The 71,442-nt window shown below is 46.3% G+C and overlaps 4 protein-coding genes, 1 long non-coding RNA gene and 1 pseudogene across 10 annotated transcripts; 3 read left to right on the forward strand and 3 right to left on the reverse strand.

Annotated features, from left to right (window-relative positions):
• Positions 1-2,758: 2,758 nt before the first annotated feature.
• On the reverse strand, positions 2,759-8,818 carry LOC136485180 (ultraviolet-B receptor UVR8-like). 6 transcript variants are annotated; one of them, XM_066482113.1, is made up of 15 exons: positions 8,449-8,818; positions 8,033-8,109; positions 7,410-7,488; positions 6,575-6,631; positions 5,929-6,024; positions 5,746-5,839; positions 5,200-5,242; positions 5,053-5,098; positions 4,932-4,972; positions 4,727-4,829; positions 4,558-4,612; positions 4,380-4,446; positions 4,205-4,241; positions 3,331-3,410; positions 2,759-3,222 (listed from the first exon to the last, which is right to left on the reverse strand). In XM_066482113.1, exons 1-15 carry the CDS (start codon positions 8,690-8,692, stop codon positions 3,097-3,099), a joined length of 1,245 nt encoding a protein of 414 aa, XP_066338210.1. In that variant the 5' UTR covers positions 8,693-8,818; the 3' UTR covers positions 2,759-3,096. The 6 variants fall into 6 exon arrangements, with proteins under 6 accessions (XP_066338210.1, XP_066338208.1, XP_066338211.1 ...); XM_066482111.1 differs by having other exon boundaries at positions 5,929-6,030; XM_066482114.1 differs by having other exon boundaries at positions 5,929-5,949; positions 6,575-6,634.
• Positions 8,819-26,823: 18,005 nt separating this feature from the next.
• LOC136485182 (probable glycosyltransferase 6) lies at positions 26,824-28,404 on the forward strand. The gene has a single exon (XM_066482116.1). It carries the CDS (start codon positions 26,886-26,888, stop codon positions 28,215-28,217), a length of 1,332 nt encoding a protein of 443 aa, XP_066338213.1. The 5' UTR covers positions 26,824-26,885; the 3' UTR covers positions 28,218-28,404.
• A 3,846-nt stretch (positions 28,405-32,250) lies between these two features.
• Positions 32,251-33,597, reverse strand: LOC136489122 (probable glycosyltransferase 6). Its single transcript, XM_066485842.1, has one exon. It carries the CDS (start codon positions 33,595-33,597, stop codon positions 32,251-32,253), a length of 1,347 nt encoding a protein of 448 aa, XP_066341939.1.
• A 1,543-nt stretch (positions 33,598-35,140) lies between these two features.
• LOC136489123 (probable glycosyltransferase 6) lies at positions 35,141-36,464 on the forward strand. Its single transcript, XM_066485844.1, has 3 exons — positions 35,141-35,354; positions 35,504-35,559; positions 35,967-36,464. The coding sequence occupies exons 1-3, from the start codon at positions 35,141-35,143 to the stop codon at positions 36,462-36,464; spliced, it is 768 nt and encodes a 255-aa protein (XP_066341941.1).
• A 1,714-nt stretch (positions 36,465-38,178) lies between these two features.
• Positions 38,179-39,946, forward strand: LOC136485183 (uncharacterized). The gene is made up of 4 exons (XR_010766350.1): positions 38,179-38,258; positions 38,350-38,489; positions 39,355-39,643; positions 39,755-39,946. It is a non-coding gene; the product is annotated as an uncharacterized lncRNA (long non-coding RNA).
• A 4,919-nt stretch (positions 39,947-44,865) lies between these two features.
• LOC136489124 (uncharacterized) lies at positions 44,866-49,996 on the reverse strand (annotated as a pseudogene).
• Positions 49,997-71,442: the final 21,446 nt, after the last annotated feature.

Consider the following 71,442-nt stretch of genomic DNA (forward strand, 5'->3'; position numbering starts at 1 on the left):
TGGTTTTGTTTAGTTCTTGATTTCCTCGTGAAACAGACATCGTTTTACTGTAACTGTGCCACCAAGGCTGCTTGCTGTGAACTAGGGCCCCAGTTCTTGATCTTGTTCACCTGTGGCGATTAGTCCTTTTGAATAAAGACTTGAACTCCTTCTCGTTATCATAAGCCTCATATTTATTTGCAATTTCAGATTGCGTTCATCTCGTTCTTGCTTGTGTTCTCGATTCGCTTGCAGGAAAGCCTTCTCGGCGAGGTCAATCGTGTTCGCGTGGTTGATAACCAACGGAGCCGTGGTGTAACGGTTGCAGGGGTCCGAATCAGTCTTGGTTCGAAGCCTAGATCGTGAACGTCGAGTCTCCACCAATCGACGCTATCATACCTTTTGGAAGATCGGGCCTAGTCTACATCAGTGGCTCTTTAGTTAGCTTTTGAGAGTACACTAACTTAGTGTAGTGTCATAGCTATTGTGTGGATAGAAACTATATAAACTAGAATTATGGTAGGTGGCTTGCTTTTTAGTAGGCTAGCGCAACACCTGCTTCGCCTCATAATTGTCTAACCAGTTTGTTAAGTGTTGTTGTAGAAATATTTAATAGGCTATTCACCCCCCTCTAGCCATTAGGACCTTTCAGTTGTGGATGTTGAGAGCTTTGAGGTAGATAATGGTCGATTCATCCGATGTTGAGTTGGCTTTTCCATCGCTGCTAGGAGGGGTAGAGGTGTTGTACAAATCTCGGAGGTGGGAGTAAAGGCACCTGATAAGGCTGTTGCACAAAAATATGCTGTCCTAGCATGTGTAAATAAGCTTACGAATATTGGGTACACCCTGCCTACTTATTCCTCCGTGTCGATACAAGCTATGGATGTGGGCTCTTATCATGATGTTGCGGGCTTTTGTGTAAGGATGGCTAAAAAACCTGGAATGATATGGTAAGTCGAAGTCGAACTCATAGCTTGTATCCAGATTTGTTGTTATTAGAAAGCTTGGTTCTCATATCCATTTTTTCTGCCAACACTTAATTACAGGTTGAGGACTATGACTTAACCTGCACAGGTTGCAACTTGAAAGCCATTCTAAACCAAACAATGTATGCATTGGGTTATGATTAGAAATATACCGATGAATGGCCAACACGCACTACAGCAGGATTTCAGGAAAAGTTGCTTATGGCTAAGAGGGGATCATCTGACCCACCGACTTCTCAGCCACCACTAACCGTCGTTAGTAGACCCTATACTCGTACTTTTGAAGCAAGGGAGAGTGCACTATTTGATGCCATAAATTATGTCAATACCATTTGTGGATACCACATCGGCGATCTACATTTCGCCGAGTTGAGAATACGAGAAAGTCAAAGGCATTTCTAGCCGCTTATGTTTGCATGAACTTTGAGATGTACTTGGACATCTAGTATATAATATTTTAAGTTGGACATCTAGTTTGTAATGACTTGTTTTAAATTATTGTAATATATAAGCTCTTACATGGTTAGTTTCGTTCTTATTTATGGATGATGTACAATAGTATAGCATATAATACGTGTACGAAAACTATTTGAAATGAAAACAAATTGAACGGAAAGAAACTGCAAAAGAAAAAAAAGAAAAAGAAAACAAAAAGACTAATATTTAATCCCGGTTGGTTATACCAACCGGGATTGGAGGTGCCCACCCTCGGGCTCGGCCTGAAGACCCCTTCAGTCCCGGTTGGTATAACCAACCGGGACTAAATGGTCCCCATCAACCCCGGTTAGTAGACCCAGGACTAAAGGGCGGGCCTTTAGTCCTAGATTGGCAGTCCCGGTTGGGAAACCGGGACTAGAGGGGGTTTCCCAACCGGGACTGCTACCCAGTCCTGCACTAGTGTTAACAGCTATCATCAATGCATAAATTAGCAACTACTCCGTACTTACTTGTTCAAAAGCTCCGCCGACCCCGCCCAACCGCTGTCTCCCACTGTCCGACATGCGGCACCTCGCCGCTGTCTCGACCGCCACCACCGCTGTGTCATGGCCGCTGCCCCCTGTGCCCCTTTCCTTCTAAGCCCACCGGGATATATGAACCCTAACCTGTCGGAGATGGAGACGAGGGAGGGAGAGAAACCTATCGGAGATGAAGACGAGGGCTGCCGGAGATGGAGACGAGGGAGGGAGAGGAAGGCTGGTTGATGGGTTTACAGGCCCTGGGCCGTCTTACGCTTGGTCGCCAACGTGTGGGAATAGCTGCCGCGGGAATCGTCGGCGCGTGATTCCGGTCTGAGCGCTTGGACCAGAAGATTTCCACAAACTATGAGCACCAGATTGGTGGGCCTTGTTTCTTTGTAGCGCGTGGCATCATGGGTTTGTTCGTGTTCGCACAAACTATAAGCACCAGATGTTGTATTAGGAAGACTCGACACCAGTGGAGTGATACTAATGGTTCAAAGCTTCGTTAGACCATTACGGACCGAATCCCAACAACATTACCTTTAACATCCTTGCAAAACGAAGTCAAATGATGAAAGCTCTTCTAGTTTTTCAAATAAGAAAATTACCGTGCCACCACTGTCCACATGCTTCACTAAACTGGCAAACATAGGATATCAACAAAGAGGTCATAAATCTTCCAAAAAAAATAATGAACGATGCACTGATATATGTACATTTTTAATTGTACAAACAGGATTAATTTAATAATTGATTCATGTATTATTTACACAGAAACACAGCAAGCATAGACACCAAGCAGTCAAGTACTCATCATGTACACGAACAGCTTGCTGACACCTCGGGCAATGGATTTCTTATTAGCTGGCAAAATAATACATAACCACCCAATAAATGAAGGAAAGACTGGAACGCTATACACTGACCTGTAACTCTGATGCATCACAAAATGCATCCAGTTTATCTCTTATTCTGCTTGATTTACATGCCCCTCACTCGATCAGGGGTGGTAGTATCACTCTGTTCTATAGACTATATTTCTCTTCACATAGATGCAGGTCCAATATCTGAGCTTCTTTCTGCTGTTTATGTGCACTTCTACTGAGTATAATTTAATAATTAGTCCAAATCTCCAAGACATGCTTATCTGCTGTCTGCAGGTGGCATGTCAGTCAGCCCTTGGAGTACTCGTAAATTGCACCAGTATGATTGAAGCCGCATGATACATGGACTGCTCTTGCATTCTTGCCAAAGGGAACCATCATAGGTTCAAAATAGTCTACGTCGCTTCCATGTCCCTGCAAGTAGCAAGGCAGTTTGACCATATGACTGGCGTCCTGTGGGGATTATGCATGCTGCACATCATCGCCATCAAGTAGAAACGGTTGTGGCAGAAAGCAACTCACCAACTGTCCACCAGAAGAATGCCCCTCTTCAAAAAAAGTTCCATTGGCGCCTCCCCAACCCCATGTGTAAATGTCATCACCTGGATGTTTTGAGCTGCTCAGAGCACAAAGCGATAAAGTATAACTGAAAAAAAATCTATTGATAACTAAAACTACCAATACATAACACAGGCAATCTTGTCATCCATTCACCTTAAAAAGCTAGACCAAAAGAAAAAAAAATGAACTTCACTTAATACTCTGCCCCAAAAACCTTACATTATCCATATTGGCACAGTTTGGGCCACTACCCAGAACCCTGACAGAGCCTCCGATGTTTTTAATAAATTTACAGTCCTTTTCATACCTAGAACTATGAGTTCAGAAGATCCAATATCAATTTTTAAAGATACACAGTTAATCTGATTCAACCTGCAAATGACCTTTAGGACCTGTGGTGGTGGTGGTGGGGGGGGGGGGGGGGGGGGGGGGGGGGTTGGGATCCAAATCTTTGGGATACAGTTCAAATTTTGACCTAAATCCAAGAAATTCCTAGACCAGTTCCTTGCAGTATGTTTGTTAAAAGGTTAACACTCACCATAGTAGGCACATTGCTAATCTGACCCTCAGACAGACAAGTGTCAGATTATAGTGAACACAAAAGAATTCAACTCAAAAGTGTCACATCAAAGTATAGTCTAGTCTACTGTTCTATATTATTCTTGCTAGAACTTTTAAAACAACCTTTTTGACCTACAAGATACTATCAAAACAAACCATGTATGGAGCCCTTGATTGAGACAGCTGTTGTCAAGACTAAAAAAGGAGTTTCTGTTAGCATTTGCTACTAATTAGAACCAACATACTAGAGAAAAAGAAGCATAAATTATAATACCTGAAATTACAGCTGTGTGCTTCCAACCACAAGATACCTACAGAGGGCAAATGGTCAAGGACTCTCATGTCCAGCATACATTTTAGAGCTTAAATGTCCAACATACATCAAACAAGAACTGTCTTTAAGTGGTGCAATATATAAAAAAATGAGATAGGTGCCCAGAAGCACAAACCTTAGATACAGGAAGTTTAAATAGCGAGCTTTTCAAAATTTCTGGAGAGCGAACCATATCCGTACCTCTGGTTAGAGATAATCATGTAAGAATACAACTTCGGCATTGGATGCACACTGATATATGTAGGATACAAGATGATGTATGAAAGTTCTTGAAAAAGTCATAGATGAAATACCCCAGACCAAGGCAGCCATTTTCATTTGAACCCCAAGAATACAGATCACCGTTATCTGTAAATGTATCAGCGTATATGTTTCAAAATTGTATGACAAGTTAACAGCTGAAAATTTTGATAATTCCACATTAACAAAATACAAAACAAAGACTGCATCAAACACCAATACCTGTTACAACACAAGTATGGTAACCTCCACAAGCAACTTCTTCTGAAAATGGTATCTCTTCAACAATATTTGGTCTGAATGCTTCGTTTGATCTTCCAAATCCCTAAAATGTTTTGTTAAATCCAAGGAAATGAAGGGAGATAAAAAAGTATTTTAGTAAGGGAAGGGAAAAAACAAATGCCAAGGTGGCCTGATTGGATACCACCTTCTCAGTCTTCTCCCCAAATATGAACAAAGTACCTTTTTCTGCAATTTTGACAGGGGGAAATCATAAGATGGGTAATTGTGATTTGTACAATTTGAATATTGCTTTTCTGTATGCTTACCATCAATGCAAGCTGAGTGCAACATTCCTGCAGCTATCTTTTTAATCTAGCCAATGCATAAACAAATAGAAATAGAAGACAATCACTACATGACAATAAGAGAACCTTTTCTGATTAATAGGCATGTTCAGTTTCAAGTCAAAATACCTTGATACCATCAAAGTTTTTTATCAATCTTGGAGTATATTCACTGCACAAGTGAAGATATAGTTATCAATCTATTATCTTTCAAACAATTTAAAACCACATAGTACAAACATATCCAGAATCATCAGACCTATTTTACCCTAAGATATCCGACAGAAGCCTTCCAAGTTTCAAACTTCTATATCTATATGTCATCAGTCATTTTACTCAAAACTCACACTACAATACTACATAATCTAACAACCTTGTTCAGTTTAAGGAGCACAAACAATACCCATATATGCCACACCAATTCATTCGTCACAAGCTTTAACTGCTTAAGATATTTAGAAGGCCCATTCCCTCTTAAAATCATGCACATAGCTCTCTTGTGTACTTAGGCACGCCAGCTTGTAGTAGAAAATTTTCCATCTCTTATGGTTATGGATTTTCTTATCTTCTTAATAGATGACAATGAATTATTCCATGACATAGAGTACACACACAATTAAGGTCCAGCACAAATTTTTTACAGAGTAAGTTTTTACGAAATATATATTAACATACCTTGAGGTCAGAGAAAATCCCAGGATGATAGATTGACGGCCATGTCCGAGCCTACCAGAACCAGCAGCTCCCCAACTCAAGACTTCACCTTCCTCTTGAGAAGTAAATGATAGCAGAGATTCAGACTCTCGAAGGTAGAAATATTCAAATACAACTGGTATAAAGCACCAATTTCTTAGTCACCTGTAACAGCAATTGAATGCTCTGATCCCAGAGCAACCATTTTTACCCTGAAGTCAGTCAAACAATCAACCTTTGTTGGGGTAGAAACTACTTTACCTGCCCCTAAAGAAAGAAAAACTCCATCTCAGAAATAAAACTGCCAAAAGGATAATTGATGGAAAATTTTCCTTAGCACGATCTACCATAGTCCCTAGCAAAATCTTAATAGAAACATGATTATGCTGCGTGAAAAATAATATAAAGACATGTATAGTGAGTTGAAACAGTGGTCAAGTAATACCAAAGAGCTATGAAGCTATCTATTAGGATTTCCTAAACTAAAAAAGGCAGACCCAGTGCCGGAGGCTCCCACATGAGTGGGGTCTGGGGAAGGGATAAACCGAGATAAGCCTTTCCCCCGCAAAATATGCGGAGAGGCTGCTTCGAACCCACGACCTGGTGACTCAGTGAGACAGCTCTCACCACTGCACCAGGCCTGCCCTTCTCATACAGAAATTTTATTATGTTTTGTGGGATCAAGCACTCATCAATGTCAGTAAGTTGCTGTTGATAGTGTCAGAGTATAAGAGATACCAGAACAATTCAATTATGATATCACATTAATAGGTGGCATTAAGGAAATAAAGACCGGGCATGACACTATTACCTTTACCAAGGCCAAGCTGGCCACCTGAGTTTCTGCCCCAAACAAAGAGCTTACCATCTGCTGTTCAAGAAAGTCAAAACACAAAATTTTAGTGGAGATTGGTAATACAATTATTACAATGCAAATATGTGCAGCACAAATAAATTTGGGAAAGAAATAGAAGAGATGGTAATCACACTTCTTTTCTGTTATACTTATCCAGATATCAGTAAAACATTATTATGGTGTAATGCGTTGTATGCTGCAGTGCAGCATTCAGTGACAATAACCTTAAAAAAATAAATACATTTTACAGAGCATATCACAGCTCAATTAGCAAATTAGCAATAACATATTTCAATTAAGGTGCGATCGCACTTAGGTCTAGGGAGAGTGTACAAATCCATATGGCCCTTTTTGCTTGAAAGTGCAACCTACCCAATATGTATTTTGGTTTATCAAATCCGTTGTCAATATCTAGTAGAGTAACTGGGGCCATAATAAATATTATAATGAACTTATTACAGCACCATACCCACATGTAGCTTCCACGCGATAAATGGCAATATTCCTGAATCATGAAGACTCAGCACTAGATCAATATTCAAACAACTAGAAAGGCCAAAAAAGTTTATTTCCTCATCCCGTACTTGTGTGTTTAGGCCCACACAAACAAGAAGCAAGGAAGCACAAACTTCTACACCCGAGAAGCTTGAACTATCTGCTGCTCCATTAAAAATCTATAGTAACATAGAAGATGGCTCCCTCCATTCCGTCTGCTATCATCAGTTAATAAATTCACCTTATTATGGTGAATAAAATCAGGCACCTAGAGAATCTAATTATTTTCTATTACCGGTAACTGCACAAGAATGATGGTTGCCAGCTGAAACTTCTACAACTCTCTCGTGAAATCCAGAAACTTCAACAGGCCCCTACATGAAAAGGAAAAAAATAAATTATATACTGTAGACAAAGGAAGGACACAGTATGTGGAATAATCAGATTCATATGGTTCGTAGCTTATAGAAAAAAGCATCAAATTCATTCAAAGCACAGATAGGAAAACCAAAGCTAATTGAAGTTATACAGAAATAGAGTGTTAATAAATGTTGTGAATGACCAGTAATACCTGCTTTGCTTCTTAAGTCTGATGTATCTACCAACTGATGTAAATGACTAAACTTGACTCTGAAAAGTGCCAGTAAAATAATATTGTCTACTTCGAAGGGTATCCAAGCCCTCGCGGTAATACCAAATGTACTTTTTTACTGAAATGCACGATAAGTCCTAAGTAAATTGGTTAGCGTTGTATGAAATAGGAGACACGATTGTTCCCCCCAGTTAAATGTTAATGCATGCAGCTTTCAATTACTTAGCCAAGGTTTTTTCTTCCCTCAGCTAGGATCCATGCCAAAGCTCTGTGCTAATAGACAATGTGGAAGCAAACATCTGAAATACGATGGGCAAGAACGGTACCAGCGTATGTGTAACAGAGGATCCTATCCCGAGCTGCCCAAAGTCGTTCAGCCCTGTAGCAAACACTCGCCCACTTTCTGCATAAAAACAGAAGGGAGGGCCTCTGCCGCATTACGACACCACAATTCAAACAGAAATAAAGAAATGCTGATTGTTCACTTGCTTATGCTAATTTAGGCCGGAAGAGCAGGGTACAACTTTTATCACTCCGACTCAGAGCATATGGTCAAAATCAGCTCATTACATATCTAGCAATGTTATTATGGTAGGTAAACAAAATCATTTAACTGCGTGAACCAAGACAACGAATTAGCTCTACGACTCTAGCATGATCTCCGCTCTCGTAGTACTAGACGGGCAGATGGTGATATTAAGTGAATGAAGATGAAAAGGTGGGGAAGGAAAGCGGGGCATACGGGTTAGAAAGAGGGTGTGCGCGCCGCCGCAGGCGAGGGAGGCGGGCGGGTCGGCGGCGCGGGCGAGGAAGAAGGGGCAGACCGTGGGGCTCCACCGCGACTCCAGCGCGCCCAGCCCCAGCCGCCCGTAGTCCCCGTTCCCCCACAGCGCCACCACCCGCTGCCGCCGCGGCGCCTTGGAGGCGGCTGCGTCCGACGAGAGCCACCGCAGCAGCGGCGGACACCGCCTCGTCGCTCGCCACATCGCGCTCGGGCCGGAGCGGAGAGAGGAAGGTGGAGCTCGCGGCGACGGCGAGCCCACGTCGGCGACACAGGACCCAAGACAGCGTTCTCTGGAAAAGACAGAGAGGCGGAGCGCAAACGGAGCGAGCCCAAGGTGTGATGGCCTGATGGGCTACAGTGGGCCGTAAGCGTTAGGATGATGCAAAGATCCCTGCGGTTTGGTGAATATTGGGCTTACAATGGTTTTTTTTTTTTGTTTGGCCTTGCCCATGTATGGATGAGGTTTCGCTCAGAAAAAAAATGTATGGAGGAGGTTGAGGTGGCAGCTGTAGATTTATGTATTTGATGCTCCATTAGGCATGTCTCAATGGTCATTTCACGAGGTTTTATGCATATTAAATAGGGTGTAGTAAGGCCATGTTTGGTTTCCATAAGTCAGGTGACTTATTAAGTCAGGTGACTGAAAACCAGTGACTTATAAGTCATGCCTGTTTGGTTGTAGATGACTTATAAGCTCACTAAAGGTGTGGGCTCCACGCGAAAAAGGGTGACTTATAAGTTTTAAGCAGGGGTGAACCAACTTAAAACTTATAAGCAGGGGTGACTTATAAGTTGGTGATGTTTGGCAAAATAAGTCACTTTTTTCACTTTTTAACTTATAAGTAGATGACTTATTTAGAACCAAACAGGGCTTAAAAATGAAATCTTTGTATGTTTTTTTAAGGTGGAGAGTGAGGGGAAACGTTTCATCCCCACGAAAACGAGCGTGCACCATTTCCAACTCCTTGGAAACCGTATGAAAGCAGCGTTGAGGGAGAAAGTTTCATCGTCGTCAATCCCGTGCGCGCGCCTGGCCATCCTTCCCGCACCCCGCCCCAATCCATCCTTGCGCCCCGCCCCATCCTTCCTGCTCCTGCCATTCTTCTTCCCCAATCCTTCCCGCGCCTCCGCCTGTGCTCGTTCCCTCCCGTGCAGAGTCGAGCCGAGCAGCTGGGGCGGAGATCCAGCGCCCATGGATCTAGCACCGGTTGAGAGCTCCGGGCGGCGCGCATCCCCTCGCCGGCTCCAGCCGGCTGGCCATCGCTCCCGTCGACCCCACTATGGCCGCCTCTCCCATCGTGGCCGCCGCTGGTCCAGATGCAAGCACGGCGCGGCGCATCTCCGGGGGAGGAAGCAAGGTGCGTGGCCATGGAGGCTCAACCCGATAGTCTTCATCCAGTGGGGATCCTCATCGGCGCAGGTATCACAGGTTATTCCGCCGCCACCACCACAATCTGCTCTGCCATCGGCACAAGAAAGCACCAGATTTTGGCCCAGGTTTAGATGCTGAGTAGCGTGTGAGGACCCTCCGTACTAGCTTTCTCCATACTTTGATAACGTGTCCGTGCGTTGCTACGGGACAACTAAATCTTTTGTAATAAAAACACACGGATCGTATAATAAGATAACAGTACTGTTAAATTAAATACCGACGTTAAAGTGACATTTAATTCAAAAAGCAAAGCTCGTGAAATTAACACAGTCATGGAGAGCGCGACGTCGTAGACTCACAAACTCTACTATATAGACATTTTCCTAATATAGCTAAGATAATATTTTATATCGGCAAAAAGAATTCTCTGATATCTATTTCTTTCATGTGCCAATAAATCCATAAATAAGTTTCGCTGTATCTCCATATAATCCTGTACACACAGGTTCGAGTATATATGTAAATATTAGTGCCTGTCACATGGATAATACTACGTATCTTAAAAATCTCTCATAAAATTTTAAAACAAAGTATGTTATACTCACTGTATAAATATGTGTGGCTTTAGAACTATTCCACACATACATATATTGTAGAATAAGGTATCCACTTGAGTGTCTATTCCAATATGTTGAATTAGGTGTTGTAATTTTTAATTTCGACACATTTTTTAGGTCAAAGCAACCAATGGTGACATTTTTCTTAGTGGTGCATAATTTTATGGTGCACCTCTTGACTATCTGAATAAGGACAAGTTAGCACTGCAAAGGCTCAGAAAAGCTGCTAAGAAGGCTAAGGTTGAGTTTTCCTCTACTATGCATACTAAAACCTATGTCCCCATTTATCATTGCCGATGTTTTTTATGCAAAGCAATTCAACATTATCATGATCAGATATAAGTTTGAATCTCTTGTGAGCAATCTCATAGAGGGACTCTTATCCTTTATGTGATCTGCCTCAAGGATATTGGCAGGACGATGGACCCATGTTGGAATATCGCACCAAAAAATATCCACATTTTGTCCACAATTTATTTCTCATAAATACATGCGGGTACTATGATAACACTAACTACACCAAATGAAAGATTAGAGAAAATGTGTATTGCCTCCAGAAGAATTTATTTATTAAGTTCTTTGAACTCTATAGGTAGTTTTGAAATATCAGTTTGCATGTCTTACCTTGTATCCTAATTCATAATTTTGTAGTTTAATTAGAATATTTAGGTGATGGTATATATATAATATTCAATACAAGAATAATCTATGCATGATCTTCTTGAAAGATTTTTGTAGTATAAAGACATCTTCGTTTTCATGCATGCCCGTGCTAACACTATGGTAAAAATAAAAGAACAATATATCAATTAAAAAATAAAAACAAAACTCATGCTCAAAGTCAAAGAGATAAATTATGGATGCTTGAATTTTGTCATCCATTATCTACCGGCGTACCTATAAAATAGACTGAATAAACAATTAAACATAGATAGAAAACTAAATTAATGAAAGGATCATTGCAAGACATCAATTGTCTCATAGCTTCGGACAATATCATAAAGCTACTAAAAACTTTAACCTTGCCCTAACCTCAAACATTGTCTAGATAAATGGATTACAATGAAAGAAATGGATATCGGAGATTTCTTCCTGCCAATATAAAGCATTATCTTAGCCGCATCACGGAAAGATCTATAAAGTAGAGTTTGTGAGCCTGCGACGCTGCGCACTCCGTGACTGTGTTAAATTCATAAACTTTGCTTTTTGGATTAAATGTCACTTTAACGTTGGTATTTAATTTTTACAGTATTGTTATCTTATCATGCGATCTGTGTGTTTTTAGTATAAATTGTTAGTTATCCCGTAGCAACACACAAACACGCTACCTAGTTTAATCCAAAAAGAAATGGTGTCTGGTATCTACTGTCGTGATGGACCATGGATTGGGGAACGGGGATATGGGGAAAGGATTCAAAATGAACAGACCCAAGGGCAATTTCAGCAAGAAACAGCAATCGAGGGCGATGGAATACGTGAGCGTGAAACCAAATGAAAGGAAAAAAAGCTGTCCCTTTTGCAAATGCAAAGAGGGAAAGTAATTAAATATAGACAGATTTGGCAAGGTTCTCAGAAATGCAAAGATGTTTCTTTTGTCTTAATTCTCTTTCCTTCTGTGTTAATTCTCTTTCCTTTTGCTCGTTGCCATGTATGCTGGTGCATGCAAACATGCAATGTGTATATGGATAACACAATAATTTTCTACTTCCTATTTTGCCGTGATTCCTCTATCACGTGACATGCAATATTCAATCAAGGAGAATGACACGATCAAACAGTAATTAAGATTAACCTGTAATCAATGTGCATGCGGGAGATGTCGTGGGATCGTGGGCATGGGCAGACAGACGAACCAAAATAAATGTCGCACCAAAAAATATCCACACTTTGTTCATTTTAGTCGTAGGAGATTAGTTTGTCCATACTGATTAGTTCTTCTTCTTCATACCCCCTTATTATCATAATTATTTCATACGTTTATGGATTGGGATAATGAGAGCTTAATCCAGTGCCTACTGCAGATTGTACCTTTAGTTCAATATTTGGGACAATGGGACTTAATCCAACGCTTACTCCGGATTGTATCTTTAATGATTTACAAATTTCGGTGTAAAAGAATTTGTAGATCGAAGTGTGAAATGAAATTTTAGCGTGAAAGCTACTGTGATAGCTATTGTTAGAAGTGAAAGTGGCAACATATTTGTATGGCACATTTGATCACCATACCATGCAACAATTTAGTATTGTGGCTAGTCTATGAAACTGTGAGATGAAACCATGCAACGAGAGAGGGGGTTTCGTTCCGCAAACACTGGTAGAGAACCGAGCTTTACTCCCGGTGGGGAACCCCCTCTAGTCCCGGTTCCCCACCCGGGAGCAAGCATCCGGGACTAAAGGGGGGGTCCTTTAGTCCCGGGTCAGGAACCGGGACTAAAGGAGGACCTTTAGTCCCGGTGGGTAACACCAACCGGGACTAAAGGTGCCTCCTGACATGCCACGATGGCCGGCACCTTTAGTCCCGGTTGGTAATACGAACCGGGACTAAAGGTTTTTTTCTTTTTTTCTTTTCTTTTCATTTTTTTGTTTTCTTTTCAAAATAGGTTTTCGAAGTCGTATTGTACGCTGCTAATTATACATTTATATGCGCATATAGTATGTTTCGGTTCAAGCACAATGAACGTATTAAATCACACAATTCAAGCATAGAAATATATATATATATATATATATATATATATATATATATATATATATATATATATATATATATATATATGCATGCATCATATATATATTTACATGCATGCATGCATATGTGTATTTTACATTATATTATTTCATGTGCATATATTACAAAAGATTGCATTATAGTTGTTGTGACATAACAAGTTTCTTCTCATCCTCTAGCTTGGCTTCAATGGCAGTGTTGGGTCGAAGTAGAACTCGCCCTTGGAATCGATGACCTGCTCATTAAAAAATCCGGCTATAGACTCTTGAATTGCTTTGATTTGGTCTTGCCGTATGACATTTTCCTCCAACCATCGAGTCTACAGGTTTGAATTAAAGGAAAATAAATTAATATATGTACATATATATATAAAGACATAGTAACACAATCAATAATAATAATTAAATGAATATATAGTGTATTTTTAACGTACTTTGAGTCTCTCTGTAGGAGTTCTTTGGGAGAGCACCTTGATAAACTTGTAAACATAGTAACCACAGTAGTTGTTCCCCTGTTCCTGCCTCAGACACCACTTTACGAGAAAAAGATTTGTCATCCAATCTGGTGATCCGGTGAAAGCTATATGTTTAATTAATAAAGATGATGCGATTCAGGGGACTTACTTTCAATGGGATTACATTCAGTGGCGCTTTGCATTTTTCCATGTGTTGCTTCTCAATAAAGGTTTTCCAAACACTGCCCAATAAAAAATTTGCCACGTCATCAGATATAGTTAATCATCATGTTTGTGTGTATATATAGTTGCTAGAGATCCCGAAATTACCTCTGGATAATATCTATCATATCTTAGTAGTCTTGTTGTGGTTTTCTCATCGAGTCATAGATTATCAAGTGACTTTTCACCAGATCGATGTCCATCAATATCCAGTGATTGCTGCATGTGTTTATAGGATATAACGCATAACACTCATTAATTAACTAGAATCAACATATGAGCCATTAAGGCTATGATCGACATGATTAACACTCACTTGAAGTTATAGGGAAAGAGTATATCCTTCTTGTGGCGTTGGTTCACTAAGAAGTTCATGAGGTTACTCTCTGACTCAGACTTCCAATTAGTCATTGGAGTAATTGGGTCTTTGAATACTATATGGGGATCAACAAAACCAATTTCATTGCAGCCTTCCTTTCTGAGCTCTGTCATTGTAAATCTGCATATATATAGTACTTGTTAGGATAATTTATATGCATATACACACATATGATGAGTTTAATAATAGATCGAAAGAATTATTACTTATAGGCAATAGCAGCTAATGATAACTTTGTCTAGAGAGGTCAGGTGGCATAGTTGATGAAATTCTGCAAAGTCAACATACATAACATCATCGCCACGGAACCAATGTTCGTCTCTAATTCTGACACCAACGCAGAAGTCTCCACTGGTAGACGCCTGCATGTACCACTTGTTTAGCAGGTACATTTGCGTCCCCAGATCAGATAAGGCTTGAGGGTTGTATAGACTCTGGCCTAGTACAAATTTTTTCTTCCAAATATCAACCTCCGCCGCACTCTCAATGTTTCCATCATCAAACATCTGGTAAAGGTCGAGACCAGTCTCATCAAGAAATTCACCAAGGTGATCCAAATCGACATCCGGAGGTATGTTTGCCTGATGCATTAATCCTAAATTCGAACCATATTCATTACCAACAACTAGCGGGGGGATTGATTGGTGCGCTTGTTGTCCGAGTTGGGCAACTCCTTTCCCTGCCCGCTTCTTTTTCTGTGCCGCCTCAATTGACTTGGTGAGAGTGCGGTCATAGTCTGATAACGTTGATTTGGACGGCTTACGAGATTCCCGCTGTTGTTGCTGGTAAGAAGTCACCTTTTTTCTTAAAATATCCGGAGCTACGAAGAAGTACGTTTTCTCTGGGTTTCTCCTTGCTTCTTGATTCATTTTAAGTTTGTCATAGAATCTAGACATGTCTTTTTTATATGCATCAGTTCCTTCTTCCTTCTCTTCAGATATTATTTTGGGAATAGCCCTTGGTTTCACGGTGGCTTTCTTTGCAGGCGGGGACTGGTTCTTCGTTTGAGGGGCTGGCCTCTTGCTAGGCTTCTTGGTAGGCGGGGGCGGGGGAGGCGTTGGAGACCTCCTTGGAGGTGTTGGCAGCGACATTGGAGACCTCCTTGGAGGTGGCGGCTGCGGCGTTGGAGACCTCCTTGGAGAGGGTGTGGATGCAGCCTCGTCTTCCAACACAATGTCATCGTATAGAGCACTATGATGATCTGGCGATTGAACAATTGGATTTAGGTTGGGGGAGGATCTGCTACAAAAAAAGGAATGACATATTATTATGAGCAGATTGTTAATTATTTAAGCCAATACAAATTAATGATGTAGTGTTTTCATCTGCACGTACCTATGGTGAGGTAGTTCAGGAGGAGGTGGAGCCGACATCCCTGGAATGATGATGTAGCGCTTGCGCCATAGAATGAATGTCTTCTCCGCTTCTCCTAGAGTCTTCTCGCCATCACCTCCAGGAATGTCAAGAGGCAAATCACTAAAACCTTTTTCAGCTTTATCTACCGAGATGGTAGCATATCCTTCTTGGATTATATTCCCATGAATCCTTGGTGTCTTGGTTCGGTCGATAGGATTAACAAGACCGATAGCCACCTTGATTGTGGAATTCTCCTTTGGAATGTGTAGCTCACACGTTGTACAAGGTTCAGTGACGTCATCCACAGGGAAGCGCAGTCCTGTGTCCCCTTGATTTGGTATCTCCGTGGAAGCGCAGCTGCTTTTCAACTGAACAGATTGGCTAATGTTGATTCCTGGCTCTGATGCCTGCTTGCTTGCACTCACTGCTATTTGCACTTGCCTTTTGATTTCCTCCTGCATTCTCGCTTCAAGGTTTTTTCCCGCTCCTGTGCTTCACGCACCGCTTCCTCCAACCTCTGGAGCCGTTGTGCCTCTTCTTCCTTCTTTCTCTGGCGACTTCTGTAGGAAGGTCTGTCCTGAGGGAATCCATGCTCCCACGAGACACTTCCTTTGCCTCTAGTTCGGCCACCATGTTCAATAGTCCCGATGGCGTATGTCAGCTCATCCTTCTCTCTGTTGGGCCTGAACGCACCACTAGCAGTAGCTCTCTGAGCATAAAACAATCTTTCTGCTGCTTCTTGCAGTCTTGCACCATAAACGCACTTCCCTGTCTCCTGGTCTAGTGTTCCCCCATGAGCGAAAAACCAATTCTTTGCACGTTCTCCCCACTCGAGTGATTCTGGTCTGATACCCTTGGCAAGAAGGTCTGCTTCCATTTTGTTCCACTTCTTAATGGCAGTCGGGTAGCCACCTGATCCCAAGGTATGGTGGTATGTCTTCTGTTGGGCATTACGTTGGTTCTTTATCACCCGACTCACACCCTCTTCCGAAGTCTTGTACTGTACAAACTCATCCCAATAGGGCCTCTGCTTTGAGATCGGGCCTGGGACAGTAAAATCTGGTGCTATGTTCTTCTTGACATACGTCGTGTATAGGTGTTTCTTCCAAGTCTGAAACTGGGTGGCCATCTTCTTCATTGCCCAATCCCTAACTCGCTCCTTCAATTCATCACCATCTATTATATCATCATAATCATCTGTTTGGAGCGTGAAATGTACCAAGACATCATTCCAAATTAACGCCTTGTCACGATCGGAGACAAAACTGATATGAGGAGCATTGGTCTTCTTCTTCCATTCACGGGTACTAATCGGGAGCCGGTCCCGTACAAGGTAACCACAGTGGTGCACAAATTTCATTTTATTCGGCCCCCCTGGTTCTCCTGTATCCACATTGAACTCCGAGATGATGAAGCGACCCTCCAATGGCTTTTTGGGACCTCGAACATTTTTACTCTTCGTTGTAGTTGTTGATGTCGATCCAGAGGGCTACAAAACATAAACATTATTTTTAATGTCATGAGCACACATAAGACATATGATAATATATATATATATAGCTAATAATAAAAAATATATATTTGGCCAATATGTTGTTGCTCATTTTGTTCAAGAGCTAAGTACTGACTCCCGTCATCTACATCCTCTTGCACGTTATTTTTAGCACCATCATCGCCGGCAACTTGAGTGCCAGTGTTGATCAAATTCATCATCAACTCCTCCTCATCCATATTTCTCGGGTCGGCCATCTAGCTTCAAAAAACAAAACCAATATATAGTACGTCAAATCTTTGCTTATTACATGTGTAAAATCTACAAACAATATGCATTATTAAATCTTGCCCCTCTATCACGGACGCAATTCGCCACACTAGGACGAACTATGTCGGTACTAGGGCGAATTAGGGCACGAGAAAGGGCGGTGTGACAAGAGTGGCGGTGCTCCACTCCGCCGTATATATGTCTGTACACATGGGTGAACGAGGGCGGCGGTGCTCCGCCGTATACATAGAAACGCATGGACGAAATGCATATGAATACAAATGACGTATATATACGTGTCGGCGCGGTGGCCGGTGTGCTGACGACGATGACGTGAGGCGGGCCGGTGTGCTGACGACGACGACGACGTGAGGCGGGCCGGGGCGGTGTCGGTGCGTGATGTTGTGATCCTATGTACCATGTGAACCATGTAGTCATTCATCATATGAGAAAATTCTATGTTAATAATGTAAGTATAAGTCATTATGAAATGTAAGTATATGTGTCTTATTGCTCATATAACCATTACTATTTCCAAAATGATAAGAATTTATTTTCTTCTTCTACAGGTGATCTCTGATGCTATGATATAAAGTTTGAAGATAGTCTTCCCGGAAAAAAATATGTAATGCTCATATTACTTTAGCAACATTAATATATTATATCTGTATATTCAAAGTTCACAAATGAAGAAACATTGAAGTTTTCCTTCATTTGTCTATAGCCATGCATGCAAGTCCAACAAAAACTGCTAACATCATCACATGTGATATTTTTGATAAACTAAAAAACGCTTAGTTTACAAACTGGGTATCAAAATTGAGTTCCTATTTGACCATTATATATCCTACAACAAATCCTTCAAAAAAAAAGACCCTATATGAATATATTTGGATAAAATTTCGTTAACAAACATTGATCTATGAAGATAGAAAAAATTCTTCTATTGAAACTGCATCTTGAAATAATGGCATATCATATAGTGATGAATATATGGCGGTTGATGGGCTGGATCATTAGCGGATGGTTCGTAGCGTTGTTTCCAAATAATATATAGCGTGTTTATTATATAAGCCATGGATTTACATCGATCTAATTAATTTCTAAAGTAATTTCATTGGTGATCCTTAATTATACTTGTCATGAGTTCAGGTCCCAATGATCTTAAAATGTATTTTTGTACCATAAAATGCAGTTTTTGACACTGTAATTAAACTTGCTAATTTATCCATATAATATCCAAATATTCAAAACTTGCCTTAAGATATGTTTTTATTTAAAATCATTTAGAGTTCCAAATATTCATTTTTAGTTTCTAGATTTTGTGATTCAAAATTTGGAATTTTCAATCGACCTCGACCGTTGACATGGCTTACACCAAAGTTGTAGTTTTCGACGTGATCTATAACTCGGCAGTGGAGGGCTCGGATGAATGTACAAAGAGATCAACGAATATATCACCTCGATCAAGCTCGGCAGTGTACTGGAGGGCCTCGGGCCGGCGCGGTGGGGCAACGCGCGGTGGAGGGCCTCGGGCGCGGAGGAGGGCGCGGTGGAGGGCCACGGGCAAGCGCGGAGGGGCACGGGCGCGCGCGGTGGAGGCCGCACGAGGAAGAAGACGGCGGTGCCGGTGTCACGGAAGGCGAACGGACGCGGCGCGAGGAAGAAGAGGGCGGCGGTGTTCGACGAGGAAGAAGACGAGCGGATCGATCTGCCAGGCGCTGGAGGTTATATAGCAGAGAGAATTACTCCCGGTGCCAGCCACCAACCGGGAGTAAAAACCCTTTACTCCCGGTGCGTATTACCAACCGGGAGTAAAGGTGCCTTTACTCCCGGTGCGTGTTACCAACCGGGAGTAAAGGTATACCTTTACTCCCGGTTGGTAACACGCACCGGGAGTAAAGGCTTTTTTTTGGCGGGCCACGAAACTGCAGCCCACCTTTACTCCCGGGTGGGCTTCCCACCCGGGAGTAAAGGTGGCCTGCAGTTTCGTTTCCCGCCTGTTTTAAGCAATAGTCTTGTTAAATACAATAGAAATGCAATAGTTTTTATTAAATACATAGTAAATTAAATAAAAGGCATAAAATTATTTTGTTAAAAATATGAATTTTATTTTTGTTTATTGCACATAGGAAAAATCGATAACCTAACTTTTTTTATTTTTTGTTAGAATTATAAAACATAATGTAACTAATATTTATTATTTCGTTAATGCAAAAATGTAGTGTTTAATTAAAATTATTAAAATTATTGGTTTTGGACAGGAAATTTGTTTTCACATCATTTTAACGTTAATATTTTAATTTTTCATCACTCAGTATCCTAATTTACCTTTTCGAGAGAGAAATCCCACCAAATCAAACATTGATTTAATTTGAAACATGACATAATAAACATCTGAATTCACAATTATTACATAATATCTCAAACACACACTATATTAAATCACTATATCATCAAGTGGGCACAGCAGTGAACTTCTTATTTACGTATGTCCCTTGGTTATGATCGCTTCGTAACCATGGAGTGTCCTCATCATTTACCAAGATGCTAGGGTCTTTGTTCACTTTGAAGGGCGGAATTCGGTCATCCTTTTCATATTCTTCTGACATGTCCGACTTGTCCTCAATTCCCATGATGACTCTTTTCTCTGAAAGAACTATGTGGCGCTTTGGCTCTTTGGTTGAGTCATTATCGTTTTTCCCTCTTTTTGGTTTGGTAGACATATCATTGACATAGAACACCTGATTCACATCCTTGGCAAGGACGAATGGTTCGTCTTTGTACCCAATATTACTAAGGTCTACTGTTGTCATTCCATACTCGTTGTCTACTGTTACCCCGCCTCCGGTCACCTTGACCCATTGGCACTTGAACAATGGGATCTTCAAAGTAGGTGCATATTCTAGTTCCCATATTTCATCTATGCGTCCATAATATGTCTGCTTATTCCCATTCGGGTCTGTGGCATCTATGCGGACACCACTGTTTTGGTTGGTACTCCTTTTATCTTGGGCTACTGTGTAGAATATGTTCCCATTTATCTCGTACCCTTTGTATGTGACGATATGCCATGATGGTTGCATAGCCAATAAATACAGTTGCTCATGGATGCTCTCATCACCTTGACATTTTTTTCGCAACCAACCGCCGAAAGTTTCCATGTGCTTATGCGTAATCCAAGCTTCAGTCTTCCCTGGAAACTCGGATCGTAAGAGATCCTTGTGTGTCTCAATATACGGATCTACCAAAGAGGAGTTCTATAGAACTGTGTAGTGCGCTTTATTGAAATAATCATCATCCGTACCAATATATGTTTTCCTCCCTAGTGTCCCCTTTTCGCTTAGTCTCCCCTCATGTCTCGATTCAGGAACACCAATCGAGTCAAGGTCGGGAATAAAGTCAACACAGAACTCAATGACCTCTTCTGTTCCATAGCCCTTGGCGATGCTTCCTTCTGGGCGAGCATGGTTGTGAACATATTTCTTCAGGACTCCCATGAATCTCTCTAAGGGGAACATGTTGTGTAGGAACATAGGACCGAGAGTGAAAATCTCCTTGACTACATGAACTAGGAGGTGTGTCATAATATCAAAGAAGGAAGGAGGGAACACTAACTCAAAGCTGACGAGACATTGAACCACATCATTCTGTAGTTTAGCTAGATCAGTTGGATCAATTGCCTTCTGAGAAATTGCATTGAGGAATGCACATAGCTTTACGGTGGCTAGACGTACATTTGGAGGTAGAATTCCTCTTAATGCAACTGGAAGTAATTGCGTCATGAGAACATGACAGTCATGGGACTTTAAGTTACAGAATTTCTTCTCTGGCACATTTATAATACCCTTTATATTCGAGGAGAATCCAGATGGTACCTTGATGTTGTTTAAGCATTCAAACATGATTTCCTTCTCCTCTTTGCTTAGAGTGTAGCTAGCAGGATGTAAGTAATGGCGTCCATCATCTGTCTTCTCTGGATGCAAGTTGTCTCTTTCTCTCAAACAACGCAGGTCCTGTCGTGCTTCAAATGTGTCCTTAGGCTTTCCATACACACCCATAAAGCCTAGCAGGTTCACACAAAGATTCTTCGTCAGGTGCATCACGTCGATCGAGCTACGGACCTCCAGGACTTGCCAATAGGGTAGGTCCCAAAATATGGACTTTTTCTTCCACATGGGTGCATGACCGTTAGCGTCTTTCGGAATAGGTTGGCTTCCATGTCCTTTTCCAAAGACGACTTTCACATCATTGACCATATCGAGTACATCCTCACCGATTCGGTTGCGAGGCTTGGTCAGGTGGTCTGTCTTCCCTTTAAAATGCTTACCTTTATTTCTTACGGGGTGATTTGCAGGAAGAAATCGACGATGGCCAAGGTACACGACCTTTCGACATTTTTTCAAGAATACACCTCTAATATCACCGAAGCAGTGTGTGCATGCATTATATCCCTTGTTTGACTATCCTGAAAGATTACTTAGAGCAGGCCAATCATTGATTGTTACGAACAACAATGCTCGCAGATCAAAGTGTTCCTGTTTGTACTCATCCCACACACGTACACCTTCTTTATTCCACAAAATGAGAAGTTCGTCAATAAGTGGTCTCAGGTACACATCGATGTCATTGCCAGGTTGCTTCGGGCCTTGGATGAGCACAGTTATCATAATGAACTTCCGCTTCATGCATAACCAAGGAGGAATGTTGTAGATACTTAGAGTAACAGGCCAAGTGCTATGACTACTGTTCTGCTCTCCAAAAGGATTGATACCATCTGTACTTAAAGCAAACCTTAAGTTTCTTGCGTCATTTGCAAACTCCGGGAATTCTCTGTCAATTGCTCTCCACTGGGACCCATCAGCAGGGTGTCTCAACATATTGTCTACCTTACGGTCTTCTTTGTGCCATCGTAACAATTTTGCATGTTCTTTGTTTCTGAACAGACGTTTCAAGCGTGGTATTATAGAAGCATACCACATAACCTTGGCAGAGATTTTCTTACGCGGACGTTCGCCCTCAACATCACCAGGGTCATCTCGCCTGATCTTATACCGCGACGCATGGCATACCGGGCATGCATCCAATTTCTCGTACTCTTTGCCACGGTATAGGATGCAGTCATTAGGACATGCATGTATCTTCTCTATTTCTAGCCCCATAGGACAGACAACTTGTTTTGCTTCGTAGGTAGTGGCGGGCAATTCATTGTACTTCGGAAGCATCTTCTTTTGGATTTTTAGTAACTCTCCAAATCCCTTGTCAGATACACTATTCTTTGCCTTCCATTGCAGCAATTCTAGTGTGGTTCCCAATTTTTTCTGCCCTGCATCACAAGTTGGGTACAACAATTTCTTGTGATCTTCTAGCATCCGCTCTAACTTGATCTTCTCCTTTTCACTTTCACATTCTCTTTGTGCATCACGAATGACCTGACAAAGATCATCAGCCGGCTCATCTTCTGCGGCTACCTCTTCTTCAGCTTCTCCCATTGTAGTATCATTGAAGCACGCACCATCAGGAATAATATCATTGTCGTCCCATTGTTCTTCTTCACCTTCTTCCATTACAACACCGGTTTCTCCGTGCTTTGCCCAACAAATATAGTTTGGCATGAAACCCGACTTGAACAAGTGTGAATGAAGAGTCCTTGAGCAAGGATATTCCACCGTATTCTTACATATGGCACATGGGCAGCACATGAAACCGTCGCGTTTGTTTGCCTCGGCCGCACGTAACAAAGAATGCACGCCGTCAATGAACTCTTGGGAGCGGCGATCAGCATTATACATCCAATAACGGCTCATCTGCATTACATGACATAAATATCATATTAAAACCTAGATCATAATTAATTATTTATACAACATGCGTGCCACCACAAAAGATACAAATTTATGAAAGCATCGCTACAATGTAGACAATCCCAACTACCACTAAAAGAACTAAAGCTAAAATACATTTCAGGAGCACAAGGATTTTGCGACCAATCTCAACTAAAACAGACAGATCCCCCGATTGTGCAACATCTTTGGGCTTCTTCGGCTGGATCACTGCCTCATTAGCCGCCGTATCTGCCTGTTGTGCAAGATATTTTTGCACGAGTTCAACATACTCTTCCTCCCAGTAGAAGCCTGAACATCGTCCACTGCCATCCCACTAAAATTAAAACAAAAAATTAGAACTTTAATCACAACCATCATGAAAATAGGTATAAACTAACCATAATCATTAAATACGATAAAATAACTCACATTGCGATCCGGACACTTGTAGAAGATACGATCCTTGTTGGGACCCTCCTTCTTCACTCGGTACTCCATCACAATCTTCGTCTCATCACGACACTTGCCGCATGGAATGAGAGGAAGGCCCGGCCTAAGTCGCTTTGGAAACCCATGAGAGGCCGAGGACCCGGAAGCAGTTGCCATCTACTCTCTATACTCATTTTTTAATACACTATAAATTTCTCCTTTTATAAACAAATAAAATTAACAAACTATAAAATTATCTAGATCTCTAAACAATGATATTTTTAATGGTCATTGTGTTCTCGTCTTTTACTGCGGCAGGTAAGTAATTCATATGATATTTCCGCAAATTAACAAAAGAATGGGAATGTACACACATAACAGACTACTACGTTTAGGTACGGTGATTGACAGACTACTGCGACGATATCGGGACATGTGAATAAATAACCATCCGTACTAGTTGACCTTGCTTACGTGATCAGCTCGATGAGCATGTCTCCACCGGACGGCACCGTACTTGGTCAAGGAAGAGCTCTGATTCTACGAGGAAGGGAACACGGTCTTCCACGACCGTTGTCGCTCTCCCTCGTAGAATCAAAGCTCCTCCTTGACGTCCGTTACCGCTCGGCAGAGAACATCCTCACCGACCTGAACACGGTCCGCAAGTTCAACTAGTAAGGATTTGCTATAATTTTCTAACTATTTTCTAACTTTATATTTATATATACTACGTTTAGGTACGGTGATTGACAGACTACTGTGACGATATCGGGATATGTGAATAAATAACCATCCGTACTAGTTGACCTTGCTTACATGATCAGCTCGGCGAGCATTTCTCCACCGAACGACACCGTACTTGGTCAAGGAAGAGCTCCGATTCTACGAGGAAGGGAACACGGTCTTCCACGACCGTTGTCGCTCTCCCTCGTAGAATCAAAGCTCCTCCTTGGCGTCCGTTACCGCTCGGTAGAGAACATCCTCGCCGACCTGAACACGGTCCGCAAGTTCAACTAGTAAGGATTTGCTATAATTTTCTAACTATTTTCTAACTTTATATTTATATATACTTTAACCTTCTTTCATGTAAATATACAAGCTTGAAGTGATTTTGAGCTCAAATTGCTTACAAATGAAAAAAACCACAATAAAGAACCATAAATATATATAGTGAACAAAACGGCATAAGATAATGGTAAAAAATGAGAGTATGAGATTGGTAACCTTTACAACTGAAGAATCGACGGAGGAATCGAAGAAATCGACGGAGGAATCGAAGAATGGATGGAGGAACAATGGAGGGAGGGAGGAAGCAAGAACACTACTGCAGTGAGCTTCAAAATGTGCTGAGCTCGGGCTCGGGGCCGGGAGGAAGGAGGAGACGGCCGATTTATAAAGGGAGAATATTTAGTCCCGGTTGATGGATCCAACCGGGACTAAAGGTAACTTTCCAACCCCGGGCGCAGCCACGGCCCGGGAGTAGACCTTTACTCCCGGTTGGAGCCACCAACCGGGAGTAAAAGTATACCTTTAGTCCCGGTTGGTGGCTCCAACCGGGACTAAAGGTCCCTGCCACCTCTGTCTGGCGCAGTAGCCGTTGGGCAGGGACCTTTAGTCCCGGTTGGAGCCTCCAACCGGGACTAAAGGTATTTCTAGTCCCAGGGGCAAAAAATTCCGGGACTAGAGCCCATTTTGGTCGAGGATCAAAGGTCTGTTCTCTACTAGTGAAACCAAGTCTACAAAACTGAGGTGGCACCTTTGGAAACCATGAGATGAAACTCCCCATTGAGATTGGCCTTATGTGGTACACCTTATTCAAATTGCTTATATCCTATATCTTGATTCCTAATGCGTTTGGACCATTTTATTCCTTGTAATTAAATCTATGATTTAATACCCGTGTTTTGATGATTCTATATATGTGAGATCCACCTGTGTAATGGTAGTAATCCAGGCACTTCAATTTTACTACTACACCCTCCATTCCAAAGTTTTGGCTTTTCTAGATATTTTTTTACTATGTATATAGATATATGCTATGTTTAAATATATATTCCAAACAATGTAAGCCAAAACAACTTATAATTTAGAATGGAGGGGCGTATTTTTTAAGTCTTGATCATGACTGACTTTAGCATTGGCTAAATTTCAGTTTAGCTTAGTGGATGTTAAAACTAAACATACCATGTTTCCTTAAGGGTCAATTACCATAAAGGCGCATCGTGATACTTCTAAGATATACTAAACCAAGGGCATATTTAGATCACCTATGAATAGTGAATGATATTATTACAATCGAGAGTTCGGATAGTAACAATGTAGTCTATTTTGATCCTTAGATTATATATTGTTGTTGAGTCGCTAAACACCAATAATCTCCTATTAGACAGGCGCTCGTAGGTTACGCCCGTCATAACGGATAGACTTATCATTGGTGTCTCGTGGTTACCACACGTGTTGGCTAGAAATAGCCACGGTTGCGAGATATATGAGATGTTTTTTTAGAAAAGGAAATATATTAATATCCCAACCTCTGCATCGACCAATGCATATAGCTGTAAGATACATGAGATGTTAAACCTAGAGTTTGATCCCGATATGTAGGACTTATGAGTACAACCATTGCTGCTATGTTTTGCTTGGTTCTCAACCTAGGGAGACATTTGGAATTTCAAATTTTGATTTCTTAAACTATACAACTAAATATCAATTAGAATTGATTTCACATGATTTGTATTTTACCAATTTATTTGATAATCAAACAACATAGTCGAATTAGAATCATTTCCATTTCGTTATGTATTTTTTTCATTGGAACCCAGTTCAATTCATGCAATCCAAATCCGAAAACCAAATGGAGCCTATAGTGAGGTTATATGAAGTAGAATGTGGTCTATTTTAATTTTGGGTACTAGTAGTTTTATCTCTATGGTAAGTCAAAATTGTGTACTAGCAGCTCCGGTCAAGCAAACAGGATATGCGTTCTCAAAATTTTTAAACTGCACTCTAAACGCCGCCGACACTGCCATCCGGCCTTCCTAGGAATAAAAGAATGTGGCAAAACCAACAGTTTCTCCGATCCCTAGCCGCGTCGCGCGCCGAGACCGACGGCAACGCCGAGCACCTCACGTGACTTGATCACCGCCCGCCCACCGGGGTTGCATGCATCGCAGTCAGCCCCCGCGCGCACTCCTCGATCTCCTCACTCGTGAATCCCGGTCCACACTCACACGCCACACTCCTCTAGTCCCATGGCCGCGCCGGACGCCGCCGCTTCGGCGGTGAGCAAGAAGGGCGTGGCGCCACCGAGGCCAAGCAGCCGCGCGCGCGACGCGGTCGTGTTCGCGACCGGCGTGGCAGCGGCCGTGCTGGTGTTCCTGGGGCCGGCGTCGATCCTCGTGCCCGAGCGCACCGGCCTCGTCGCCTTCCCCGTCCCAGGCCCCGCGGACGGCCCGCGCACGTTCTACGACGACCCGGATCTCTCGTACGCGCTCGGCCGGCGCGTCACCGAATGGGACGCGAAGCGCGCGCAGTGGCTGCGGTCGCGCGGGCTCGGCGGCCGGAACGGCGGCGGCCCGGAGCGCGTGGTGATGGTGACCGGGTCGCAGCCGGAGCCGTGCAAGGGCGCCGGCGGCGACCACCTGCTGCTGCGGTTCCTCAAGAACAAGGTGGACTACTGCCGGCTCCACGGGATCGAGCTGCTGTACAACAACGCGCTGCTGGAGCCGTCCATGGTGGCGTTCTGGGCCAAGATCCCCATCGTGCGCGCCGCCATGCTGGCGCACCCGGAGGCGGAGTGGGTGTGGTGGGTGGACGCCGACGCCGTGCTCACCGACATGGACTTCTCGCTCCCGCTCGCCAGGTACCGCCCCTACAACCTGGTTCTGTACGGCTGGCCCGAGGAGGTGTACGAGAAGCGGTCGTGGGTGGGGCTCAACGCCGGCGTGTTCCTCATCCGCAACTGCCAGTGGTCGCTCGACTTCATGGACGAGTGGGCTAGCATGGGCCCGGCCTCGCCGGAGTACGCCCGGTGGGGGAAGACGCTCAGGGACACGCTCAGCAAGAAGTCCGACGACCAGTCCGACGACCAGTCGGCGCTCGCGTACCTCCTCCTCACGAACCGGGAGCGATGGGGCGACAAGACCTACCTCGGCATCGACTACTACTTCCAGGGCTACTTCGCGGAGATCGTCGGCAAACTCGACGCCATCGCGGCGCGGTACGTGGCGGCGGAGCGGAAGGGTGGCCCGGCCCTCCGGCGGAGGCACGCGGAGTGGGAGCACCTGCGGTACGCGGCGGCGCGGAACGCCGCCGTCAGGGCCGTCGTCCCGGGCCCCGACGGCGGCGGGCAGTCCGGGTGGCGCCGCCCGTTCGTCACGCACTTCACCGGGTGCAACCCTTGCGGCGGCAAGCGGAACAAGATCTACACCAGGGAGATCTGCGAGGACGGGATGCGCCGCGCGCTCGGGTTCGCCGACGACCAGGTGCTCCGCGCGTACGGCTTCCGACACGCCGCACCGCTCAACGACAGCGTGCGCCCGCTGCCGTTCGACTACCCCGCCGCGCGCGCCCGCAACCATTGACGGCGACCGCGGCGAGGTGCATGGCGGAGCGCTGCGGATTTCTACGCGAAAGTATAAAGGAATTGGGCCTTAGTTGTATCACGTTTTCTCCCTCTTTGGATCGTTGATAATTGATACTTAAAAAACCTTTTTAGTTTGATCGACGAAAGCTAAACAACGACACTACAATAGAGTGTGTGTTTATCAACCTCGCTCCAGCACCCGTTTTCCTGTTTGTTCCATTGGCACTTGATTTGAGCTCTCTTCGTTTTTCTCAGCATTGGAGTGACGAGCTGCCATGGGCCGTGTACTTCTATTGGGCCGTGGTCGGTCCCGTGCGTGAGTGTGTCGGCGCCTGGGGGCAGTGGCAGGACGCTCCTCTATAAACGGCAACGAAGAACAGAACCCTGATTTCCCCCGTCTAATGAACTCTTCCCCTCAGGACTCAGCCGAGTTCCTTCTCTGTTCTTCCTAGATTCTTGCTACGTTTCCCTCTCAAACTCCATTTAGTTATCCAAGTTCGTTACTTTAGAGAAAAGCCACGGTAGTAAGACCTTCCACAGCGCACGCATGCAGCGGTGCTTCAACTGGACAGAAGTTTTGGCGCTCTTCTCTTTCCACACGTGCTGCAGCGAAGCTAATGGTGCCGGCCTGTGCTAGGAAATTTAGGAGCAGCGAGCACAAACAAATACGTAATGCCCACTCTAATTTAGGACTCACTCCTCGATATTTTTTTCTAGAAAAATGTGCAATGTAAAAAAATCCTCAGAAAAACATACATAGTAGTTGTTTAAAAAAAAAAACAATGCACATCTATATAGTACATCTATAGATTACATTGCCAAAAAAAAAGATTCAAGCTTATTACTTTCTACTGTTCATGGGTTCACTGAAATTAAAACGAGTAAAATTACAAGCTAGCTGTAGGTAAGAATGAAACAAAACATCACAGTCATGTGGCGAACACAAATAGTATGACATCACTCATGCTGTGGACAGCCTAATAAGAGTGCAAATAGCCGAAGAAGACCCAACCATTTCCTGTGCAGCAGCTAAGGATGGCAACGGGTCGGGTTCGGATCGGGTGGAGTCTCCGTGCACCCAAAACCGAAACCCAAAATCAAAACTCGAACCCGCCCCGAAAACCGATTCGGGTGAAAATCCATCACCAAAACCAAACCCGCGGATACCCGAAACCCAAACGGATACCCGAAACCCGAATGGATACCCGAAACCCGCGGATATATATACACATATTCACATGTATAAACAAGAGGCAACAAATAATAAATATTTTCATGAGTCAACTTTAAATAAATTTAATAATCTAAGTAAACAAATTATTATTAGTATATTATAAAACATGAGTTTTAATTCCAAATGATTTATTTCGGATATCCATTGGATATCCACGGGTGGAAAACCAAACCCGAAACCGAACCCGATTGGTTTCGGGGCCCCGAACCCGAAAACCGTGGGTGAAAAACCATCCCCAAACCTGAACCCGCAGAACCCGAAACCCACGGATATCCGCACCAAACCCGATGCGTTGCCATCCTTAGCAGCAGCCCACCTCGGATCGGCCGTCGGCGACACGTGCTCCCTATTCGACGTCTGAGAGTGAGTCTTCCTCTTCAGCTCTTCCGAGACCATCGATAACCAGCCACGCTTCTCCCATGAGATGCCACGAAACCCTTCTGAAACCTGCGTGCTCAGTCTCGCGTCTTGTCTAATCCACCGGCTAGTGCAATCTCAGGGTATTAATCAAGTTATCACTGCAATCAAAGAATAATAATAAGCAATTAATACTTACAGGCGCAAAACCTGCAATACGTACTTGTTTATATCTATGGCCAAGTCAGGAAAAAAAAAACATTTCGGACTTCGGAGTCAAGGGGGCAAAGGAGGTGCTCTTGGTAATAATTAACCTAGCTACACCCTGCAAGTCTGCAACAAAAACGAAACGTGTGGTGGCCTTGCGCATTTTGCGTGCACCGACGTGTGCAGGCAGACATAGAGTAAACTGTACACTGGCCTCGGCGGGCGTGGATCTTCGAGCTACTAGCTAGTATGGATTACCCTTCTGTCTTCGAAAAAATATTAATTTTTAGAGCTTGTGTAGGCCTGCTTGGCTTCACTCTTTTAGCTGTATTTTCAACTTTGCTAGTCAAATAGACACAACTCTACAAAATCTGCTCCAAAAAAGATAGAGTTGAGGACCAACTATAGATGTTTTGTGAATAACCTAAAGTTGTATTGTAGAAACTCCATCTTTTTTATAGAGCTACTCCATATTAGAGTTGGTGGAGCAGTGCTAAACAAGCTCTTAAAGATGTCATATGGTTCCAATGATATAAATAGTAATTGGTAAAGCAAATTAGACCACATCATAGTACAAATAGTTTAAGCGAACAGAAAGCGCTGGTTGCTTGTTTGATTGTGGCAATGGTTTCGCTTCCTATCCCTATGAGAAGAAAATGATGAACTAGAAACCCTAGTGGAAGAAGGGAGTGATGAAAAATAAGTAGACGAGGGGGGGGGGGGGGGGGGGGGCGAAGAGGAAGAGGTTCAACGAAAACTATGGATTCAAGAGCTATGGCATCGTGAGAGAGGCGCGAGGCGTCCGCAGCGCGCACTAGAGAGCAGGGCATGTGTCTAGTGATGGTTGATTTTTCTCACAATTAGCAAGAGAACGGCCAACGAGATCGAATAGCGTTGAGAGGGGAACGTTATGCATGTTCCATAGGCTCATAACAATTTCACATCATGATCCATTACAAATAGGCCTAACCAAACGGTAAACAGTGGAATTAGATCACACCATTAACTGATAAGGTCCAAAAAGCCTCAACCAAACAACACCTTAGGGCCTGTTTGGATCACATCATGATCATAAATCAATTTTTTGTTAAGACGATACTATATAAAAGAATATACTAGCATCTATATTTTAATGTTATATCTGACTATACTAATTTTGTATCATAAATATTTATCATTTTATAATAGACTTTAGTTAAACCTAAAAAATTGACCTAGGATAACTCCATAAGTTGATTTATTCAGAGACAATGGAATAGCTTGATAGAACTTGTAGAGTGAACGACTCATGTATACATGGGCTTACGGCTTACCTACAGGCTAGAGCTTAGCAAGACAATTTAATTGTTGAGACATATGGTTTGTTTGGCAGCATGAATTGATTCTAATTCTAGCAAAAATAGCTATAATCACTGTCAAACAGGTCAGAAGAGAAATATTTCTCTTGAGAATCATTAGAATCATTTATCATTTTTATGCCTACCAGGGAGAAACGACCGCTAGCTAATTTCGCATGCTGTTTCTTGCCGGCCTCAACCGTATTTTTTAATTAATTCTTTTTAAGTGCAACAAGTTAAAATGAGTTGTATTTAGGTTGTTCTTAGCCAATAAAAACTTCTGAACTATTTTGAAGATTTTTTCATTTATACTTTTATGAAAATATACTTTTTGCGAATAATATTCTAGTATATTTTAACGAAACTAAAATATATAAATGGACATAGCTGAGGCCCACATGATTGCCTATAGTTACTGGTAAGGTAAAGATAGAGCAAAGTAGAGGGGAGTACTTGCCTTATGGTCGCATAAATCTATGTACTGTACAGTGGAATTTCAACGGAACTAATAATTTCTGCATTTTTTTAGAGGTGCATTTGCAAGCTCTAAATAGAAAGTACGTTGGCCCCTGCCTGGAAGGAGGGAGTACTGGCTTGATTTTTTTGTACTGTCTTAAAAATAAAAAGGATACTTCCAAGCATTTTGTCGGCAGAGATGAGAGATCTCGACTCTCGAGTGCCATATGATACACAGTACTGTACGAGGCTACGAGCCTCAACGGCTCTGTGGATAATTATTAGAATTAAATTAAAAAAACAGGCGCCAGCTAAAATAGCAGTCCCCTTATTCAAATCTATAAACACGATACAGTCGAGGCCCAAATAGGCCCAGTTCCTTTACCTCTCATCTCGCCGCTTGTGAATTGTGATCAATCGTTGCGCGCGTGCGCAGCAGGCTAGTCGAACGGCAGCACTCGCACGCTGTCGTTGAGCGGGGCGGCGTGGCGGAACCCGTACGCGCGGAGCACCTGGTCGTCCGCGAACGCCAGCGCGTGGCGCATCCCGTCGTCGCAGCTCTCCCTGGAGTACATCGGGTTCCGACCGCCGCTGCAGGGCTGGCAGCCCACGAAGTGCGTGATGAGCGGCCGCCGCCACCCCTTCTCCCCGCCACCGGCGGGCCCCGGGACGACGCCACTCACGGCCGCGTTCCGGGCCGCCGCGTACCGCAGGTGCTCCCGCTCCGCGTGCCGCCGCCGGAGCCCCGGCGTGGGCGTGCGCCGCTCGACGGCCTCGTACCGCGCAGCGACGCCGTCGAGTCGGTCCACGACCTCCTTCCAGTAGCCCTGGAAGAAGTACTCCGTCTCGATGAAGGTCTTCTTCCCCAGCCTCGCCCAGCCGTTGAGGAGCAGGTAGACGAGCGCGGACTGGTCGCACGCCACGTCGGAGTCCTTGTCGCTTAGCGTGTCCCTGAACACCTTCCCCCACCGGGCGTGCTCTTCCGGGTAGGCGGGGCCCATGCGCGCCCACTCGTCCATGAAGTCGAGCGACCACTGGCAGTTGCGGATGAGGAACACGCCGGCGTTGAGCCCCAGCCACGACTTCCTCACGAAGAACTTGTTGGGCCAGCCGTACACGACGAAGTTGCGGCCGGCGTACTTGGCGAGCGGGAGGGAGAAGTCCATGTCGGTGAAGACGGCGTCGGAGTCCACCCACCAGACCCACTCCGCCTCCGGGTGGGCGAGCATGGCGGCGCGCACGATGGGGATCTTGGCCCAGTAGCCCCGCATGGCAGGGTGCAGGAACTCCCTGTTGTACAGCAGCTCGATCCCGTGGAGGCGGCAGTAGTCGAGCTTGTTCTTGAGGAACCGCAGCATGAGGTGGTCGCCCGCGTCGCCGGGGCACGGCTCCGGCTGCGAGCCCGACACCATCACCACGCGCTCCGGCGCGTTCCGGCGGCCGAGTCCGCGCGAGCGCAGCCACTCCGCGCGCTTGGCGTCCCACCCGGTGAGGCGCCGCCCCGACGCCACGGCGTACGACACCTCCGGATCGTCGTAGAACGTGCGCGGCCCGTCCTCCGGGCCGGGCATAGGGACGGGCAGGGTGACCAGGCCTCCGCGCCCGCCGGGGTCGAGGAACAACGCCGTACCAACGAGCGCGAGCAGGGCCGCCGCGATGCCGGCCGCGAACACGAGCACGTCGCGCGCGCGGCCCGCCGTTAGCCCCTGCGGCGTCGCGGTGCCGTGGTGCTTGCTCCGCGCCGAAGCGGAGACGCGGAAAGAAGCGGCCTCCGACGCGCCGGCCATTCGGTGTTACCTACCGTTCGGCGTTCGCGCGGCGTGCGGCTAGCTCGCTTCGGTCGGCTCGTCGCCGATTGTGCGCTTGGGGTGCCGACTGCGGACGTGTTTGTAGCCCCGCCTGTGCCCTTAGATTAGGGAGTTGGAGCGATCACGTGGTGAGGCCGAGAAGGGAGGGGTCAAGGAATCCGCGAAACAGGCTGGGGTCATATTATTTTCCTTTTATTCAGAGGCTCGTAGCTTCGTAGAACTGTGTATAATATATGGCACTTGAGAGTCGAGATCTCTCATCTCTGCCGACAAAATGCTTGGAAGCACACCCTTTATATTTAACACAAAGTCCAAACGGTAAATTCTCAAGATTGGTCAAATCAAGCCAGAAGCCAGTAATACAGTTTGGATGTATTTAGAGCTTGCAAATGCACCTCTAAAAAATGCAGAAATTATTAGTTTGGTTAAAATTTCACTGTATATAGATTTATACAACCACAAGTCATGTACAACGCTCTAGTTTGCTCTATCTTTACTGTACCAATAACTATAAGCAATATTGTAGGCCTCAGCTATGTACTTTCTAGCTAACCCGTAAAGAAAAGACGCCATTAAACAATAACTTTTATAGCGGTATTTGGTTATTTGCAAATAGTATTGGTATCTCCCCAATGGAATTACTCTTTTAGGACAGTCTCAATGAGGCATTTATAGTAGTTTCTATTTATCTTAATTATCTTAACAACTCAGTAATTTGTTGATGTGACAGTAGATTTATTATGGAGATAGAAGAAAAAACTGAGAAACGGTTTCTTCCAAACGAAAGGGAGTCGACTCTCGTACCGATGCGCTAAGAAACGATGGAATCAGCGATGGGGAGACTCGACTCGTTTCTTCCTCCTCTCACCCGGATCCCTTGTGCGCCGCCGCCAATTTCCCTAGCGCGCTCTTGTTTCCTCTCCGTTCTCTCGTGCGCCCCTGGTTCGCTCTGGCGGACGCGGAGAGCCCCGCGGTGCCGGACGCAGAGAGCCCTGCAGTGGCGGATGCTCGGGGCGGGCGCGGCGAGCCTCGAGCGCGGCGGCGGACACAGAGAGCCGCGCGGTGGCGGATGCTCGCGGTGGTGGATGCGGGGAGCATCGCGGCGGCGGGCGCGGAGGGCCTCACGCCGGGAAACGCTTGGCGGGGTCGACCTCGTGCGGGAGCGCGCCACGGATGGTGAGATCGAGCATCAGCATGTTGTGTCGTCCTCGTCGGCCGCACTGCTTCTCGGCGGACTCCGCGGCGGATGCTCGGTCCGGCGGCTGCTCCGCAAGCCTCTCCAGGAAGCAGCAGCGTCACGGCGTCGCTGGCAAGCTCGTCCCGGTCGACGGACACGTACGATGACCACGCTGCCGGCCTCGAAGAGCGCCGCGCCGGCTCCACGGGTGGTTCGTCAAGTTGAGGGACGTCACCCGCACTGTCCATGGACGCGTCCGTCGAGGGCAGGAGGCACAGCAGCCACGGCACGGGCGTTGGCCTCCATGAGGCCTTCCTGCAGTGCACTCCGTCGTCGAACCCATGCATGTTGGCATTTGTTGGCCTGTTATGTTGGCAGGAGGCACAGCAGTCACTGCACGACGTCGGCAACGTCTCTGTTCTGAGCCATGCCACCGCGTCCGCCCGGTGTCTCCGCCCACCGAGCTCGCGCATGGCCGTCTGGCGCCGCCGCCTGCGGAGCTTGCGGCCGCGTCGCCTGTACCCGGACCGCAGCTTGGCCGCGCTGTGCAACATAGATGGTGCCGTGCAACCTGATGATGCCACCTTATTATGAACTTTAGTTATTTTGTTGCTTGCGCAACCTGATGATGAAACCTGATGTCGCAACCTATTTTCTTTTATTTTTTTGGGTATGATTCATATATGATTCTGCAAACTATATGTGCAGTCCAAGCAGTGTACTATATGTTTGATCTGATCGGTACAAAGCAATCAGGCTATATGGTTGCTTGCCACGGTTGATCTATTGCATTTTTGTGTTGCATTTGCATTTAAGTTATCTCTTGCATAAAAATTATTGTAGAAACCATGTATTGGAAAAGGATAGTTTCTACAGCACATTAATTTCTCTATTTCTATCTTGAAAACTGCCAGAAGAAACTATCCACTGGCACTGCCCTTTAGCCTATTCACTTGCTCGTATCTGGCTTATAAGCCATGGCTTATCAGTCAACGAATAATATTTTTCTCTCACACCAAACCAGCCAACAGTACTTTGGTTTATAAGTTAAACCAGCCCAAACGAACAGGGCGCTTATATAGTGGGACAGAAAGAGTAGTTCGAAGCAGTAGATATAAAGTGAAAACAGGGAAACACAGGCTAATTATGGTGCATATGTCTCATTAGCTAGCGTGCCTCGCTCCTCACAAACCAGGACCGCTGGGGCGACAAGACCTACCTCGGGATCGACTACTACTTCCAGGGCTACTTCACGGAGATCGTCGGCAAGCTCGACGCCGTCGCGGCGCGGTACGAGGCCGCGGAGCGGAAGGGGGAGCCGGCCCTTCGGCGCTGGCACGCGGCGACGCGGAACACCACCGTGAGGGCCGTCGTCCGCGCTCCCGACGGCGACGGGCAGTCCGGGTGGCGCCCCCCTTTCGTCACGCACTTCACCGGGTGCAACCCTTGCGGCGGCAAGCGGAACGCGATCTACACCAGGGAGATCTGCGACGACAGGATGCGCCGCGTGCTCGGGTTCGCCGACGACCAGGTGCTCCGCGCGTACGGGTTCCGCCACGCCGCACCGCTCAACGAGTACGCGATCTACACCAGGGAGATCAGCGACGTCTGGGTGCACCGCGTCCTGGCGTCTGTAGGGGCATGGTGGATACGTGGCTTTTTTACATAGTGACAGCGTGCGCCCGCTGCCGTTCGACTACCCCACCACGTGCGCGCACAGCCATTGACGGCGAGATGCATGGAGCTGTGGATTTCTACACGAAGTATAAAAGAATTGGGCCTTTTGTATCACGTTTTCTGCCTCTTTGCATCGTTGATAAATGATACTTTATAAAACCCTTTTAGTTCGATCGACGAAAACTAAACAACAATACTAGTCTCTATCTCTACCCCTATAATACACAACTTTAAATTATTCTACAGTTACCAAACAAATCCTACCTCTACAGTCATAATCTAAACTACGTTCACCCCACAAAATATACATAGAAAAAAATGACATTAAAAACGTGCACACCAAATTTACTCTCACATATTCTCTCTTTACTCAACCACTTTTGACGGCCCATATTGTTTGATCTCCCACCTCCACCCCCGCCCTCCCGCGATCTCCCACGCCCATACGGTTGCAGGTCTCCCACCTCCACCCCCGCCCTCCCGCGATCTCCCACGCCCATACGGTTGCAGGTCAGCCTCGCGTTGATTTCGGTTGCCCGACGCCTTCTCCTCTCCCACACGCACGACTCACGGGCGTCGGCGATCCTCTCCCCAAGGGGCCACCAGGGCGACGGCCACCAGGGCAAGCCGGCCGCCGGAAGCAGCTGTGTCGCCCCTTCCGCGCCCCGCCGACACCGCCTCCGTCGAGGGGCTCGAGGCCACGGCCACATCACGCGACCCCAGGGACGCGCGGGCCGCCGCCCTCGCCGGACAAGGCCGCGCGGGGTCGCCAACGAGCGAGACGAGACCGCGGCGGGGCGAGCCGCCTCTGGGCTAGGCGAGGCCACGGCGGGGCGCGCGGTGGGCGGGGTTCCGATCTGGCCCTCGCCTCGCCGGAGGAGCTAAACGGCGCCGGGGGCAGCCACCACCAGCACCAGCGGGCGAGAGTGAAGGACGGTGTGCGGCGTGCGGCGCGCCGGCGCGGGGCTGCTGGCGAGGGCGAAGACCGACGTGCGGCTGCGGGCGACGCGCCTCGCGCTCGATTCAGTTCACCTCTTCAATCGCGGCGACGCTGGTCGAGCAATGCAGCCCTTCGCTACGTCTTCATTTGGCCCTTCGCCGGCGAGAACTCGCACCAGGTATTCTGGCCCCGTCTCTTCCCTTCATGCTATGCGAAACCGTGCACCCAAACTCCAATAGAAACTATCTGTGTCCGGATATGACCCAATTATGTCATAAATGTATTATGCCTGCTAACTTACTTCGCTTTTTTTGTTTCAAATTATCGGTGTGCATGTGTACGCCCCTCCCCTATACTGGAACCACTGCTTGCCCATCCGCATCACCAGGCATTTCAGAAGGAAGGCTGTATGCAGGCTTGTAACTTTCGGTTAAGCTCATCAAGGCTTCCTTGGTTAGAGCCATAGCTGCTTCCTGCTGGATCCCCGGACGCCATGGATAGTAGCTACTTTTTGGGTGAGCTGGATGCGCTCTGGTTTTTTAGATGTTTTTTTGTTCTGTTGATCCTATGGTGATGGATATTATCCATGCCTTGCAGAAGTAGAGCGGCTGATTCAGGCTAAATGTTTACTTGGAGGGAGCGAGCAGCTAACGCAGCGGAATGAAACCTGAACGTTGAAGACGGTAACTCAGGTAAGTGATTTCAGTTCAGTTAGGGCCTAGCGTCCTGCAGTTGCAGTCTGTTTGATCTGATTACTTCAATTTGTAGGTAATTTGTTCTAATTTTTTTGATTCATCAAGCCACATATGGACAAGAACCGAGAGGCCTGTAGGCCGTAGGTTGCAGGTAATTTGTTCTAAAATTAGTCATTCCAGATTACCGTGATAGGGTTCTAATTTTCTAAATTTCTAATTCAATATTTTTTTGAACATATTAGATGTTGCATAAGAAACAGTTATCTGGTGCTCAGAATAGGAAAAAAAAATTGATCTCGATACTATTCTTGAAGATTTTGTATCAAGAAATGCCCGAAGGCTGTTTTTTACAAAGCACTGAAGCGCTATAGTTTTATTTGAGGTAATAATCATAATAGTTATTTTACTGTTCTTTTAGCTTCTTCGATGTACTGTCGTTTTTTTTCATGAACTAAATATATGTTGCAAGTTAACTTTTATTAATAAGTTAACTCTTATTAAACGCACGTGCACTGTTTTGCCTAATGTTTTACTAGAAATAACTGTTTCCTAGGAAGTTCTCTGATCTTTTCATGTTTAAATGGTGGAATTTTCATTCCTTTTTTCTTTGAGAAGGGATATTTTTGTTCCTAAAGATGCACATAGGCCTGCTACTGTGCTTCAAAGTGCAGAATGCAGATCAGCCCCCACTCTAGAGTCCTAGACATGGCCCTGCCATTGACTGCAATTTCTTAAAACATAGAGCTGGCCTGCTTATTTTGGCCTCTATTATCTAGGTAGAGAAGAAGAATGCCAGAAAGTGTGCTATCTCTTGATGTCAACTTTCATAGATCAAGACATTTAGTTACGATGATTAATTTGTGTTGTAACTTGGAAAACTTACTCTTTAAACTTTGATTGGTACAATAATAACTTTATTGTGTCATGAACAGTCTTTTCTCTCTTTACAATGCTTGGTCAAGAAATGTCGATGAATTGCTCAATTGTGGTTCCAGCTCTTTGACTGTGTTGTGTGAACAATCAATTCAACTTTGTATCATTTTTTAATTGCTTGATTTCTACCACCAAATATCACTGTAGCGTTAGCACGAGCTCCCGCTACGTACGTTGAATTGCTTGATTTGTATCAATTCAACTTTGATTGGTACGTACGTTGCGCCGGCTGCCACTCCTCGCCCGCGGACGGGAAGGTTAATTTTTTTTCCTCATTTCTCTGATCGCGTTTGTCTCTGTTCCTTCTCTGCCAGGTGCTGCAATCGTAGAGCTTGGAGCTCTCACAGTACCTGCCGGTCCTACTCAAGCTCGTCGTGCTGGTATATGCCGTGCTGTGCCTGGGCGAGCTCCTGCACAGATGGTCATCGGGCGGCCTCTGCTCGCTCTCCCTGTGGTGCGCCTGAGTAGCAAGCAGCAAAGCCAGGAGCAACGCTGCAGTGCAGTGCAGTACTGGGCGCCAACAGGAGGCTGATGATGCAAATGCAGAGTTCTTCTGCTGCTGCACCAAGCAAAGCACTGCTATTATCAGGCTCCACGAAGCAGGTGTATTTGCTTTTTGTTTGCTCAGCCTCTGTAGTTCAATGATGCGATTTTGATTTTTGAGCGCCTTTTTGCGTGAAAGATTTATTTGTTTTTTTCACGTGGTGGATTTAGGGACTGCATGGATGACGAGTCGCTGCTCAACCAGAAGGGACTGGAGATGATTCTAGAAGCTGCAAAGTGCATGTTTCATATCCTTTGTGGAAATGCAAGATGGGATTTGTTGCCTGTGATGACCCCAAAAAAATAAGACTTGGATTGATGGACTTACTATCATTAACAACATAACCTTTTCTTGACTCAAAAGTGCTAAATTAACATGCTTCTAGAAAAAATCCTTGTTAAACTGACCACCTGCTGCTTATTTATATTTTTTTGAATGACCAGAGCATGTTTATGGAAAATTTGTTATATTTTCAGCATTTCAAAAGCTAAGATTTTTAAGTATTAAAAAAAGATCAAAGCATTAGCTAGCTTTAGTGGTATGTTTCTGTTATATTGATTCATTTTGTTTTCCATTATCATGCTAAATTGATTTTCCTTCAGGAAATATAAATCTATGAAGGCTACTCTTCAGTAAGAAATGACGATATGAAAACATGGTAGCTTTATATACTCAACGCTATCATGTGAATGAATCTGTAAGCATGCGCTTATAATCTGCAGTACAAAACCAAATGTTACAAGAATGATCTGGTAACATTGAAACAAAGGTAAGCATGCACTTTATTAATGAATTTGTAAGTTTATTGGACCCAAATATGAAGAAGGTTTTGATTTGCTCCATATTTGGGAATGGAAGGAGGTTTCAGAATTTGTCCAAGCTAATCACACCAGTTGCTTGGTGATTAGTGTAGGAGAGCAGCCAATTCGACTAAAGTGATGTACTAATATTTTTTTAGTGCAGGGCATCTCACTTTCAACAGAGTTATAATGCTTATTATTTTGTTAGCTGAGTTATTATGCTTCTTGTTGATTTGTGTTTCTAAATGGCACCGTAGCGTTAGCATGGGCAATATACTAGTACAATAGAGTGAGTGTGTTCTATTCGCACCGGCGCTTTGAGCCCTCTTCGTTTTTCTCAGCATTGGAGTGACGAGCTTCCACACCGCACGGCCGCACGCATGCAGTGGTGCTTCAACTAAACAGAAGTTTTGGCGCTCTTCTACACTGCAGCTAGCTAGTGGTGCCTGTGCTAGGAAATCTGGGAGCAGCACAAACAAATACATCGGTGCCCACTCTAATTCAGGACCCACTCCTACACCTCTCCTTTAGAGCGTGGGAATTTTTCCAGAAAAAAGTTCAGTACAAACTATCTCTTCGATGGTATTGTAAAAAGCCCTCAGAAAAAAACATACATAGTAGTTTAAAAAATAAAACGATGCGCGTCTGTAGCACATCTATATATAGATGTGACATTGTCAAAAATTTCAAGGTTCAAGCTTATTTTCTACCTTTCATGGGTCTCACTGGAAATTAAAATGAGTAAAACTACAAGCAGTAGCCTGTAGGTAAGAAGATTGAAACAAAACATTACACTGAGGTGTCGAACACAAATAGTTTTAGACATCACTCATGCTGCGGACAGCCTCTGCCTCCGCTAGTGGAATAGCCGCGCAGACCCAACCATTTCCTGTGCAGCCGCCCTCCTCGGATCGGCCGTCGTCGGTGACACGTGCGCCCAATTCCCAATTCGACGTCTGACTGTCTTGGCACGTCTCTGTAGCTGGAACGCCTTGGAGGATCACCATGTTAGGGCGCGTTTAGTTCTGAATTTTTTTGGCTTTTGGCTACTGTAGCATTTTCGTTTGTATTTGGTAAAAATTGTCCAATTATGGACTATTTAGGCTTAAAAGATTCGTCTCGTCAATTACAGACAAACTGTGCAATTAGTTATTCTTTTTACCTATATTTAATGTTCCATGCATGTGCCGCAAGATTTGATGTGACGAGGAATCTTGAAAATTTTTGGTTTTTGGGTGGGATCTAAACAGGGCCTTAGCTGGTGCGGCGTGGCGGGTCCACCTAGCCCGGCTTTATAGGCCTGTGCCAGCGATAACCTCCTGGGGGGCCCTGCTCGGCGAGTACTCCACCATCTTCGCCGAGTCACATGGCCTGCCACCACCTCGATCGCACCCGTGACCACAACATCCACACCCTGGTGCCGGGCTCGCTGCCGGTGGACGAATGGCCATACCGATACTAGGCGACTTACAAGGATGAGTTCGAGCACCAGTGTGCCGCCATGCAAGGAAGCAAAACTATTAGAGTATGGATTTTTTACACTTTAGACAAAAAATAATTTTTGGAGTGGTTTGAAGTAATTCTTGGAGATGTACAGTATATATGTGCGACTAATGCTCCTTATTAGAAGTGGAGGCCATGTACGTAGGCACCAAGCAGTGACACCCATAAGTAGCGGTTAAAACTAGTGCTTCATATATATTATTTGCAACTCGTTCATTTTTTATTACTTTTGTCTTAGAAATGATGTCCATCACTAGGAGAATTGGATGAAAAGCTGCGGTGGCATTAATCCATGATCGGAATGCTTGATGCCAATATTGGGAACCACCCGTAAGTGTGTGTCAAGTATTGCTCGCCAATTTCTCATGACATGATAACACCTAAACGAACTATATGTAAATACTTCACCGGACATACGTTACTCATCGATCAACACAAGACATCTCATTGTTTATTATTACATATACCGAGTAGGACACTACTCAATAGATTTATCAGACACGTACATATATGAAATCAACCATGAAAGCAAGTTCAGACGTCACACTTGCTCGCATTATTCAATTGATACTTGCCTTTCATATATCAAGGCATAAAAATAAAAAAGTATAAAGGTAGCCTCTAGTCGCTAATCGCCGGAACCGGGACAGAAACGAATTGCTTACCAAACGCGTCAATACCGTAGTAGATGATGACACGCACGGCTCCTTCTTGGCGTGGAGATGGCTCCTCGTCCACACCCACTTGTACTTGTGTTACTTGTGTTATATCTTCGCGCTCCGTAAGGATCGTGTCGACTGCCGTAGCAAGGTCCGTGTGAACCAGGTCGGGCCACGATTCCAGCTCCGGAGGATAAGAAGGCGTAGGGGCAGCCATGATCACGTACTACTATTCTTAGCTTTTCTTTCTTTTGAAACTGTTATAATACCAATAAGAATCAATAACCGGGCAACATTGTCATAATCAATAGAAAGATAACACATGTTGTTTCAAACTAATGCTATCATAGTTTCATTCAAAGCAGATGTCTTAATTAAATGCACTACATATAAACCGAGCAGCAAACAGTCTACTAAAATGTTAAAAGGAAAATTTTTGAAAGCAATAACTAAAAGAAATACATGACAGCCTCTGGAGAAGAAGAAGAATCACTACTGGAGGCCGCGGCTTTGCCGAGTGTTTTTACACTCGGCAAAGAGCCCTTTGCACTCGGCAAAGGTTTTGCCGAGTGTAGCACTCGGCAAAGTCCGCTCGGCAAAATTTTTCTCGGCAAAGGGTCTTTGCCGAGTGCTTTTTATCGGGGCACTCGGCAAAATAAAAAACAATTTTGCCGAGTGCTTGGGGCGGCACTCGGCAAAATATTTTTGGCCGCTGTACATCGGCCGTTAACGGTTATTTTGCCGAGGGCCTGACCCAGCACTCGGCAAAAAAAAATTTATTTTTTTTAAAAATTACTTTGCCGAGTGCCCAAGTCGAGGCACTCGGCAAAGTTTTTTAATTATTTTTTAAAAAAATTACTTTGCTGAGTGCCCCTGTACAGGCACTCGGCAAATTTTTTTAATTTTTTTTAAAAAAATTACTTTGCCGAGTGCCCCAGCCCAGGCACTCGGCAAAGAATTTCTGGATTTTTTTTAAAAAAATACTTTGTCGAGTGCCCCTGCCCAGGCACTCGGCAAAGTTTTTTTATTTTTTTTTAAAAATACTTTGCCGAGTGCCCCTGCCCAGACACTTGGCAAAGTTTTTTTTTAAAAAAAATACTTTGCCGAGTGCCCCAGCCCAGGCACTCGGCAAAGAATTTTTGGATTTTTTTTGGAAAAAACTTTGCCGAGTGCCTTGTCCATGGCACTCGGCAAAGACCCCGAGAATTGTAATTTTTTTTACATTCCATTGTAACAGACAATATATATATATATATATATATATATATATATATATATATATATATATATATATATATATATATATATATATATATATATATATATATATATAATCATCATATCTATATCACCAACATGCATTATATATCACAAGCACATGCATATTTAATAAATCCATCGAAAATCTATCATAAATGCACCAAAGTTCAACATCACAAGTTTATTATTACAAGTTCAACATCACAAAATTCAACATCTCTACTGCGGCGACGGAAACTGCAGGTGTGGCCCCCTGGACAGCGGTGAAGGACCGGACTGCGGCGAAGGGTTGACGTGATCAGCCGCCGGTGACACGCTAGCGGGATTGTTTGAACCCGCCGACGGAGGCTGCACAAAAGAGAAGAGATTGCATGTGTTAGACTAAAAATTGAAAATTTTGGCAGCACCTCCCCTGCACGGGGAGGTTTCCAACCTGCAAGAAACAACGGCACGAAGGCCGACAATCACAACGGCACGAAGGCCGACAATCCCAACGGCACGAATGCATTAAACTTCCATACTCACAGGAGTGAAGTGTCGAACCGGAGCTGGAGCTGGCAACTGCACTTGGACACCCGATGCTTGCCCGATGGTTTGCATGATCTGATACATGTCCGCCATCTGCTTCTTCGTGGCCTCCAGCTCTGCGGTCAGGTACGCTTGCGTCTCCCTTGTCTCTGCCAGCTCGGCCTGCAGTGTTTCAATCACATGTTTCAGTATTGCAAATTTGATCAATGTGTGTAACGTTCAATGTACGACGAGTGAAACCAGAATTACCTGAAGTTCATCGACCCGCGACAGTGTTGGAGTAGGCCATGCACGTATGGGAAGGCTTCTGGCCGTGATCCGTGCCCTCACGTCAGAGAGAGAGGGTGCAGAGCTCGAGGAGGTAGCGCCGTCTGCAATCCACAACCGCCTGTGCTTCCTGCCTTGCCCCAGCCTCACGATCACCTCTGTCTCATGGGGCTCAGTGCTCAGATTGTGATCTGAGCCACGGAGCGCCCTAACCGCCTCCGTGTAGTCTCTGACCTTAGCGTGGATGCTCGGGTCAGAGTAAGCCTAGGCAGGGGCATCCAGGTTGAAGACGACACCGGATTTCACCGGGCCCATGTGGGACACAGCCCATGCCCCAAACTCCGACACCGGCACGTCCGGGTGTGCCACCTCCTGCGAGAAAGACGGCAAGATGATTAGAAATCAGGCAAAATTGAGCGTTAGAATAGATAAATGACATCTCGTACAAGTGACCGCTTGAATGCGGGGAGGTTGCGGCTGCCTTGGTGGTGAGTTGGAGCGGTCCTCAGTGCCTGCTTCCGCTTGCCTTGCTCGTGCTTTGCGATGTACGTCGGGTCAAGATACCTGTCCACGATCCTCGACCATGCCGATCTATGCGACATGCACCACGAGGCCGGCACCTACACATCATCAAGTGTTTGACATATAAGAAGATCAATTCTGGACCTACTAAATCTCAAAACGAATTAATATTATTCACCTACCTGAAGGTACTGCTCCTTGGTCAGTGCCACATTTCTTGCACCGGTTTTGTTGAGGGGCTCTTTCTTGATGGACCTGTAGTAGTCGATGTGGGCCTGGAGTCGCGCCTCGTGAATCATGTCGCCGATGTACTTCTTATAGGCTCTGTGTGCCGTCTGATCCGCTAGGGTCTCTCTACCTTCTTTGGCCTTGAAGTACCTCTGCATACAAACACGATGTATCCGTTCATTATTTCAATAAAAGACTTAAGCAATAGAGGAGATGTATTGAGCTATGTTGTGAGACACTTACCCAAAAGTCCGCCAAAACCCGCTCCTGCTTGTTGTCCTGCTCGTCATCCGAGCCGAGCTTGTACCTGTCCCACGACCAGGCCGGCTCCCACCTCCCCTTTTTCAAGTCCACAAGGCCGGGGAAGTGTTTCCTGCACAGACATCCCAGGACGGTAGCGGGGGTGCGTGGGGGGTCAAGAGCACCCGACAGAACTAGCCAGCCCCTGCACAAGTGATTACAAAAAATTATCAGTTTCTCTTTTGATTTTCAACGTATCATATGAAGTACTAGTGATAACATCTATAGTTACTTACCTTCTTCCCACAGGACGAACCAGTGGGCGTCGGTTAGGAAGCGGAACTGGAGGAAGGCTTGTGGGACCTCGCAGGTAGGGAGCCGAGAAAGCAGAACTGTCCTCCATCTGCTGAGTCCCCTCGTCCCCCGACGGAGTGTCTGTGGTCGTGCCCGTGGCCGCCACGTGCTCCTCCGAGGTAGGAGACGGGTCCTCCGGCTGGTCGAGAGCCGGGGGAGGAGGCGGGTCCCTCCTGGGGTGACCCTGGCCCCTCCCCCCCTCCCCCTCCCCCTCCCCGTGCTGGGGCGACCCGGGCCTGCTCTCGCCGCTGGGGGTGAAGATGTCCCCTCGCCTCCATTAGGAGGGCGTAGCCTCTGGTACACCAAGAGCACCTGCCTCGGTGAACGGTTGCCACCATCTTTGTTCTGTCACCTACAATGTACAAAGAATGAACAACAAGCGTTAGTACATACATGTCAAATAGTTCAAAATGAATAAACATAACAAAATTTAATAAAAAACATAGTATTACATGGTTTAGGAATAATCTTCATGATTGGGGTCATAGGTCTCATCATCACTGTCAAAATTGTCCAAATGGGCAACACTATTCAAAGGTTCTGTGTCTTCTTCATTGTCTTTGCCTAAATGGAATCGCTCAAGCATTTGAATGTCCTTCGGATTTAGCACTACATCTCCAGGGTCCTCGTCATCAACCGTTTCATTGTCTACTTCCATGGCGGTCGTCACACCGGGTAAGACTATCTCAAAGCTCCCTTATAGCTCATCTGCTTGATAGAACTCTCCATCATATGTGTTTGTGTCGAAGGTGTAATCTTCATCGTTTGGAACAGGTAGTTTACCGTGCGAAGATACTTGGTGCACAATAGACCAACCCTTAAGATGGTCTTTGTCTTGGCACACGTATGGTGTATGATACACCTGCACGGCCTGTTGAGCCACAATATAGACATCTTTTCCTTTATAGATGGAATCATGCCTAATCTCGACTAGCCCAAGATGAGGGGTCCATCTCGTTCATGCAGGATCAAACCGGTGGCACTTGAATATGATAGGAGTAAGAGGTACCCGACCCTCATATTCAAGTTCATAGATCTCCTCAATTATTCCATAGTATTCGACGTCATTAGTGCCCGGCGTAAAAACTTGGCTGTTGGTGGTTTTCCGACCAGGCCGAGTCTGCTCGTGTCTTGACGTGTGGAAGCGATATCCGTTCACATCATAACCGGTATATGACTTCACCCTTAACTTGAAGCCGTTTGCAACCTGTCTCAACTCGTCACTCATGGATGCATTGGTTTGCGCCTGCAAGCTCAAGCATGATACATCGTTATACTATTGGAACGTACAAGCTATTAAGGAATATCGACGAACGTACGACCTTTTGTTTGAACCAAGAAATGAAATTAGGCCTCCCAGCTCCCGCACCCTCTGAAAGAAGGGTATCATGTTCGTGCGAGGTAGGATCCCTTGATTGATGCCACTCTTGACGAACAAATTCCCTGTACCAAAGAGAATCAATGGGGTTCGATACAGAACAGTGATGTCATATTGAAACAAGTTCATTGAGAACTTACTTAATGAATGGCGCAACCTCGACAAGGTTGGTGAACACATATAGCATGATTCTGCGCCACTCTTCTGGATCCAATCTCTTGGGGGTCGATCCACTTGCGCTGCCTAGTTGGCATTTGAAAAGGCTAAGGGTCGATTCAACTTCACCAGCATTGTAACGAGGGGGTGGATTATGCTTGCTAGGAAGGTTCGGCTTGTAGTAGGATGTCATGAAGTTTGCAACCTCCTCTCGAATGCTTGCCTCTGCAATGGAAGCCTCAATTCTAGCTTTATTTGTACATTTCTTGCGAAGAGTCTTTAGACATCGCTCGATTGGATAGCACCAATGGGCCTGCACGGCCCCCCCCAATCGTGCCTCGGTCGAGAGGTGCACAATTAGATGCTGCATCGGCAAGAAGAAGCTGGGTGGAAAGATCTTCTCAAGCTCACAGACCAACTCAGGTGCCATAGTTTCCAATTCTGTAATGATGGTTGAAGATAGCTCCTTGGCACAAAGCTGGCGAAAGAAGTAGCTCAACTTTGCCAGCACTAGCCAGACATGCTCAGGGACATAGCCTCGAACCATCAACGGAAGTATGCGCTCAATCCATATGTGGTAGTCATGACTCTTCATCCCGTTGACTCGCAGAGTCTCTAAGTTCACTCCCTGCTCAGATTCGCTGCATACCCATCAGGGTACATTAAATTCTTGATCCATCGAAGTACTTCCCTCCTTTAATCGATTTTCAAGACATAGGGGGAACTAGGCCTTCTCCACTGCTTTCCTATTGCAGGAGGCCGCATCTCTAGGTTTGGCCTATCGCACAACGTCGCCAGGTCCACTCTAGCCTTAGGGTTGTCCTTAGACTTGTCAGTGTCCATGAGCATTGCCCAAAGTGCCTCGGCGATATTCTTTTCAGTGTGCATGACATCAATGTTATGGGGCAGTAGGAGGTCATCGAAATAGGGGAGCCTCGTCAAGCCGGACTTATGAGTCCACATATGTTGCTCACCATATCCCACGAAACCACCATCTTCGTTGGGCATGAGAGCATCTATCTGAGCACGAACCTCCGCCCCAGTCCTCAAGTGCGGTCTAGGGTCCATCGCTTTGACACCTTTCGTAAAGCTCTTGACGTCTTCTCTGAATGGATGGTCAAGAGGGAGGAATTGACGATGTTTGTCGAACGACGAATACTTGCCACCCTTCTTCAACCATATGAACCTCATAGCTTCCTTGTATATTGGGCATGGGAACTTCCCCTGAACACACCAGGCGCACATTAACCCGTATGCTAGGAAGTCGTGCAGGGAGTAGTGGTACCAGACGTGCATTTTGAAGCTAGTCTTCGTAGCTCGGTCGTATGTCCACACCCCTTTGACCCAAGCATCGATCAACTCATCTATCACAGGCTCCATGAAGACACCCATATTACTCCCCGGGTGTCCAGGGATTATCAACGATAGGAACACGGTATGTCGTTGAAAGGAGACGCCGGGGGGGGGATTCAGGGGGATGACGAACACGGGCCAACATGTGTATGGTGCAGCCATCATGCCATATGGATTGAACTCATCTGTTGCCAGCGCGACACATACATTACGAGCCTCCTCTGCTTTGAGAGGATGCCGTGAATTGAAGTACTTCCATGCATCAGCATCGGATGGATGTACCATCTTCTCAGGATTGTATCGTGTGCCGTTTTTGTGCCATGTCATCTGTTTCGTGGATTCCTCGGTCATGAATAGCCGTTGGAGCCTCGGTAGGAACGGAAGGTGTCGTAGGACTCTCATGGGGATCTTAAGCTGCCTCTTCTGGCCATTGCCTGAGTCTACCTCCACGTACCTAGAGGATTTACACTTCGGGCAATACTTTGCATCCATGTGTTCTTTCCTAAATAGGACGCACCCCTTCAGACACACATGTATCTTGTCATACGGCATCTTAAGTGCAAGAAGAAGCTTCTCTGACTCGTACAAGTTCTTCGGCATAATGTGTGTCTTCGGTAGCATATCGCTCCACACGACCACCATCTTGTCGAAGCCTTCTCGACTTAGGTTTAACTCGGCCTTCAACCCCATTACGCAACCAATGGCGTCCAGCTGAGAAACATTAGTATGATCATGAAGGGGTCTCTGTGCCGAGTCCAATATTAGGTAGAAGGCATCTGCGGCAGCCTCCATCTCCTCCTTGTCATGTCCTTCAGCGAACTGAGCTTGGTGCGTGTCATCCAGCATGTCTGCTACCCCGGCATCATCATCGAAAGCCTCGAGCCATGGTCTCACCACCTCCTCCCTGATACGATCGGCTTCACCATGGTGGATCCACCGGTGGTAGCCCAGAGTAAATCCAAACTTCACAATATGTTTACCCATGGTTAACCTATCTTTCCTTCTTCTATTGTCACAACCGCTGCACGGACAAACCACTAGAGAATGGCCTCCGGCACTCTCACCAAATGCATGCTATAAGAATTCTTCGACCTTGACTATAAACAGCAAGTCGTAATCGTGCTCGTCTCTCCAGAGCGTGTACATCCACTCACGGTCCTCCATCCTTTAACAGACGTATCAGCACATATGAGTCACCATCAATTGCATCTATGCGGTGTCCCTACTCTCTAATAGGTGAGGATAGGTCCTAATCCCACCCATGAATCCGTAGATGAGGTTAGTTTCCATGCTCCGCTCCTATCCGAGATGAAATTTCAGCAGCACCTCCCTGCTGTTCTCCCGATACACGTCCTGCAAGGGAGAGTGTGTATTCGGAGAACAACAGGGGGTGATGCCAAAACACCGTCTCGGACCAGAGCGGACCATGGAAACTAACCCATCTACACATTCGCGGGCTATCCAAAAAACGTGGACAATCCGAAATAGAAATGCTCGCAGATATGCAAAGATCTGCATACCTCCAAAGATATCTCTTTCGGATGGGAGACGCCTAACTAGGCTACACCAATCTACGACGACAGACAAGCGGAAAAAGAGATGATTTATACCTAGGGTGTCAGTGAAGTCAGGCTAGCGAGGCAGTGGCGAGTCGACGTAGTGGCGTGGCGACGCAGTGCAGGCAGACCCGCGACGCCGACGAAAATGATCGGGGACCTCCGGGTCACCTCCGACAGGTCCTGCTCTGCAAAAGAAGAAACACAACACTATAAGTTCAAAATTTTGGCAGCACCTCCCTTGCACGGGGAGGTTTGCAAAACCTGCAAAAAACAACGGTACGAAGGCCGACAATCACAAATGGCACGAAGGCCGATAAGAACAGCGGCACGAAGGCCGACATCACAACGGCACGAAGGCCGACAAACAGAGAAAGGGTGGATATACCTTGCCCACGCTCGTAGGCGGTTCGGTGACGGTAGGGGCATCGGCGGGACGGGCACACGGAGAAGACGGCCGAGGCACCTCCTCCTCCCCTCTACCTCGGCTTGCTCCCCCTCTCCCCTTCTCCTCCTTCCTCTCCTCCTCCTTCTTCCTTTTTCTTCTCTTTTTTCCTTCTCCTTTTCTTCCTTTTCCTTTTCTTTCTTTCTCCTCTTTTTTCTTCCTTCTTCCTTCTTCTCCTTACTGCTGCTTCCTCCTCCTTCTTCCAAGCTGGCGGCAAGAGCAGGGGTGCATGGGGCCAGCGCGTGTAGGGGAGGACAGCCACGCGTGCCAGGCAGCGCGGCGGGGCTGGGGGGACCTCAGGGGTAGGGGCGGGGGCGGGGGCGCGCGGTGGCGGGGTCTCACCGGCGTGGGCACGCCGAGGAGCCACACGCCGGGGCTAGGGTTGCTCGGGGGCGAGGTCTCGCCGGGGAGACGCGCGACCGGGCTGGGGGGTGCTCGGGGGCGGGGGCTCGCCGACGTGGGCGCGCCGGCATGGTGGAGCAGCGTTGGCGGCGCTGGCCGGCAGGGGAGGCACGACGGGTGTCGGGGGTGCTCGGGGGCGGGGTCTCGCCGGCGTGGGCGCGCCTGGGAGCCGCGTGGCCGGGCTAGGGGCTGCTCGGGGGCAGGGGCGCGCGGTGGCAGGGGCTCGCCGGCGTGGGCGTGCCGGCGCGGCGGAGCGGCGCTGGCGGCGCTGGCCGGCAGGGGAGGCGCGGCGGGCGTCGGGACAGAGGAGGCGCCTAGGGTACTGGGGGTGGGGGGGGGGGGATTTTGGGCCGGCGGTTTTATTTTTTTTAAAAAAAAATTGCCGAGTGTAAGCCCCTTGAGCACTCGGCAAATTTTTTTTTTAATTTTTTAAAACTTATTTTGCCGAGTGCCAGCGTCAGGTACTCGGCAAATTTTTTTTATTTTTGAAAATCAGCTTTGCCGAGTGCCCCCTGGGCCAGCGTCAGGTACATGTGGAGATATCTAGGTTTTTGGCATCCGACGTCACAATTTGATCGAAACCTTTACAATTTTTTACCACAGCCTCCACTTGTGATAACACGACGCCTCGACAAGTTTCATGATTTTCGGACTTCATTTGCATTTTATATAATTTAAAATCACATTTCTGGCAAGTACCTCGACATGTTACGTCAACGAGATACTCGAGATTTCATGTGACTTTCTGGATACGCCTAAACATACCCTAAATATCATGAGTATTAATTTTTGGATGACCAAAGTCCATTATTCTATGTACCTGCAGTTCAAATTTGAAATATCCTAAACAATTAGACGAAACGAAATAAACTAATGAAATATATCAAAAATAGTCAAAATTGCCCCAAATTTTAAAATAGAGTTTTAAATACTGTCACAAGGCCACAGAAAAAATTTGGGCCCAAAATCAAAATTTTTTTTGCCGAGTGCCATGAGGGGCACTCGGCAAAGCTGATTTTCAAAAATAAAAAAAATTTTGCCGAGTGCTTGACGCTGGCACTCGGCAAAATAAGTTTTAAAAAATTAAAAAAATTTTTTGCCGAGTGCCCAAGGTTTACACTCGGCAAAATAAGTTTTTAAAAATAATAATTTTTTTTTTGCCGAGTGCCATCCGTTAGGCACTCGGCAAAGTCTGACGGCAGATGCCCGCCGTCACTGGCCGGCCACCTTTTGCCGAGTGGGACTTTTGCCGAGTGCCGCGGCACTCGGCAAAGCCTAGATTTGCCGAGAGCCAGGCTTTGCCGAGTGCATGGCGCTTGGCAAAGCCACCTTTGCCGAGTGCTTTATTTTGCCGAGTGTGGCACTCGGTAAAATATTTCTTTGCCGAGTGTCCCGATAAAAAACACTCGGCAAAGTCTCAGGCACTCGGCAAAGTACAGTTTTCCAGTAGTGAATGCACTAACTTCTGGAGAAGAAGAAGAATGTACTAGACTATGTAAATGCGTGTATATATATACACTGACATTTGTATTGTAGCTTGGCTCTTCTCGATGAAAACAATGCATCCAGGCTGCTCGCTTTGGCAATAACCATGCATGTAGTCACGACCATCGTCATGTACATGTAAGCACAAACGTCAGCCTGTTCGTTTGGCTGTGACTTGTCGTAAACGATTGTAAATTTCCAGCCAGAATAGTATTTTTCTCTCACACAAACCAGCCAGCAATACTTCTTCACGAACCAGCAACAATACGAACCAGCCAGAACAAGCTGATAATAATGCTTTCATGCAGTCTGCCAATAACCTGTAAGCACAATCGCGTAGTATGTACGTGAATTATGTTTCTTGCATAGCTGCCGGATATAACGCTTTAATTTAATGACTGAAATTTAACAGTAAATTCATGCTAGCTCAAAAAATTATGTTTCTTGCACCCAAAACATACTATTACTAATTAGATGCTCCAATGTTAATTCTCACAAGATGCGTCAGAAAAAAGATTAAAATTCTAAAAATTGTCACAATAATCAGAAATATCTAGACTTTAATTTAGTAGACTCTAACCATCATTGCCAACAATAGCCACTGGATATGTTTTGTTTTATATAAAATAGCCATCTCTATGCTTATGAAAAATACATAAAATAACCCCTAAATTTGTATTCAAACCAGATGATTGCCCATATATTGTAACAAAAAGAATAAAAAAATATAAGATGTAGTTTAATTTGATAAGTCAAACTTAAGAGGGATGCAACATGGACCTTCCGTAATTTGGCTTATAATATTTATGTTGAGGAGAGCGAATATGTAATAATCGAGAGATGGACCAAGCCTTGACCTGATCATGTGCCACCCAACGCGATCCCTCTGAAAAAAAAACAACACAAATTTTCAGTGCATTAGATCGGGTTCTGGTTATGAATTATGATTTTTGACATAGGATCCCACCCATCTCCAAAAAATATGACCCACGGTAGAAAACACACAAAAAGCTCGAGAAATATCCCAACCCGCCAATGCATCTGATCATGCTCGATTTTTGACCCCATATTTTTTCTAAGTAAACCTTCAATCCCGATTGGTGTCTCTAATCGAGACTAGAAGATGACCTGTATTCCTGGTTAGAGCCACCAACCGGGACTAGACGTCCTAGGCTATATATCATAACTTTCTTTGTTCCTCCCCCAGCCCGAGCTATTTCAACCTCTCTGCTGCTCTCTGTTCGTGCTTGTGGAATGAGTTCATGCTTGCAGGATTTGTGAAGACTTCATTCCTCCATCCATTCTAGGGTTCTAAAGGTTAGCAACTTGATCCTCTCATGTTTGAGTACTAGTATGGCTCATTTCTTGGTTTAGAAATAGAGAAATTTGTGGTTTTTAGATTGAGAATAATGGTGGAATTTTTTTATTTATACCCATTTGGGCTCAAACTCACTAGATAGTTTCCATATGTACAAGAAGAAAGCTTATAGTCGTTCATGAAAACAAGTATCCACCTTCCATTGCTAGTATATATCGCTCATTTCATGGTTTATTAGAAATAGAGAAATTTGAGGGATTTTTAGATTAGAAATAACGGTGGATTTTTTTATTCGTACCCCATTTAGGCTCAAACTCACTTGATAGTTTGCATATGGAGAAGAAAAAACTTATAGTAGTTGATCAAAATGAGTATCTACCTTTCATTTCTAGTATATAGCTCATTTCATCTACCCTACTAATGCACCATCATTTTCATTGCTAAACCCACCGCATAACACCCCCACTGAGATAGCCACTCATCTATCCATCCAAAAAATTGTACCCATAAAAACATCAACTTAGAAATGAATTGTCCAGATTGCTTCTATGTCTTCTCTCCCCCTACTCACTCAAATTGAATGGTCAGGTCATGTGTATCCTCCTCCTCATCCTCCCATGCGCAAGGGAACCTAGCCACGCGATCGGGGCGTGACTTCGTCCCTACGCCAGCACTCTGGATTCGATTCCCTCCATGTTGTTTTCCCCTTTTTCAAAAAAAACTCAATACAAGGCAGGGTCAGGAGATGGCGGCAGCGCCTCCACGCCATCGAAGGAGGGGAAGTAGCGGGCATGAGATGGTGTGGTGGCGAGGAGGTCGGGCGGCCTAGATCTGCCATCGCCCCACCTAGATGGTGGCTGAGCACTGGCTCCATACCCACACCGCTGCCACCTAGGACGAGTCTGCCTCCCTCCACGTGCACCTCATCGATGCAGAGGCCGACGCTACCGCATCCCACCTGCACCATACAGCCATTGCGCTGGCCCGTCTCCAGGCGCCGCTCCTTTTTCTGTCTCTTCAACGCTCATCGTCGTCGTCGTTGCTGTCGCCCCCACGCTCGGCCGGTGGCCCATGGCCCATCGACACCCACGTCTAAGCCCCTTTCGCACCTGACCAACCAGGGCGGTAGCCAGGCAGCTAGCAAAGGTGGCCTAGATCTGTGTTGACTGCCACGACCCAAAAATCGTGACAATTTTTCACAATCACATTGAGCATAAAAATGCATCTAAAAATTCCAAAAATCAAAAACCTTGTATGTTACATGTAAATCATGTGCATTTGTAATCGAAATTAGAAATTTGACTTGTGCTTAGACTAACCAAAACCGAGCACTGCTTGTTTTGGTGGACCATCCGTTATCATCACCGGACCGTTCATCGAGACAACTCACCGACTTAGAATAATTTTAGCCAACTCGTGCACTGATGGAGTGTCTATCGCCACTGGCAGACTGTCCATCGAAACCGTTGCACAGTCACCTAGTATGTCGGACCGTCCGTTGCCCCTGACGGACTGTCCGCCAAATCGGTCGACACCTGTCCCATGCAATTTGTTGAGCTGTCACGTGCACGCCCCACTTGGGCCCACATGTAGGTCTCTCCCCCTCACACCAGAACATCAGCCCTCTCCACTCTCCCACCCTCATTCCCCACGCCCAAACATCAGAGAAGAGAGATAGAGAGAAGAGAGGAGGAGAAGAAGGGAGAAGAGAGGAGAAAAGAGAAGAAGAGGAGAAGGAGAAGGAGGGAAGAGAAAGGAAGGCCACCACCGCGCCCACCCGCTGCTGGGAGTCATCACCGGCGAGCTCCAACACCTCACCACGTCGCTAGAGATGGAGGAGGAGGCCCAAGCTTCATCTTCTTCAAGCTCAAGCCATGGCGAAGCCCGAAGCCCAATCTCCCTCCATGAAGCGCCTCCGACTAAACTGTTGCAGTTGGAGTACCCCAAGGCCATTGTGAGCAAGCCCCAAGCCTTCTTCCCCGTCATCCCCATCTCTAACCCCAATCCCATTGAGCTCCCTAACCCCTCCCATGATGGTTTCACCATGACAAGGTCGAACTCATCACAGCCCATGCATGGCACATCCAACACTTGAAACACCTTCCTCGCATCAATAGAAAGCCATAGGAACAAACCACACTTGATTTGGAGCCTGGATGCCTTGGGAATCATCTATAACATTTTTGCACAGCTGTTGTTTGTCATTTTGGCAGATGGTCCATCATTTTGGCGGAGAGTCCACTGATTTATAGCCAAACCCAAAAGCAGCCATGATTTGGCGGAAGGTTCCGTCGTTTTGGCGGAGTGTCCGGTAAATTATAAAAATAGCACAACCCAAACTTGCAAAATTCATAGAAAATTCATTTTAAATCCAAAAATTATGAAACAAGTTTTGTTGTGCTACTTAGAATATTCTCAATCATCTAAATATAAATTTGGCACCAAAAAATATATTTCAGTTTGGACTAAAATAATGCATTTTTAAATTATAAAATACATAACTTATTCCCTAGGTCTCCAAAAATCATGAAATTTGTTTTGTTAGTCTTCTTTAAGCATGTGCTGGTTATGAAACATGTTTTATGCATCATGTCATTGCATTCATGCCCTAAAGCATATATTTTATGCTTCACATACTAACTAAAAACTAGAAACATATTACTTTTTGCACAATGAGCATATGCCCTTGCTCAAATGGACTCCTAACAATCTTGGCAACACACTAACACTATCTCACACACATGCAAACACTCTAGAGTAAGTCTTGGATTTTGAGATGCGAGAACAATTCACTAACAGTCATTTGACGGAGGGTCCGCTGCACATGGCGGAGGTTTTGTCACAACTAAAGCCACTACTTATCACTTAGGCAGAGTGTGTGTGGGGGGATTAACCCCTATACCCTTACGGCTAGGCTTGGGCCGGCCCGGATCAGTGGGTCCGGTCCACCAAAAGACGACGCACGGCCCGGCCAACCTGATCGGAGTCCCGCGCAAGGAGTTAAGGCAGATTTGGCGATCAAGCAAGATCCTGGTCGGTTAGAATAGGAATCCTTATCTGGCCACATATGGCAGTTGTAACTGGTTAGGATTAGTTTTCAGATCTGTAACCCTGCCCCCCGGACTATATAAGGCGGGCTGGGGACCCCTCTAAAAAATATCTCTCATTGACATACAACAATACAATCAGACGCAGGACGTAGGTATTACGCCTTCTTGGCGGCCAAACCTGGATAAAACCTCGTGTCTGTCTTGCGTCACCATCTTGTTTGAGGCTTGCACATCTGTCTGCCGATAATCTACTACCTTGGGTATACCCCTAGGTAGACTGCCGACCATATTTCGTCGACAGTGGCGCGCCAGGTAGGGGGTGTGCGTACTACTCTCTAAGCAAACAAGATGGTCATCATCTCTGGCTCCATGGCTATGTCGAATGGCCTCACGTTCACCGTTGGCCAGATCACCTGGACCACCGGCTCCGATGACTTCAACGCCATGACCCCAGAGGAGGCATGGATTCAGTTTGCGCCGACCACTGCTTCACCTGCATCGGCTATGGCTCTGACCACGATGGATACGGCTCCGACCACGATGGATCTAGCTCCAACCATGGTACATCTGGCTCCAACCATGCCTGCACCATCTTCAGCCACACCGACAACTCGTCATCCGCTTCCCCGCTACAAAGGGAAGCAGATCGACGACACCGACCTACTCGACTCCATCGATCGGGTCGGCACCAAACTCGCTGAAACCCTAGCTCTGGTAAGTATGATTCAAAGTCAACCTAATGAGCAGGTAACCGCTCCCCACAACAGATCTACCTGACCTGCTCGGACCAGTCGTCCTGCATGACTTGGTACAGATCTCGTGGTCATATCTACTCCTGAAGGGCGCTCCGCTCGTTGTCGGCCAGCCTTCGCGATGGGTCTCTGGCTCTCCGAGTACGAAGCCTCGACGGAGAACCACTAGGTCTAGCCCTACGGCCTGCGAAATGCTGCCTCCAGCTATGCATATAACCTGCAATGCCGCTTGGATCTGTGTTTTATGCACCGACCTCTGCCGAAGCCACGCAACTTCGTCAACATGATCCGGATTGAAGGTTATCAAAAAGGATCCGTCCACACAGTCCAAGAGGGCGACTCCAGCTCCTCGTCTGGCATCGCATCTAATGCATCTGTCCACACCGAGCTTCAGCATCACGAAGATGAAGGCGTCAAATACGATCTGGATATCCCAGACCATGCCCCAGGGTTCTCATAATTCCCGTCTTTCCCGCCAAGACGAGGGGATTTGATCCATGTTGTCAGCAATGACGAACCACCAGTAGTTGGCGAAACAAAACAAGAAAGGACTGCACGCAAAGCACGCAATATTGACCAGTTTAATCACCAACAAATCGAAGCCGAAGCAGACTAGGAGGCATGACGCATAAGGGTCCAGCCACGTGACCTCAATGATGCTTTCGACTGGGTGGGGGACAAACAGGTCTTTAGGACTCCAAGCGCCAACGTAGCTGTCGCCATGCCGACAATGCAATGGCTACCCAACACCCCAGAAACCCAAGCGGTTCATGATGAAATACAAGCCTATCTGACGGCTGCTATGGCCCAGACCACAGAGATTGTAAACCAAGCCCGGGCTCCATCCGTCTTAGTCGAGTCAAGCCACGGCCACCAGCACCCAAGTTGCTCATAGCCACTCAACCAACGTGGCTCGCGCAACAACAACCCATCAGACAACCGGCAAGGCAGAAACGGTGGCCATGATGGTGGCCAGGATGACAACCGCCATCGGGACGACAACCGTCGTGACGTCCGAGATGATAATTGCCGAGACAACCGCGACAATCGCCGTGATAACCACGGTCGCAGGGCTAATCCAGATGGCAATCGAGATCGCCGCGATGGCAATAACGATCTCCGCCATTACCTCAGTGGACGCGATCTGCGCGCTCGCATCAACCAGAGAGCCGACGATCGAGCATCCCACGAAAGTTATCGCCGTATGGAATATGACACTGCCCATGGCCCACCGGGTTTGAAGCAGTTTACTCCACACCTTCGCCAAGTCATATGGCCCAATAATTTCAAGCTCGAGAAACTTCAGAAGTACGACGGCAAGGAAAACCCCGAATTATGGGTCATGCTCTACGAAACTGCGTGCAGATTAGCCATGGCTGATGAGCACATCATGTCTAACTATTTCCCAGTCACTGTTGGCCATGCAGGTCATCAATGGCTGGTCAGCTTGTCGGTGAACTACTTTGACTCTTGGCAGGAGCTCAAGCAAGCCTTCATCGACAACTTCATTGCTACTTGTGAACAACCAGGCAACAAATACGATCTGCAACAGATTCGAGATCGAAAAGATGAGCCACTGCGCGAGTACGTCTGGCGTTTCTCAGAGATGCGCATCAAGGTCCCATCGATCTCTGACAATGAGGCAATCGAGGCTTTCATCACTGGCCTCCGCTTCCACGACTCCCTAAGGGACAAGCTCCTCCGCAAGAGACCTGAATCGGTCACAGCGCTCCTAGCCACCGCTAAGAAATATGCAGACACCGACGACGCTAAAAAGATAATTATTGAAGAAGCAGCAAGGGTTCCACGCTCCGACCACCCCCACACCGCGACGACTACCACGACAATCATGGTCGGAACGACAATTTTGACCGCTGCAACCAGCGCAATGACTCCCGCGACCACCGTGACCAACGTAATCAGTGGCGTAACCGCTGTGACGATTACAGGAGCAAGCATGCTCGGGAAGACAACGGCGAGGTCAACACCGTTAAAAAGGGTGGCGGACGTCGTAACTACGAAGATGACTACACCAAAGCATTGAAAGGGCCCTGCCAGCTCCATCCTAAGTCAAACCATACCATGGAGAATTGCCGCGTTCTCAAGTCTATCTACATGGGTCAATAGGCTCCGGATACATCCGACAAGCCTAACGACGTAGGGGAACAGCGCAACGAGGATAACGACGACGACGATGCAGACCCTCATCACAAGTACGTCAAGCCAACCGATCACGTACACACCATCATCGGAGGCAAAGTGTCCATCGAGACCAAACGAGAATGCAAGCTGCTCGCCCGCGCTTGCTTGAACGTTGCCAACACCGACAACCTCCTCACCGATCCGCGGCTCCCTCCGTGGTCTCACCACGAAATCTCCTTCAGCAGAAAGGACCAGTGGGCCACAATACCTGAGCCAGGGCGTTTTCCCCTGGTCCTCAATCCTTGTATCAACAAGGTTCAGTTCGACAGAGTACTGATCGACGGCGGTAGCTCCATCGATATACTGTTCAAGAACAGTCTGCCCGCCCTGAAGATAGCTCAGGCGGACCTCAAGCCGTACGAGGCATAGTTCTGGGGTGTTCTCCCCGGACAGAGCTCTACACCTCTCGGGCAGATCACGCTACCTGTGCAGTTTGGGACCCCGGACCACTTCCGCACCGACTACGTCAACTTCGTGGTCGCTGACTTCGACGGCACCTACCATGCTATTCTTGGTCGACCGTCGCTCACCAAGTTCATGGCCATACCTCATTATAGGTATCTGGTGCTCAAGATGCCTACCGAGAAAGGAGTTCTAACCCTCCGAGGCAATGTGTACGTAGCTTATACCTGCGAAGACGACAGTTTCAAAATAGCAGAGGCTCACGACCTCTCTATTCGCATGGCCAAGACCATGCTTGATGCCAAGAAGACCTCGACCAACCACCTGGAGATCCTAGAGCTTGAGGCTCCACGCAAGAACATCAAGTCCAAGGAGCACAAGGTGATCTAGCTGGTCGATGGTGATCCTAGCAAAACGGCCCTTATCGGGGCCAACCTGGATCCCAAATAGGAAGACGCGCTCGTTAGGTTCTTGAGGAGCAACGTGGATGTGTTCGCATGGAAACCTACTGACATGCCCGGTGTACCTCGGAATTTGATCGAGCACTCCTTGAATGTCAACGGCAAGGCCAAACCTATCAAGCAGAAGCTATGATGGTTCGCTCGCGACAAAAAGGAGGCAATTAGGGTAGAAGTTACATGGCTTTTGGCAGCCGGATTTATCAAAGAAGTGTATCATCCGGAGTGGTTAGCCAACCCGGTTCTTGTACGCAAAAAGAATAATGAATGGAGAATGTGCGTTGATTACACTGATCTCAACAAACACTGCCCTAAGGACCCCTTTGGCTTACCTCGCATAGACGAGGTCGTAGATTCAACCGTCGGTTGCGAGCTCCTTTCCTTTCTCGATTGCTACTCTGGTTATCACCAGATCGCTCTAAAAAAGGATGACCAGTTCAAGACATCTTTTATCACACCCTTCGCCGCCTACTGCTACACGACCATGTCGTTTGGGCTCAAGAACACCGGGGCTACCTACCAACGCGCTATACAAGCTTGCCTCAAAGACAAGATAAAAGATGACCTCGTCGAGGCTTATGTTGGTGATATAGTTGTCAAAACCAAGGAAGCTCATACCCTTGTTGACAACCTGGAAGGCACCTTTGCAGCCCTTAACACATTCCTGTGGAAGTTAAACCCAAAGAAGTGCATCTTTGGTGTTCCTTCTAGCATACTACTCGGCAATGTCGTCAGTCACAATGGCATATGCCCTAACTCGGAGAAAGTCAAAGCTATCTTGGACATGAAGCCGCCTAAAAAGGTGAAGGATGTTCAGAAGCTTACAGGATGCATGGCCGCCCTCAGCCGTTTCATATCAAGACTAGGCGAAAAAGGATTACCGTTCTTTAAACTACTCAAAGCATCCGAAAAGTTTGAGTGGTCGGAGGAAGCAGACGCTGCCTTTACACAACTATAACAATACCTTACATCACCTCCGGTCCTCACTACTCCAAGAGAAGACGAAACACTCCTGCTTTACATTGCAGCTACTAATCGAGTGGTCTCTACGGCCATGGTGGTCGAGCGAGACAAGCCCGGCCATGTCTACAAGGTACAGCGACCAATCTATTTCATCAGTAAGGTACTCAATGAGTCCAAGACCAGGTACCCACAGATTCAGAAGTTGATCTACGCCATACTGATAACATCTCGAAAGTTGAAACACTACTTCAACGGATATCATGTGGTGGTCATGACTGAGTACCCTCTGCGAGACATCATTAGCAATAAGGATGCGAACGGGTGCATCGTCAAATGGGCAATGAAGCTATGCCCCTTCTCCTTGGAGTTTGCAAGCCGCACTACAATCAAGTCTCAGGCACTCGTCGATTTCATTGTCGAGTGGACAGACTTAAGCACGCTTACCTCTCCTGGATTCGACGAGTATTGGACGATGTACTTCGATGGCTCTCTCAACATTGATGGTGTGGGAGCAGGAGTCCTTTTCATGTCACCATCCAAGGAGCAGCTCCGATACATCCTCAGGATTTATTTCCCAGCATCTAATAATGTCACCGAGTACGAAGCATGCCTACATGGTTTGCGCATTGCGGTTGAGCTTGGCGTTAAACATCTCTACGTCTACGAAGACTCTGCTCTGGTCATCAACCAACTCAACAAGGACTGGGACACAACCAGCAAAAAGATGGATGCATACTGCAAATCGATCAGAAAGCTGGAAGGCAGGTTCTATGGCATTGAGTACATACACGTGGTCTGGGACAAGAATCAAGTAGCGAATGCACTGTCAAAGTTAGGATCATCCCGAGTAAAAATCCCACATGGCGTATTCGTCCAAGACCTGCTCACGCCTTCCATTGAAGAGGAAGATTCCACGGCAGATAAGCCTCCAGACCAGCAATTGGTGGCTACGGTTCTGGCGTCAAGCACCGCCGAGCCGCCTCTGACCACTCATGAGCCCGACTGGAGAATACCTTTCATCAAGTACCTAATAGATGGCAGCGGTTACACTGATCAGATAGAAAATGAGCGCTTGATGCGTCGTAGTAAGCAGTACCTACTCGTCGATGGCAAGCTATGGCGCAAGAACGCAAAGGAGGAAATTTTGATGAAATGTATAACCCAGGAGGATGGCAAACATCTCCTAGACCAAATCCACTCTGGCTCCTGCGACAACCACGCGGCCTCAAGAACGCTAGTCGGTAAGGCTTTTTGAGCAGGGTTCTATTGGCCGTCAGTAGTAGCCAACGCAGAGAAGCTAGTCCACCACTATGAGGGTTGTTAGTTCTTCACCAAGAGAATCCATGTACCAGCACATGAGATCCAGACAATACCAGCCTCTTGGCCCTTCACATGCTAGGGACTGGATATGATCGAGCCCTTCAAACCGGCTCCAGGGAAGTTTACATGCGTCTTTGTGCTGATCGACAAATTCTCTAAGTGGATAGAATACATGCCTTTGGTACAGGCATCCTCAGAAAAGGCTGTCACGTTCCTCGACCAGGTCATCCACCGTTTCGGCATACCCAACAGCATCATCATTGATCTGGGTACTTAGTTCACCGGGAACGCTTTTTGGGACTTCTACGATGAAAGGAGCATAGTAGTAAAATACGTCTCGGTGGCGCACCCTAGAGCTAATGGACAAGTCGAGCGGGCAAATGGCATGATCTTGGATGCATTGAAGAAGAGGATGTATAGAGAAAATGACAAAGCTCTCGGAAGATGGCTCAAAGAGTTACCAGCAGTGGTCTGGGACCTCAGAACTCAGCCCAGTCGTAACACCAGTGTCTCACCATACTTTATGGTTTACATCGCTGAGGCAGTCCTCCCACTAGATATAGCTTTTAGATCAGCATGGGTAGAGAATTTCGATGAAGGAAAGGTCAATGAAGTACGGGAGCTAGAAGTGAATAGCGTAGAAGAGAAGCGGCTCGATTCTTGTATACGTATGGCCAAATACCTTGCTGTTTTGCGCAGGTATTACAACAAGAACGTTAAAGAGCGTTTCTTTGTGGTCGGGGACCTAGTCCTGAAGTGGAAGATGAACCAGGCTGGTGTCCATAAACTTGCAACCCCATGGGAGGGGCCCTTCATGATCAAGGAAGTCACATGACCAACATCTTACAGGTTAGCTCACCTAGACAGTACGGATGTACCGAACTCGTGGCACATCGACAAGCTTAGACGTTTCTACGCTTAACTATTGAGATATGTACTCCTCTTGTACTTTCGATTTACTTCAATAAAGCTATTATGATTTCTCCGACCACTCTAATGTGTCACTTCGAATCTTATGGTTATTCTAACTTAGCCAGTAAAAGCCGACCACCACTCTTTCTACAGTTTTCGGAGCAGGCCCTGTCTCCGGTTCCTCCCAACACGTGCATGGGATCCGCTCTCTACGTTACGGGTGATCGGCAGGTCCCCCTTGGTTTGACTTGTCCGTGTCTACATGTGCATAGGTCACGAACCTCACACTCCGACCACATGGCAAACTAGGGCCGCATAAACTTTTCGGGATGATGTGTCGAGCAAAATGGTACAACTAAATAGAACGTTAACATGTTCTCACTTAGTTACACCAACATGAGTTTCAAGCTTAAATACATTTTATACAAAGCAAACAAGCTTATCATGATATACAGTTACGCTATTACAAGCTTGCCTGAAGAGGCCCAAGTTTACAATAACACAACTATGTCCTCCTTCTACAGCTCTAAGCCTATTACATTGGCTAGTCGGGGCGCGCGGCACCTACTGCTCGCTGCTCCCGATATCCTACTCGAGTCTCGGGGACTCTTGTGCTGGTCGAGCTGAAGGGGATGGCCCCACCGATGCCTGGCTGGTCGAGACCGCAGGCTTCGTCGGTTGGCTTGCAGCTGATGGCGTTCCTAGCTGACTTGTCGATGGCGTACCCTATACAAGCGATGTCCCACCTCCACACAGGTTAATGTCGCCAATTATCTTTGACGACAGGTCTAGCTGGGCCATCCGAAGTTCCTCAGCCTTATCTGGGTCTACCTCCTTCGAGTATCCACCCTCCAGGCACTTGAGATCGATCAGGGGGTAGTGGGCACGCACCATGCTTAGCACATGTGCACCCGTGTACTCACCCGCCTCCTTCAAGAACTCTTGGAACCATCCCCATGCTTTTCTGCATCTCTCGACCAGTCCGAGCTGGGGCGTCCTTGGCTCTTCTTCTATGAGCATTGGGTCGATAAGGTCGAGGACGGGCAAAATGCCAGTTGCCACTTCCTGGCACCGGTTCTTTCATGTGTCCCGATCCTCGGTGGTCTCTAGGCTTCGTGCCTTCTAGCCATCACGCTCTTTCATCACGGCTTCTAGATGTTTCTTGGCATTGACTTTTAAAACTGCAAACCGTACAAGACATCAAAATGTAATGGCATGACAAGATAAGGTGGGCAACAGAATGAGAAAGGTGGTCTGGAATACTTACTTCTCAGTTCCTCCTTCATCTTGGTTGTGCGGTCCTGGAGTTGAGACTGGTTGCGTGCTAGTTTCTCGTTGTCCTCCTTCAGGCGACCACACTCAGCGGTCACACGGCTATTCTCCTCTTGGAGACGGGTTACTTCGGCTTCTAAGCCTGCACTATAGCTGTTACTACCAACAATGCAACAATACGTGTCATGCACTTGCTATGATAAAATGAAAACTTGTTTTTTCCTGCTCTTTGTTACTGAGCTGGCCGACCAGGTTCTGGTTTTGTGCCTCTTGCTCCATCCTCTCCTAGTCGGCGGCTTCAAGTTGGCGGCGCAAGCGTTCCACCTCGGCCGCCAGTTCTCTATTGTTGGCCGTAATTCCCTCAATCTGGTCGAAGCACCTCTTTCAGTACTTTGCGGTCTTCATCAAGTCCTGCATATAAACAAGCTAAGTCAGACAGTTCGACCACATAGTAGGGTCAAGTGGTCAAGCCAAACATACCTAGACTTCTATCACCAGACATTTTGCCGCTCGTTCAACTTTTAGGGTCTCTTCGACCTCTGGGATTTCCTCATGCATAACCCACTCGTCGTTCCGCTAGCGCAACACATATACGTGTTGTCGCTTGTCTTGGGGGCGGCCCAGGATCTCTTCTACTTCGTCCTCTTCAGCCTCTTGTTCAGGGGGCGGTGCTGGTCTGGAGTCTATAGTCTCTGCGACCACTATGGCTTTCCCACGAGCCATAGCATCGGCAAGCGTGCTCTGTGCCAACTCCGGTTGCTGCTCCTCGGCTTGGTCTGGTTCCCTTAGCGCCAAGTCATCCACCTCAGCAGGGTTAGTGCTCAGAGCACTTGTACTTGGCTTGGCTCTCTTCTCAATCAGCTGCTCGGGGACTGTCGTCTGGCCACTCGTCTGCTGAGGTTCCGACGGAATTTCTTCTATAGGTTCCTCCATAGCCGGCTGCTGAGCAGTTCTTTCTGCTAGTACTGGCGAAGCCATGCCACACCCGGCTAGCTGGTCGGGATTTTCGGTGGACGCCGACCTAATATACCAGAGAAAAGTTCAGAAGACAATAGTATTCAATGCAAATTATAAGCTTACATCAAGGTTACAGATACTTACAGCTTGGAAGCACAGAATGACGTGGCAAAAGAGCATCTCTTCGACCGCGCCTGCTCCACATGCTCGGTGGGTTCCACCGGGTCTTTTTCCACGACCGGTACTAGCGCAGGGGTTTGGTGCTCGACACTTCCTCCGCTTGTCCTCTGTGTTGCAGTGGTCGATGATGCGATCACTGCTGGCACAGAGGAGCCACCCTGCTCTGTCGACCCCATTTGTCTCCTCCTTTTTCGAGGGACGAGTCGGAAGATGTCCGCATCCTCTGTTTCATCGTCTGAAGGGGGGAAGATGGTCTGACGACGTTTGTTGGCCATCGGACGCTTGCCAGCAGCCCTGGCCGTTGCCTCCTCCCCAACCCCGAGTACCGCCCAGTTGATGTCTTTGGTCCTAGCACTGGTCTAGGCGGTTGGGCCGGCAACTTGTGGCCAATCCACACCAGGGGGTGGAGACACGAACACTGCTGCCCGGTCACGACCATTGCTCTGGGAAACATAAAGGCGGCAACACAGTCAAATTTTGTTACAACATAACTCTACAGGTACAAGGAAGTATCATTTACCTTTGGGGGAGGTCGAGCCAGCTTGAAGGCTTGCTCGATGTCGCTTAACCTGACATAATTGGGATCAGCTAAGTTGAATAGCTCCCCAATCCTGGCCTTGACTTTGATCTTGTCAAGCGCCTCTTTCCTGGTCCTCGTTGGATCTGCGCTCCCCTGGTATTCGTATCCAGTATGCACCCTCTTCTGGTAGGGCTGGATCCTTCGGCTGATGAAGTTCCCAACCACGCTTGGACCATCCAGCTTTCCTCACGGGATCATCCTGAGCAGTTCTGCGATTTGCTCCAAGTTCTCAGGCTTCTCTGACCAGCTATTCTTCTTCTCCGGAATCAACCCCACGTCGCACAGGGTGATCGTGTTTGGCTCTTCACGGATGTAGAACCACTTCTTGTACCATTCGTCCAGTGAGGTGTTCCAAGGGCAGTGCAAGTATTGGGCCTTCATACCATCACAAAGATTGAGGTATACGCCTCCGGCTATCTTTGAGCCACCGCTCCCTTTCTTCCGCAGACAGAACAGATAGCGAAAGAGGTTGAAATGGGGCTAGAAGCCACCATAGGCTTCGCAAAGATGGATGAAGGTGGAGACAAGAAGAATCGAGTTGGGATGTAGATTGCAAATCCCAATCTCGTAATACAAGCAGAGCCCCTGAAGGAAAGGGTGAACTAGAACCCCAAAACCCCGCTTGAAGAAATCCTCAAAAACCATAATCTCACTTGGTTGTGGATCGGGGAAGCTTTCTCCTTCCGGCGCGTGCCATCCCACGAGTGCCTTGTTGTGGAGCACTCCCATGGCGATGAGGTCTTCGATGGTCTACTCATTGCTCCTTGACTTCCACCAGTCCTTCGCCATGACTCTGCCTTTCTTCTAGGCGTCTCTCTTCACCATTAATCTGCCCTTGCTAAAGGGGTGGATGCGGTGGAGGGGGGATTAGTGATGATTTTTGGAGGAATAGGGTTCGGCAAGAGGAAGAAGAAGGTTGCATTGGCGAATGACAATGGGGATCGGTAAAAAGTAACTTACCAGTTCTATATTATAAATAACCAAGAGCTCCGTTGTTTCGTCTGCCCGAGATTCTTGGGAGACGTGCGCACACGCCGTAGACAGTTGTTTTCACAACCTCGAGATCTACGCCAATAAACGCGCCCCTTTGTTACCAGTGTACGCGCCTCTTCGTTGGTAATGTGAGAGGGCCCACACTGATGCACCTCCATACAGGTGCCAAGCGACTGTTTGCCAGAAAGAGCAAGAAGATAGAGTGACATGTTATATCCTTCTGTTTTTTTTGACCAGACGTGTCAGATTGGACTTGACAGAGTAAGGAGATAAATAAATACACCAAATAATAATACAAGCGGCGTTCGTTTTTTTGCTGTATGTCTTGTGCTCAATGATGGACCAGACCACTGCCATGATCGAGGACTGCCCAGACCACGGCCATGCTCGGGGACTACCCAGACCACTGCCGTGCTCGGGGACTACCTAGACCACTGCCGTGCTCGAGGACTACTCCGACCACTGCCGTGCTCGGGGACTGCTCCGGCTACTAATGTGCTCGGGGACTGTCCCGACCACTACTCGGAGATTGCTTTCCTCGGCTACATACTCACATACAGTTGAGAGACATTTATTTAGACCTTGCTACAAGGCTCATACTTCGCCTTCCAGCAAGCTCGGGGACTACATCGGTACGATGCACCTGCCGGTGCATCTCATATCGCCTGCACGACGATTGGATTCTTAAATTCAATGGAAATTCTTTTAGACCCTGGCACCACGTGCCTACGTCACCTACTACCAGGCTCGGGGACTAAGTGGGCACACTTCACCTTGCGGTGAACGTGTTTATTTAATCAACCCTTATGCTTTGACTGATTGTAAGGATTACTATCATGCTCGGGGACTGTCCCGACCACTGCTCGGAGATCATTTTTCTTGGCTACCTGTGATTTGTACTCACATACAGTTGAGAGACATTTATTTAGACCTTGCTACAAGGCTCATACTTCGCCTTCCAGCAAGCCCGGGGACTACATCGGTACGATGCACCTGCCGGTGCATCTCGTATTGCCTATACGACAATTGGGTCCTCAACTTAACTGGGAATTCTTTTTAGACCCTAGCACCACATGCCTACGTCACCTACTGCTAGGCTTGGGGACTAAGTGGGCACACTTCACCTTGCGGTGAATGTGTTTGCTTTTTGACCACTACACCTCTGATGATCAAGGATGCTACGCTTCAAGATTCACTTACATTTCTTTTCAGAAATACAAGTGGGCACACTTCACAGGATGGAAATCTTTTTCTTTTTTCTTAAAAGCACCATACATTCTTCGGACAACCTACTTCTATGGCGACAATGGTGGTCAGAGATGTCAAGGACTCAAGCCTTACTTGTCGGAGAAGGAAAAAATGGCGTGTCGCAGCATAATGCATGGTGCTCGCGGACTAGATGTGGGGGGATTAACCCCTATACCCTTATGGCTAGGCTTGGGCCGGCCCGGATCAGTGGGTCCAGTCCACCAAAAGATGATGCGCGGCCCGGCCAACCTGATCGGAGTCCCGCACAAGGAGTTAAGGCAGATTTGGCGATCAAGCAAGATCCTGGTCGGTTAGAATAGGAATCCTTATCCGGCCACATATGGCAGTTGTAACTGGTTAGGATTAGTTTCCAGATCTGTAACCCTGCCCCCTGGACTATATAAGGTGGGCAGGGGACCCCTCTAAAAAACATCTCTCATTGACATACAACAATACAATCAGACGCAGGACGTAGGTATTACGCCTTCTTGGCGGCCGAACCTGGATAAAACCTCGTGTCTGTCTTGCGTCACCATCTTGTTTGAGGCTTGCGCATCTGTCTGCCGACAATCTACTACCTTGGGCATACCCCTAGGTAGACTGCCGACCATATTTCGTTGATAGTGTGGTATAATTTAGCGGAGTGTCCACCACAATCCGTGGAGTATCCACTAAATTATAAAGTCAATATCTAGAGAACCCGAACGTACCCAAATTCCATCGAAGAGTCCGCCAATCTGCATGGAGCGTCCATCAATCACAGACTCACCAAAAATGCTTAAGTCCTAAATCACCGAAACATTCCTCAGAACATTCCGCGGGTAACGGAGAGTTCGTCACCCATGACGGAGAATCCATGAAGTTAGACCATCACAGATTTCACTTAGTCCCTGAGTTAGCAGATTGTCCAACAGTTACACCGGACAATCCGATAACCCAAACCGACATCACATATACACTATGCCACCTACACATGGTATATATAATTAAGCTCTAATCAATCAACATCAATTCATATTATGTCATGTCAATTACTCTTATACAAGCATTGTACTCATCAAGCATCATATTTATTTATTGCACCTTGCACTCACACAGGGGTTGAGCCACACACCAAACCTCTCTTGACTTATGCTATCTCTCCTATGCTCTTCATTTCATATAATGTCTTGCATGCATAATCATAAGTACCTCATACATGTCCATACATATAGGTATGCGATATCAAAGAGATGTCAAGTAATGTTCCAAGCTATTGGGGCCTTGCTCTTCCAACAGGCAGGGGTATGGTGGTTTGTCCTGTTCTCCATGTGGGTACAGTTGTACCCTCTATGCAGAGTTTATTTGAAAGCCTGAAGTCATTCAGGATGAAACCAGTTGTTCTTTCTTCTATACCCATTGTAGTGTTGATGATGAAACTTGATTATGAGAGGAATTATAATGTCAATCACTTTACTTATATTACTTATTACTACTTGTCAGGAACTTATAATTGCTAAATAATTTAATTATGATTCATGAGCATGCCATCTTTTAATAAACGCCATGCTTTTATGCAAATGTACAAATGCTTATTAATCCCTTTGCATCCACCAAATATATATGTTGGAATTAAGTCCTTTGAGTATGCAATGTACTCATGGTACTGTCGTTATGTTGTTTTGTAGGTAAAGGACATTGGCGGCCATTTCACCCTGTCGTTGGTGGCAAAGTGGGTGAATGGCAGGAGCCATCCAAGCTATGGTAGTGATGCCCATGGGCAAGCCGACTACCCGTTACTAGTGAGAGTGTATATCATTTTGTAGTTGTGTTTGGTAAGACAGTAGTTGGTTCTCACTATATATAATTGAGTTAAATCAATGTCTTCTCCAATGTTGTATAATTAATTTGTTAAATGTGGCAAGGCTTGTAATATTTGTTTTCCACTGAGTTATATGCTCCGATGATGAGATGTAATCTTGAGTTGTGGAGGCTATCGTGGTATGATACTCAACCGGGATTCCTGGTATTGGAGATGTGGATTGTATCTCCAAGGGAGTCACCGATGTTGGTTTGCTTAAATTGAGTTAGTCAACTGGATGACACTTGATTTAGGTAAATTAACGCGGCGGGTCC

The sequence above is a fragment of the Miscanthus floridulus genome, chromosome 10 (assembly GCF_019320115.1).
Source record: "Miscanthus floridulus cultivar M001 chromosome 10, ASM1932011v1, whole genome shotgun sequence".
NCBI classification, from domain to species: Eukaryota; Viridiplantae; Streptophyta; class Magnoliopsida; order Poales; family Poaceae; genus Miscanthus; species Miscanthus floridulus.

What these genes read in the sequence shown, in the direction of transcription:
- LOC136485180 (XM_066482110.1), bottom strand. Translation starts at nt 8,692, where the DNA reads ATGTGGCGAGCGACGAGGCGGTGTCCGCCGCTGCTGCGGTGGCTCTCG. An exon ending in GGATTTTCTCTGACCTCAAG is followed by an intron (nt 5,243 to 5,745) that starts GTATGTTAATAT and finishes TCACTTGTGCAG; the next exon opens with TGAATATACTCCAAGATTGA. An exon ending in AATGGCTGCCTTGGTCTGGG is followed by an intron (nt 4,447 to 4,557) that starts GTATTTCATCTA and finishes ATCTCTAACCAG; the next exon opens with AGGTACGGATATGGTTCGCT.
- LOC136485182 (XM_066482116.1), top strand. Translation starts at nt 26,886, where the DNA reads ATGGCCGCGCCGGACGCCGCCGCTTCGGCGGTGAGCAAGAAGGGCGTG.
- LOC136489122 (XM_066485842.1), bottom strand. Translation starts at nt 33,597, where the DNA reads ATGGCCGGCGCGTCGGAGGCCGCTTCTTTCCGCGTCTCCGCTTCGGCG.
- LOC136489123 (XM_066485844.1), top strand. Translation starts at nt 35,141, where the DNA reads ATGTTGGCATTTGTTGGCCTGTTATGTTGGCAGGAGGCACAGCAGTCA. An exon ending in CGCGCTGTGCAACATAGATG is followed by an intron (nt 35,355 to 35,503) that starts GTGCCGTGCAAC and finishes CTATATGTGCAG; the next exon opens with TCCAAGCAGTGTACTATATG. An exon ending in CAAAGCAATCAGGCTATATG is followed by an intron (nt 35,560 to 35,966) that starts GTTGCTTGCCAC and finishes CTCATTAGCTAG; the next exon opens with CGTGCCTCGCTCCTCACAAA.